Source organism: Trichoplusia ni, chromosome 7 (genome assembly GCF_003590095.1).
Source record: "Trichoplusia ni isolate ovarian cell line Hi5 chromosome 7, tn1, whole genome shotgun sequence".
Taxonomy (NCBI): Eukaryota; Metazoa; Arthropoda; class Insecta; order Lepidoptera; family Noctuidae; genus Trichoplusia; species Trichoplusia ni.
In genome coordinates, this window is record NC_039484.1 from 655726 (window position 1) to 727814 (window position 72089).

A 72089-nucleotide genomic window follows, 5' to 3' on the forward strand; every position below is an offset into this window, starting at 1 on the left:
CTTTCACCTGACTGGTTTCATGCTCACTGGGGTTTAGAAATAAAATTTTGGGTATCTAAAATTGAAATTGGTTTCTGACCGCCGAGGTCGTCTGCGACGAAGGTGGTGTGACGATCTAGTCAAATACGCGGGGCGCACGTGGCCGGAACATGTAGAGAATAGAGAGGTGTGGAAGAGAGAGGGGGAGGCCTCAGCAGAGGGATCAAAAGCAGGCTATAAAAAAAAGAAAAAAATTAAAGTATTTTCTACCTAATTAATCGTGATAAAATAGGGTAAGTAAGTTAGAAAAATTTCAAAGCAGAATATAATTACTATTTAAATTATGAGCTATCACATGAAGCCATCCTGCTTAAGTGCTGTTCTCTTCTTAAAACCATAGGTGGTTTTATCGAAGCGGTGAACGGCATCGGGTAGCGACTGTAGCGAGCGATTGTTCCAATGTCCCGCCTTCTACTTCAAATATTTAAGTGTGCTTCTGCAATTGTGTTTGTTTTACATACAACTTATAGATTGTGAAATAGAATAGACCAAACGTAACAGGAGTGTCACTGTTTAAACGGTGTCCAAATATTTTGTAAATATTTATTTATTTATATATTTTTATTTATTTCCAGTAAATGATAATCTGATTTTAAAAGGGTGTTTTTTTGTAGACAAGGAATATTGAATCATCTTTGTTTAAAAATTATTTATTCCTCTAATACCATTCATTATTTATTGTTTGTATTTTACAAGCCTCTTTTTAAGGATCATAGGTTATTTTCATTGGGTAAACAATTATGCAACTGATTTTCACAATATCTCAAGCAATTATATTAAAATAAAATTTTTCTTTGAACTTCAAACGTTCGTAATATTATAGAAATAAAAAAAATCTAAAATACACAAACTACTTAGAAAAAACATCGTAAACGCAATTAATGCATATCAAAAGGCAGGAAAAACAATTGGTATCGCACTTTAATTGGCACATCGAGACAACGTGACTCCCGCGACTTGGGGAGAAAGTGGCGATAAAGAGCCACAATGGTGGAAAAAAGTGGCAATTCCCGACCACTCGGTGTTGCCAGCTGCTAATTAAGGTGTCGCAATACACCACGGGGAGTGACGATAGTTTTTTTTAGGGATCGATGCTTCAATCTGGTGGTTCATAGTGGTGTAAATGCTGCTTGTATTTTTAGGTTCCACTTATTGTTTTTTTTCGCAGTTTGTATTTGCTGTGTTTTCTGCATTAGGCTTATTGTTTGTCTGATTCGTTAACAGAAACAGAAAACTTAACCACTGTAATTTATTTAAAATATACGCATTTACAATAAACTTGACAATTACACTTACAAGAATAGCAGACATCATTTATTACTTACGTAACTCACTTATTTACTATAACTTAATTTAAATATCTAGAGTACGGAACCTATCCGATTCGATCCGCATTTCTTCCACTAGCGTCTATGAAAGGCTTACTAATTGGTAATTTACACTGTTTGTAGAGTGCCCTTATTGGCCTGCTTACTGCGAGGGGCTTGTTTCATTATCTTTTTTTTAATTTTCATTACGTTATTAGTTAAATCTACCAAATAATAATGGAGGCGGAAAATCTGATATTAATACGTTGTTACTGAAAACCAACTAGAGATACTTATGTTTTATGATAAGTACTGGCATTATCGGTAAACTGATTCACAAGTAGGTAAGAAACTAGCTGTTGCCCGCGACTTCGTCCGCGTGGTTAGAAGATATGAGTAATGATTTATATCTGCCCTGTTTTTTCCACATTTTCCATTGCATCTTCGTTCCTATCGGTCGCAGCGTGATGGTATATAGCCTAAAACCTTCCTCGATGAATGGTCTATTCAACACAACAACACAATTTCAATTTGAACCAGTAGTTCCTGAGATTAGCGCGTTCAAACTTCAGCTTTATATATTAGTATAGATAGATATAAAATTTACCGAAATAAAAAAGTGTTTATTAATTTTGCTTTCAGTTGTATTTAAGCTTGGCCTACGGTCTACGCAAAAACCGTAGAACTTCGTACTGCAGACATGAGCTACGAGTGGCTACGAATCCAATGTCGACTGCTACAATAACGCTACATTTGTATAGGTTATTCAACATTAACTTTAACTCTATACTTAAGTCCTGTGGTGGGTTACATAGCAAGAAGTGCAAGAAGTAACAATTTGTATGCTAATGTCAACTTGTGTTTACGCGTAGCACTGATTCCTTTACGATAGTAAGGATAGTATTTTTTTGTACGAACTCTACAATATTGGGTTTTCTTTTTAATTTTTCGTTTTCATCCGACTTCAACATGGAGGTGGTTCTCAATTCGTCTGTACCGTGTTTTCTGTATGTTTGTTTGATGATAATTTTATTGTTCTTTTTTTCAGTTAACTAAAAATACTATGGCACTATATCATTTGGTCCCATAAAAAAAATATCAATTTTTTTTAGTAGTTTTTTATTTGAATGAAGTTGTATGTTTTTGTTGTTGAAACAACAAACATGAGGTATTTAATTATTAGTTGGCGTTTTGTGTGAGAAAAATGCCTTTACATGAAAAAAACAGTTTAATTCCTTTGTTTTAATTTTTAAGCTTTGTATTGCTGTTATTTCTTTGATGTCAGAGAATCATTTAAATATAGCCTTTGGATTAAATAATATAGGTAAAACGTTATTATTTTTAAGAAAAAAATAATTGATACGTTCTTAAATTATACATACATGAATATGCTTTACCCGCTTAATGTTTCCGTTTTGCCTTTATTTTTACCAAATGAATGTTTCTAAAATAGTAATTAAACCAAATGTAGGTTATCAATTATCAAACCTCATTTCAAGTCCTGTAATATTCGTATTTGGTCAAATCTCTTCTAATATATAAAATTCCCGTGTCACAATGTTAGTTACCGTACTCCTCCGAAATGGCTTAACCGATTTTTACCAAATTTCATATGCGTATTCAGTAGGTCTGAGAATCGACTAACATCTATTTTTCATACCCCTAAGTGTTAAGGGTTGCTCACAATAAAAAAAATATATATTTTCGACGAAATTTTTTGTTTTTTTTTTTATGTTATGTCATTAACACATACAACTAGAAATAATTTATTAGGCAAAACAACGTTTGCTGGGTCAGCTAGTAATCAAATAAAATAACAATCGAAATCAATTCATCTCTTTCTAACATTCTATTTAAACGAAACAAAGATATCTCCAACATTCATGAATTAAACAAATGCCTAACGCCTTTTTGTTTTCAGCCGACAACTCACTTCAAATCGTCCTTAACATGTTAAAATTCGCTTTGAATCAAATCAAGGCCTGATCAATCTCAGCCTCAGGTGGCCTGCTCACTGGAGCCTCCATAAAGGAACAAAGCCTTCAAATTGGTTAAGGACAGACGTATCTTAGTCATTACAATGCAATTTTCGATGATTCGATAGTTTCATTGATAGAGTACTTTATCAGTCTTCGATTTTGAAGTGGGATTGGCGATTTGGTGATTTGAATTTCAAATCTATGTATTTTGTTAGAAAAAATTGCTTGTGGTCTTCCGGCTATTGCTAAAGTTGCCTTTTTAATTTGTAGCTGTAGGCCACGTGCGTATAAAATATTAAAGAATAATTTAATTAATAGTGTTTGAGCATTGATTAAAATATATATGTAGTACTAATGTAGTATTATTTGGCGTAATATTTATACTATTTGTAAAAAAAGAAATGAAAAGATAAGACGTTTTTTTTTCTAAATAAGAAATAAAAACATATTTTTTAAATTAATAAACCCTAATGATGCTCTTTTAAGAAACATTTAGATGTCTAACTTATTGTATTTGGTGATGCTCATAATACTTAATATTGTACAGTGATTCTAGCTGTCCAAACTCATTGTGTTTCCTACATTCACACTAAACCTCAAATACTATTAAAATCATAAAAAAGCATAATTTATCAACACATACCCATCAACACGCATTATATTCAACATTTTAATAATTTGTCAAAGTTAACCCTACAACAATGGCGCCGGTCCAACACGCCCGCTGTTGACAAAACTATATTACCGAAAATTGGACAATATTGCACCAAAACGGGTCATATTATGTTCGTAAACCCACCGCGCAGTTGGCCGTGGAACACAAAAGAATGATCTAGTTATTATGACCCTAAGTTTACAATATGACAATGAGAACTCGAAATTCCAGTTTTACGGATTTACAATCGTGTTTCGAATGGATTTTTGAATGGTTGGCACGAGCTTTATATTGTGTTGGTGATTGAATGTTATTTGATTTAATGTATCTTTAGAGATCGAAATGTATGTGAGTCGTAATTGTAGGTATTTTCTACATTTTTATACTCAATCAATATATGGTTATTTTTTTTGTTTGCCGCTAGTGGTGTAGCGGTTCGTCATGTTTTATATTTGTTAAGAACGAGGGGGACGGGGAGCGAAGGGTTATGTTAAAATAAATTTAAGGAAAAATGAATTATCAATAAAATGGATACTTTTCATATATTGAACCTATTCGCGTGCTGTCTGATTAACCTTGATTTCAATTGTAATGAAACAATATGTGAATGTTCCAACAGCCAAGTTAACGGCGCCCTAGTAATAAAGCTCCGTTTGCCCTTTGGGTACGGAACCCTAAAAACAAACAAGCTATCTATTTTTGTAGGATTAACTACATCGATTATTTCCAACATACTATTTCTTAAAAAAAATTGTCATCAATCCAACACGCAAAATTAAAAACAAATATTCGGCAACTATATGTCGCTTTGCTATCTGCTGTGTAATCATAAGACTAGGTCAAACCGGCACAAAATAAAACACTTCCAAAGTTAAAAAAACACCAATTTAAATTTAAACCGAAGGCAATGCATAAAAATGCAAAAATTAGAAAAAAGCTAAAACAAAAGCGACATTCGTCGGCCGTGCAGACTCGACGTCCGTCTAGCGCTCTCAACGAACAATGATCACCATTGTTACACCGGCCATTTTAAATGAACGAAATGGCGTTCCCAATTCAAACATGAGAGAGAAACTCCGGAATTTGAAACAATGCTTGTCTAATCCCTGTGAAGGGTTAAATGCATGCTATTGGTCAACTGTACCCCCCCTGTACTTTTATGCGCTTGTGTGCGTCGCGTAGTTTTGGCGTTAATGGCTTCGCAGATTCGTGTGAGTGCGTTTAAGTTGCTGTTGGCATCGTAAGCCAAGTTGCAACGTGTTTTTTGGGTTAAGACTATTTGTTTTTATTGGTTCATATTTTAGTTTGCTGTAAGTTAGAGGACAGGACCTTTCGGATGTGATTGTATTTTAATTTGGAGTTATCCTTTAATAAATGAATATGATTTTCCAGTGCCGTCATAAATCTGCGTATCCTTAGCTGTTGCACTGAATTATTATTTTGAGCCCATTATTTATTTATTGTTAGTACCAGTGTTGTGTAATCAGAAATGTTGCATAGAATGCATAAAAAAAAACTTCCATTTCTACTCATCCAAAAATAGCTATCACTGACTCTACATCACTCACCCAATACCTATCAACAACAACATTGAAATTCTCACATATCTTGCCACCGACTCTAACCGAGAAACAATGCCAGCACTGACGGCCCATAAAAACAAATGTCTCCAACATATCAGCTAAGACAATTCATCGAACCCGTCATCCGTGACAGCCAGAAACGCAATCAAAACTTCCCTACCCGGGGTACATTGTACCCGCCTACGTCCCACTTTTCTCCGAAGACTATTATTTGAATGTCTTTCAACCCGTGAGAAGGGTCTACAGTTTACACCACCCCACGCGTGTGCCAGCCTGATAATGTAATTAAAACAACACCTTTATTCCGAGTAGTCACATTTTGTAACGAGTTTTAGTTTGATATGTGGTGACATCTTTCGGAGATTTCTTGAAAACTTTGACTGTATGCGGTTTTAGTTTGGTAAGTCCTGCTCTAATTCCGGTGATTAGGGCAGGACTATGTTCGCTATTCACAGTTATGTCGTACTGTTATTTGTGTTGTAATTCTCCTCATATTTCTCACACACTACATGACATATTTTGAGAGGTTTTACAATGAGGTTTGTACATAGGCAATATTTACACCCGAATGTTACCTAACATCTATTATTACGCCTTTAGCCCTGTCCAAAAAACGGTTTTGGTCTGCCAAAAAAGATACTTACACAACGTCTCAGTACGAGACTAAGCTATCTTAAAAAAATACACATTAACCTCCAGACGCGGCGCAAAACATAATCCCTATAAAGAAACAAAGGACTGTCGCGCATTTAAGTCGACAGAGATTTTCAAAGTGAAGCGCCGAATTCTGCGAGAGAAATTTTCGGGGTAACATTATACCCGTACATTAGGGCTAAGTGATACCGTCACATTTGTTGGATTAATTCATCATCTGAATTGCCGTGGCCAGAATGATGGCCCGGAACGCCCGCCCCCCTACCCCCCTCGCCTTACCCCACCGGGCGCTTACGTACAGATAACTTTTACCCCTCTGTTACGTATGGTGTTTTAATTATGTGTTTGTTTTTGGTGTTTTAGTACTCTTTGTGGATTTTTGGTAGTGTTTTAAATATAGTTTTTATTTTTCCAAAATCTGTAAATGATTAAATAACCCGAACAGCGGAAAATTAAACATACTGTTCTTTTGAAAGATTTATTTTTTAATCCATAACGATTGTTGGCTACTAATGTGACGTGACAGTTTCCTTCGTTCTAACTTTTTGGCACTAACTATGCAAGCTTGATCTATAAAAAAAATATAAAAAAAGATTTACTTAAATGAAGGGGAAAAATCAGAACATTCTAGTGACCCACCTCTTAAGAAACTTCTTTCACCTACAAACGAAACTTAAATCACCGAAAGCAAAGAATAAAGTTTAGCTAAAGTGGTAATCAGCGCTTGTAGCGCTTAGCTCCGATGCCCTTTTGGCCCCCGAATTAGGCCCCCCCTTTAAGGGTGGCCCCCACTCTACGGGACGGCGAGTGTAAGGATAAATGGGAGGGCTGGCTCTTCTGGTTAAGTGTAGATTTTCCGAATGCGGTGTTGATGACGGCTCTTTAGTGTGGGGGCGGATGTCGATAGATTTTTTTTCTCACAAAAGTTTTCAAAATTGGTCTATGGCTCTCAAAATATTATTGTAAGGGAGTAAAGATTTAATTTCATAGTAGTGTAAGGAATTTGTCAGTTTTCTAATTTTATAGAGTCCATAGCAATAAACTTCCTTTGCCTGAAGATACTTATACCAGCCAGAATATATAAGTAATTATTAGAAGAATAATGCTATCTATAGCATCATAAACGTGCACGTTGCATATATTATACATGATGGTAATAAGTGCTTTGGCAAAAAAAGTTCTCTTTTATTTGCAAAACAAACATGAAGAGCTTATACTATCGCAGCCGTTATTAAGTTCATTAATCAACAATAATTTTCCGCTTATAGTTTGCAACGCAAGAAGTTCACTGACAATTGCGCGAGTCAAAATATTTTCATACTTGCAAAACAAAAATAAACGCTAAAATTCTATCGACAACTGAGGTCACAACACTACTCGAGTCCCCGAGACCGTTGGACAGCGAGGTTGTAAATACTCGTGTAAAATTGTCCACATTCCCCCTGGAAACCTTTTGTGTTATATATTTCTTTGTTATTTACTCCGAGAAATGTACGCTACCTGATGTAGGGGCTTCAGTTATTATGGTTTTAGATATACACGCGTATATATTGTTGGTACTGTGATTCTGTGTTTGTCTCGGGTATATATGAAAATGATTTTTGGATTGTTTTGGTAGACGTTTTTGGGATTTTGGTATGATTTAAAATAGTCTGTCAGGTTTTAATTGCTGTTTGACTGAGGATTTATTGAAGAGACACATAAAGAAAGAGATGGATTTTTGCTTGAATTTTTTTCATGCTTCTGATTGGGTGGTACAAGAGTCACAAACGCAAGTAATGCAGTTTTTAATTACATGTTCTTTTGTCAAAATCTGACCTAATTTCATTCAAAGAACATACAATATTAATGTAAATAATTCACTAACAACAAAACTCTACAACCTGACGTTCACGAACTTGATACATAAATTGAAACATTTCAGTAATGATGAACTTCTCGAACATTTTTCCAACTCTTTCCAACCTCCTTTTCAACCCAAAACGAAACCTTTACTTAACCAAATATTTCCACGTAATGGTTTCAACATACAAATGTAGCGAGGGCATCGGTGTTCGCATCACGACCGCGCGAGTTAATTGCTAAGCACAAATGAGTGGCGGCGAGCGAGTTACTCGTAGCCGGCCGACACCTGCGCTGCAACACGACACGTATACTGAGACAGGTAAAGTTAAAATGTATTAAAAAGTTAGTATTTATGTAATATCTGCATTTTTTGAGATAAATTGAGCTCTACTTCTTAGTTCAGTTAGAAGAAGTCACAGATTCATCAGTTCGTCAAGTCAGTCAAGTTTTTGAAGTGAACGTTTGTATTTTTTTTAAACGATTTCCACCGTAAGTAACTTATTCCTCTACACAAACATTCAAATCTCATGCACAAAGACACCCAGACTCAGTACTAGCATGCGTGGATCACACAAGCTTGTCCTACGCGAGGGTTGATCCCGACATGTCGTGCACATTGGGCTTGGCTTGGTGACCTCATTCACCCTGCAATCCGTGCAAATGTATTTACGCGTATTTGTGCATATGTAAAATGTCTGCTTTTCAAAAAAAATATCTCAAATAAAGCGAAATGATTGGTAAGACAAAAAAATAAAAATGTAGCCAACACCGCAATATTTTTTAATTGTATTTAAAGTATTTATTTGCACGATACTTTGAGACTCAAAACAGAACAATTGCCGATGTGGAAAAGAGACGCCGAGATTTGCAATGCAATGCGCTAAAGTAAAACTATTTGAACAGCTCATAGTACACTCAGATACTTGTCGTTTCTTATATTTTTTACCTTTGAAGAGGTGTCTCCTTGTTGACAGTTTGATTAACTGCGATATGGGTATTTATTTTTTCTTGAATTCATTACGATATTTTCCTTCAGTACTGTACACTGTACTGTTGTACAGTACACTTGTGTATAGATTTAGGCGTAAAACCTTAGTGACAGTCTAGTATTTTAATAGTACTATAATTTTAATGATAATTTTACTGAAACAAAATCAAGTCATTATCCTGTACGGGCGCACTGTACGACGCTCCTTACAACAAAATGTCTCCCTTTCACCTTCTACTTTCGCTTGGATAATCTTATTTTTGTCTCAGCCAAGGTGCTATAACCCTACAGTTAACGCAATAAGGTCCAAAATCGGCCAACAGTTTAGCAGGAGTTAAAATGTATTACCTTTTATTGTGATCCTCAACAGGGATTAAGAGAGAGCGCGGTTTTGAATTTTGATTCGGATTGTAGCGCTCAACTTGGCCATCGAAATTAGAGCTCTGTGGAATTATTTGTCGGCCCTTTTCTAATCTGATCGTAGAAGAAACTAGGGGGGTGGGGTAGGTCAAAGTATTTTGGTTTATTCCTAACTATGCACACCTATTTTGCCTATTGCTTTGATTACATTCTACGGAATGGTCTTTAATGAAGATTTTGAATGTCGGAGGCGTGGTTTCAGATGTTTAAAGACTTAAGGAGAACAGTTATTGTGTATTTGTACAGTTTCCACTGAGTATGATCTTTTGTAATCTCAGTTTAGCTCAGTAGACACTTTAGCCTGTACTAGTAATGTAAATTAAGACAACTTAGTTACTTATTATAATGCTGGTGCTAAACAAACCAGGTGAACAGAAATTGTTCTGCATAAAGCAAAGGTTTCGCTCTAAAAAAGAGCAAAACTAATTTTTTGAATATTAATTATATTATTTTTATCGTTTACAATCTTTATTATGTATATTTTGAAATGACATGTTTATAATATCTTAAATATAGAAAATATCATTGTATCAACCGATAAATATCACTTTGGTGGAGATATGAAGCTCTAGGTGTTTCTATGTATGGATTGATACGCACTAATTGCAGGTTTGATCCCAACGCAGGTTAAGTACCGATGCGAAATTTCCAAATTCCAAGTACGTACTTTTGAAATGAAATTATTTATTCTGCAAATAGGATATTTTATCACTTTTACATGTCTTTTTTGAGAACTATTTAGCTGACATTTCCTAGCTGACTACCCTGAGAAGAAATGTCGAAACAAACTCAGGGGCCGCAGTCTCTTTTAAAGTCCAGACAATTTTCAAATTCAAGTGTATAAACTAATGCAGAGTATTTCAATAAATTGGTTTATACTTACAAAAAAATGTATTGAAAAAGATTAAAAAAAAATAACTAAATTTCAGTGACATCACTGATTAACGGTGAAGGAAAACATCTTCAAAAGACCTGGGTGCCCAAATCTTCGGGAAAAAAGTCTAGCTAATGAAAACTTTATCAGCATGGGAAGTAGCCTGTGCCCCGCCGTGGGAAATTTTTAATTAATAGTTTGTTTCTTTTTGTTGTTATAATATGAAGAAAAAAAAATCTCATTATTTTTTTATCACGGAAGTCGGGAAGAGGGAAAAAGAGGGAAAAGGCAAGGATCGGAAAATAGGGCTTTTTATACGTACTGTATATTGTCTGCCTATTTAATTGAACTATTAGACGGATAAATAGCGTGGTGACCAATGCTCAAACTTCTCAACGTTCCCACAATGCAAAACGGCCTGTGCCCAGCTGTGGTTTATCTAAAGGCCTGTTTATTCTACAAAAATATTTTAAGAGGACGTTCAGTAGATAAACGAACACGTAATAAATAAATATTAGAGCTTAAAGCATTTAAAACTGGAATCCATGTACAGACCCTGCACATTTTACAGACAGTTGAATGCTTAAAACTGCGTATAAAACGTCGCTATTAAAATGTGAAGCCATTTTATTAAATTATACGCATTTCTTACTTTATGATAGATGATTCTAATGCTGTTTTATTGCACAAAACAATGTCGAAACTATGTGTTCTAAGAAATATGTGTGTACTAATAAATATGCTTAGTATTATTTTGAGAGTCTGTCTAAAAAACATTATATTTTTAAACCAGAAATTAAACCATATTTTGGTTAGCCGACACCAGTATAACATTTTGATGAACACCTAATCAATAAACAAGACCAATTTATTACATCCTGTATTGAGTAAACCGGTTTTACCCACGCTCGGACTTCGCCCAGTTATTAGGGCGTTTTAACCCTTTCACAACGGCCCCCGGTACAAAATGACCTCACCGACCCATTTCCCCGTTTTTCTCTTAAATCAACCCTTCGTCGCGTGCTCTTTGTGGGGTAAAAATGTTGTTTTCTGATAATAAAAAGTTTTATTACATATTGTGAAACATATGTCCTCATGTATTATTAGTTTTATTGATAATGTTGATGTGACGATAAGTTATTGCTTACGAATTGTTATTGGATGTTGTAAAGGGTTGATAAATTGGAAAATATTTAGTTTTTGACAGTTTGTTGATATTTTGCCGTGAATATAACATTTTTGGCCGGTCATGTGACTGTTTGCGGTTTTTTTTTTCATATTTCTAAAGCTTTTTAGTCACACAAGTGAATGAAATCGCATCACATTTATTTTTTAAAGAAAAATCAACTGTTTTTTTTTAATAAAATTCATCAGTTACGAAAATAGATTTTTTAAACAATGTACTCCTTAAAAATAACATCACAAATAACTCAATAAACTAAATTTATGAATGCAAACTAGAAACCTGTTTTATTAAAAATAGGACCCTCTAGTTGCGAAATGCGTGCAAAAAGTGCATTGTTAAAAATGGCAGATGGTTCGCATAAATAATTATAATAATTTAAAATGATAGATCTAACGGTCATTTTTAATTTGATATCCAGTGGACAAGTTTTGTGAAACGAGTTGCGTTTTGTTTGAAAGAGAAGCTTGTTTTTATTAGAACATATTCTTATTTTTTAAGCCCTGATAGGGCTGAAAAAGTAAACTTTTGAAAATTAATCAAATGTTATTTGTTATTGTTATAACTTTCATAATTCACAATTATTTATTTAATAACTATGAGTTACCAATCTGTATTTATCAGTATAGCCCGACTAGATTCGGCCCCAACTGTAGTCCCTAATTATAAGCTGCCGATAAATACACATAAGAGACTTAAACATAAGAAAATCGCATCTGATAAAGTATCAACGGTTTGATGAATTGCTGTTAAAATAAATTCAACCATTCAAGCCAAAATATACACTTCATATAAATAAAAAATATTGAGACGTGTGTAATGTAAACAAGCGTACACATATTATATTAATTAAAATGGAGAAACACCTAACTGGATCGTCAAGACTCCTGCGCAGAAATTTCCCTCTCAAATACCTAAATAGTAAAAAATAATACCGGCTAAAATTCCTCTTTTTAAGGCGTACCTATTCTCATACCGTTGAACACACACACGCACCTAAAAATAACACATCCAAATATCGTACAATGATCGATCAAGTTTCACGTCACTTCTGACCGTTGTCCACGCGAGGGGCGTGGCTTCACGCTCACTGCCCATTGGTCAGCGTGCCCTGGGGTCATACGAGTAGTGACGATTGATCACTTGGTACTTCAGCATTTTCGGGTTAGATTTTTTGTTAAGGGTGAGTTCTTATTGGTGGTTTTTCTTGTTGGAGAATTTATTTGTATGTTATAGATATTTTGTTCAGGAGTGATTTGTCCTCTCTCCTAAGATTTTGCTGTGCACGACAGGGTCCATAATGGTTCTGTATTATTAGATTTTAAGACCTTAATGTACATTATGGAACGCAATAAATAATTGAGTATTGACTTATTACAGTTTAAGTCCTTGACTTTTTACTAGATTAGTTTTAAAGATGGTGTTTATAGCCAGAATTTGTAGGTTGAAATCTTGGCTGAGGTTGGTATTTGTTTATTCACAAGCAAGCAATTCACAGCGCTTTCAGGGTATCAAAATAATTAAAATAGTTGTTATTATTTTACATCAATTAATAATTTGTTGGATCTGTAAAAATATTAAATACCCTCTTCTCATTAATTCAGTATTTGTCTATCTTATGGGACATTCTTAAATGAAGAAAAAAGTGCACGAAGTAACAGCTAGTGTCACTTTATTACTAATTGCATATTCGATTCGATAGTTATTACAAAAAACAAAACACTTTATTTGCAAGAATGTACAATCTGCACTGTTTAGAGTTAAGTTTAACAATAAATAACGGAACAAAGTTAATTTATAATTAAGATATCTGTGGTCAGCCCCGCGGGACACTGGGACCATAAAACTCTAAACTTTACTGCGTCTTGCAAACAATCATAAATTTACTTGATTTTCTTAAGAATTATCTGTTATTTTGTGTTTTTTTTTATATCTTAATTCAACCAAAATATATCTGTTTCGTAGATCTTTATGATAAACATAACGTATTACTTAATTGATGAGATGTTTTAATGTATTTTAAGTAAATGTAGATAAATAAAATTATTGCGGTCTAAATAAAATACCTTAAAAAAGATGTATAATTAGAACTGAGTACTGTCATTAAACGCCTTGGCAGAATTATAATAGGTAAATGATATGCGCACAGAACCCATTGCAATTTAATTGATCTTATTGAAAACTCCTTAAGTGCTGCCATCTGTACAAAACTGCAAGCTCTCAACCGCCATCTATTGAATTTATCCTGTAACTCATTCAAAATATCGATAACTGTCGATGAAGTTGTCCAGTTCATGTTTTTTGTAACTCGATTCCAATAAGAATATATGAGTGTGTGTCTTATTAACTTATTAGTCACTTAATAATCTGAATTCAAGAAAAAATGTAGCAAATTGTACCTGACACAATCAAAACGCATAATTTTTAAATCAACTTACATCTAAAATAATTTTACGTAGGTACTTTACCATAATATCACTTATTATTGAAACCTATATTCTTCTGTTGCTATAAAAGATAGTAGGTATATAGATGTTATTTTTTGGCACTTCCAGTATTCACAATTATATTATCTTTAAATAACAAATTTTAGAAAACAGAATAGATATTGTGTTGTTTCTTTTCTGTAATTTTTCATTTGTCAACAAAACATAAATAAATGTCATAAAATATATATTTTAGCATAGTAAAAGAAAATATTAATCATAAAGAAAAATATTCTCTACAAATGAGCGCGTTTGATATTTCTGTTGTTGCTACTCGATAAGAGATGGCGCTACTAGCATGACGCTGCCATTATTAACTGTTTTGCGAACTTGAGAGTCATAAAATTGTAGCAAACAAGTTACCTCGTACTTTATTTTGAGTAAAACTTTTATTGTATTTAATTACATATTAGAAATAGTTTTTTTTACTGCTACTGGTCTAACTGGTCACTGGTTATTTTTTACGCCAAAAAGTGTTATGACGTTGGTTGCGAGTTCTGTAATTTTTCCTCATATTTTAAAGGTTGTATCAAATTAAATCGAGTGCGGTCGTAATGATTTTGCTTCCTTATAATTACCACTGGACAAGATTATTTGACTTTAAAATAGATAATTATCTGATATATTGATATAAAAAAACGTTATTTGCTGTGTCATTCTGGCAAAGTATCAATAAAAAATGAATTATCTATTTATTATAGAAAATGATTTATCAACAACAGAAACTCTTTTTCTTGGACATAACTTTTAGGTGCGGTATTGGAATCCTACCAACTAGAGTTCTATAAAAGCTTCTTTTTACAATACCTTGGTATTCATTTAAGTGTTATAGAAAAAAGAATATCAATCAAAATACAAATATTTTCAGTAAATATTATTATACAAAAATTTAGCTTACAATTTTATAAGCTACTAGCTGTTGCCCGCGACTTCGTCCACGTGATCGATTGTATCTTCGCTCCTTTTAGTCGCAGCGTGATGTTATATAGCCTATAGCCTTTCTTGATAAATGGTCTATTCAGCACAAAAAGATTTTTTCAATTCGAACCAGTAGTTCCTGAGATTAGCGCGTTCAAACAAACAAACTCTTCAGCTTTATATATTAGTATAGATATTAATTCATAACTGAATGAAGGTTATTTATTTATTTCTGTCATTGTGGTTTCAGTTTTCCAACGAACGTCGATATTTTTATTTTTTAAACGATGGCTCAATACTTACCTGTTTTAATCGTGCAACTTTATTTAATTCATGATAATTTTTAGTAAAAAGAACACGTAGGTAAACTAAAAAAAATCTCAATACTTTCAATTTCAATATACATACTTATATTTGAAAATAGAATAACCTAGTAACAATATGGACCGTTTCAGGCACAGAAAAGATATCCAAAAAAGTACTCTCTTGAATTAAAAAAGATAACCACCAATTATTGAATAAAAAAAGTGTTGTAATATTGAGTCTTTAACGTTTTTAATCATTTTATCAGCAAATGACTCCAACAGGACGATATGTGTCACCGATTTTGTTAATTGGATTTCAATTAGTTTGTCAAAATTATCAGAAAATAGTTAAATTCGAACTAAAAAGTTTTTTTTTTGTCAATAACAAAAATTTACTTTTGATATCCAATGGACTAGTTGAGCCCTCCGGTTTAACCCGTAGGTACAACAACAGGGCAAGTTGGAGTCATGACACTAAGGGTTCCATATGAATAGGAAGAAGAAAAATACACTTGCAAATGGTCACCCATCGTATTTATGATTATACCAATCAATGCTTAACCACGATTTATATAATTTTCTGGAGTAGAGGCTACACGGAAATATGTACAGCATGATGCTGTCCCCAGGCTGTATCCCAAGATCAGACGGATGGAATGAGAGACATCTGAGGCTGAGTTTTCGTTTTCGGTTTTGTACCTTTTGTGTAAGGAACCCTAAAAATGTTCAGGCAACAGTATAGATTAACATCTAATTCGAGTAATTTACATAAGCTTTTCTAACCAGAATTACTTCAATATTCATCCCAAAATGGTTAACTAAACAGAGAGTCTAATAAGACAAACCACGCAAAACATTTAAATCTTATAACAAAACTTTTTTACTTTTCACTTGAAGTCACGACGCAGGCAAGTTCCTAATGTGACTTAAAAACATATGCATTTTCTGAAATTATACTATTAGATCACTGACAATCATTCACTCACAGAAAAATCGTGTGAAACCAAAATTACAAATACACTAGTCTGAAATCGCCAACCCGCAATAAGTAAGAGTGATCAATGTAAGTCTTTCCTATTATTATATAGGAGGATCTATATGGAGGTCTGTGCGAGCAGTGTGTTACTATAACACTGTATACTTGAAACAAACCTTCTGACTTTTCGTTAAATTAAACGAATTTTCAAACCTTTGCATTATTTTTCTCTAGATTAAATACCCAAAAAAGTTTTTCTTTGGGTAAGAACCGTCAAACTGATATGTAAAACTGATTATAACTTCAGTTTACGACCACAATTGTCTTATAAAACTGATCGATATACAGTCAAGCATAATAAAATTACAATCTATATCTATACTAATATATAAAGCTGAAGAGTTTGTTTGTTTGTTCGAACGCGCTACTCGTAGGAACTACTGGTCCAAATTGAAAAATTCTTTTGTGTTGAATAGACCATTCATAGAGGAAGGCTTAAGGCTATAAACCATCACGCTGCGACTAATAGGAGCTAAGATACAATGGAAAATGTGAAAAAATCCGGGCAGGTACACCTAAATCATAACTTATATCTTCTACCTACGGGGACGAGGTCGCGGGCAACAGCTAGTATATTTATAAGATTTAACGGTAATTATAAAATTGAACCACAGCCATTGTAAATAACTTTAAGTTTGGTACTAATTATGCAATTCAGCGGGAAACTAAATGGTTTTATTAGTTGACTGTCTTATTAGATATTCACAGTTGGCAAGTATAGGTGGTTACTTAAATTTCAGCTAAGTCTTATTTCTATGTTGAGTTCAGCCTGAAGCCTTATAGGATTATACTTGTATTTTTTTGAACTACTCCCGTTCTATGAAGTATTGTGGGAGGCTTCAAAAAGTTCAAGTCATATTGAGACACCCAGACTTACATTCAGACAAGCATTCTTAGATCACACAAATGTTTATAAACTAGCTGTTGCCCGCAAGTATGCCCGCTACAAACGAAAATGATCATTTATAACCTAAACTTGAACTAAGAACTATCCTAAGTGTTAATCCTGGTTATAAACCATCCGTGTAAAAATGAAGTTTATGCGTAAAATAGGATCGAGTATCCATATATTCTTTCATTTTAGTACCTCTTATTGGGTATTTACTCTAATAAGACAATTTGCCACCCAAATATCAGATACTATATGGAATATTTAGCTAATACTAGCTGTTGCCTGCGACTTCCTCTGCGTGGTTAGAAGATAATATAAGTTAGGAATATTTGTACGAAAGCCGTTTCGAAAAAAGTTTTTGCCACATTTTCCATTGTTTCTTCTAGCTGCTATTAGTTGCAGCGTGATGTTATATAGCCTAAAACCTTCCTCAATGAATGGTCTATTCAACATAAAATATATATTTTTTCAATTTGACTCAGTAGTTCCTGAGATTAGCGCCTTCAAACAATCTATACTAATACTAATATATAAATATATACTAATACTAATATATAACCAAAAATGGCTACGACATAATTCTCCAAAATTTTGTTGCAGGTCAAGGTTCTTCCCCGCATATAAGATGTTTATCCGGAGAAGTATGATAAGTGTCTTTTCCTTGTAATACCTAGAGCAGCATTCGATACAGATATCTTTGTTAATGCCAATACTGTGTCATCTTTATCATCATCTACGTATTTTTGAAACACCTGGCTTATACAGTTAGAATATGGAGTATGCCTAATTATAAATATGAGTTTTATATTTGTGTTAACTCTGTGTAGTTCTCTTTTCCAGGATTCCGTTACCAAAGGGAAAAATTGGAACCCTATTACCGAACATCCGCTGTCTGTCTGTCTATTACTAGGCTGTATCTATGAGTCGTGAAAGCAAGTCAGTTGAAATTTTCACAGCTTACTTCACGCTTATATCGGTTGCCAAGCCTAAACAAAAAATAATAAATTAAAGGTAACTAAAGGTTATAATTATATTAATATATAAGTTGTCACTCATCCAATTTGCTTCTCTTTATCCTATTTGTACGGAAATCTATCTAGTATAGCACGTCTAACCACTTGACCGGTTTTATTTTGCGTGTTAGACTCTGTTAGACTTCACAGATAATTTTTTTTTTAAAGCGTGAAAACTACTTTATTACTAAAATGACTTCACTGTCAAGTCAAAAATCTCTGTATGACAGTTGCAACCAACAAGTTCAATATGGTCTTTGACAAACTTATGTGGTGTGCAATAAAGAATATTCTACCTGTATATCTGTTTTCTGAGATTCCAGGAGTTAGTTATTCGCTGTTTCTTGAAGGCCAAGATTGAATTCGATGTCATTGTGATGTACTTACCAACATTATTCACAGTATTCGTTTCAAGATCAGGTTATATCGTAGACAATATTTATGTTTTGTATTATTAGTTTAGTATTATTTTGTAGTATAATTATTTGCTTCTTGCTGTTAAAAATTGCTGTTTTCTACCGCTTGAGAATCGAACTCATAGCCTCAACAGTGCTAAGTTTATCTACTAACTCGTTTTTTAATCTTTTATAAAAAGGAATTTACTTTCATAATACAGGGAAATCAAACAACAAAATTGATTAACAAATCGTGGATATTTATTGAAATAAAAATAATAAAAATGAAAAATAATAAAAACAGTTCATCTTTCACGTAGTTACACAATAAAATTTGTCTTAATTTTTTTCTCTATTTTGTCTCCATTAGTCGTCCTGTCTTTTATATCAACAATTATACTGTTATAGGTACATTCAATGACAATTTCGCAAGGTTTTCTTATAGTTTTATATCTCTAATATAGCTAAAGTTACCAACCATACAAAGAAATTAAATATTATAACATTTATTGGTTCGACTGTACAATTTGATGAGCGAAACATTTAAATGATTAGACATTACTAGATTCACACAAAAATATTTTCGCGTCGATCATTTTATTAATCTGTACAAACGATTGTTAGCAAAAATATTTTTGTGTCAATAAGGACATGTTAGATTGTTAGGACCAGTCCACACGACGTTAAGACTTTCTTGAAAGTTCCATCGGATAAACGTCGTCTGGAAGAGCCCTAAGCAGAGAGGAGACAGTTATGGACGACAAAATGTGCCTATTATAATTTACTTACAATTATCTAATATAAATTCTATTATAATTTACATTAAGTACGTATACTGAAAGATTTCACGCTTGGACTAATTTAGGTACGAATGAAATTCACGAAGAAATCATTAAAAATAAACAAACTGGAATATTGTTTTCAGTCTTAATAAAATAACTAGTTTCCACAAGAAATAATAGCACATGAACGAATATCGGTCTCCAAAGTGTTAATTTAATTTAATAATTTAATCGCTAATTAAACATACAAGTACCGCGATACGAATAACACCTACCATAAATCGATTCCAATTTCGCTTTCTACAATGCTTAAATAAATTATCGATTACAGGAAACTCACCGTTTTCTCACCAAATTTTGTTATAATCCTTGAAATATTATCCGACTATAAATATGAACATCAATAGGTAGGTACTCGATTTACACAAATAAACTTACATCAAATATGTACACAAGTTTGTTTAACTAGGATAGGAAACATTTCGCTTATTATTGTACACAATATACTAAAATTACGAAACAACTTACTCGTGAAACACATACTACACCAAACTATGAAGATCCTAGAAAATACTGGAAAGAATTCTAATTTAATTGACACTATACAGCTTAAAACTAAATATTAAGTATATTTAAATCAACATAGCTAACTTTGGCATTGGTTTCCACATTTTTTCTATAAATAAAAAACATGTCAAAACAAGATCGAAAGGGAGTAACATAAGAATCAAAGACGTACTTACAGCCTCCAAACAAAAATGATAGAAAACTAACATCAACAATGCAACGGTAATTAACACTGTCAGTACGAAGAAGATATGTCACTTATAATTACATAAACTAAATTAATGCCCTTCGGTGCAAACTTTTGGGCTCATATTGCGTGCGTATAAACAATAATACCGCCAATATTCAATTCTTAAGACTAGAAATTGAACAAAACTCGGCCTAGACCCGGTCGACGCGATACTTCGTTCTGCGCGTGTACCGAGATAAGAGACGCGACGAAACACGTGACCGGAGCAGGTCTTAGAAGATTTGGCTGGGCGGCGCGGGCGGCGGCAGGCGGAGCCCGGCCCACGGGTAGAGTCACGACGCCTCGTCGCGGCACGCGTTAGAGTCATCGGATAGAGCTAGGGGAGCACCATTACTTTGATTAACCACACACTTCCGCATATGCTTCTCAAGCGTCGACGGCACGGAGAAGGGCATCTCGCAGAACCTGCAGCGGTAGACGTCCTTGCCCAGTCTCCCGTGCGTCTTCATATGCCTTGTTAGCTTGGAGCTCTGAGCGCAGGCGTATGAGCACAGCTCACATTTGTATGGCTTTTCTCCGGTGTGCGATCGCCGATGAACCGTTAAGTTTGAGCAGTTTTTGAAGACTTTCCCGCAGAATTCGCAGGTGTCATTTCGTCTTCCATCTTTTGATTTGAGCAAGGGGTTCTGTAGTAGGCCATTGCCGCTATTCTTTAATCCGTCGAAGATGTTCTCCGGCGGACGTTGAGCGTGCAGTGTTGGTAGCCACCAACCTTCTCCTCGGTCCATGTCCAATTTTATACGTTTGGAAGTTTCGAATGGGTTCTCAAAAGGGTTGAACAGTGGATGAGGTTGAGGCGGCATTTTGGCAAACTCCTCTTTTAATCGTAAAGCAGCCGTTGGTGGCATGCCGTTCGGCTTATCACTGGGTGGGCCGTTGTTATTATCTCTATCCTTAGCTAGTTGCCATTTTAGGGAATTTCCTGATTCTTGTAAAGCCTGTTTAAAAGCTTCGCTGTATTGTGCAATATTAGACAGACCGAATTTGTCCATCAACTCGCCAACAACGGATGCAGTAGGCGGATTGTTAGGTAAAACTGGTGTTTGTTTCCTAGTTGGCGCCGATGGCGCGCTACTATTTGAGACGGTTAAATCTTCTGCTTCCTCAACATCATCTCCCTCGTCATTTTCGTCTTCCTCTTCACCTTCCAATTCCTCGTCCTCCAAATCATCATCAGAGTCGTCCTCTCCTGTATCACCTCCAGATTCCCCATCCTCAACATTGGTGTCTGATGTTCGATGAATTTTCATGTGTCGTTTTAATTTAGACGCCTTTTCAAATGCCTCATCACATTCGGTACACTTGAACGGCTTTTCGCCAGTATGAGATCGCCGATGAACTATCAAGTTGTTTTCAAATCGGAATTTCTTACCGCAAAATTCACAGGAATGGATCCCTTCATCAGTGTTGCGTTTGGCGGGCGGCGTAGAAGACGGCCGGTCAGTGGGCGGCGCGTCAGCTGCTAGCGGTTCAATGCGTCGTTCGGGTGATGTTGAACTGTGCGGCCTCGTAGCTTCGCGGGGCGTATCCACCGTTCCGGGTCCGGCGCCCGCCGGAGGAGTCTGACCGACTCGGGAGGGCGACGGGGAAGCGAACGGAGGTGAATGCTTCCTGGGGCTAGGAGAGCTGGAATTGCCTGTGGCCGCCCCTGGACTGGTCGTACCGGCCAGTTGCCGCAAGCGCTGCGAGTAAAAATCCAGCTGGGGTTCAAGTGAGAGAGGTTGAGATACTGGTGGAGCTCTATCTCGGCCCGATACCGAGGTGGGCACAACTGGAGGTCGGTCCGCAGGAGAAGGGAATGCTTGGTGTGGCGGTAACGAGTTAGCCGCTACAGCAGCAGCCGCGGCTGCTAAGTTTAAACCATGGTGTCGGAACTGCTCTGACACGAGCTGCTCCATTCTAAACCGATGGTCATGGTGATTAGGCCGCGCAAACAATGGCGTTGGAGGAACTGATGGGTGTGCCAATGGCGGTAGGCTGCCTGGTAATGGCATCCTGAGTAGACCACCTACTCCAAACGGTGAGTGCATGTCTGGAGGAGGAAGTAATGGGTGGTGACGTAAGCTGGGTGGTGGCAGCGGTGCGCCAGTGGATGAGCAACCCGAGCTTGATGAAGATGTGCTTGACGATGAGTGGTTTTGCTTGTTAGGCTGCTGTTGAGGCATTGCTTCAACGTAAATCTTGACGCCGTGCACATGTTGCACGTGCTGCAGGAGCCTCCACGCGGAGTGTACGCGCGCCTTGCACGTCGAGCACACGTAGTTGCTGGGTTCTGTGGACAAGGAGAGAGCATGTAAATAAACACGCACATTTCATCTGATCGACGGAGATGGAAACGCTTTCCGATGGAAGATTTACAGCAATATTAACACGGGCAAAGTGTCTAGTAATAGCTCTCACATATCGTAGTGTTGGGCCTAGGGTGGGTGCGTGGTGCGCATGCTAAGCAGGCTGAGGTCCAAGGGTTCGAGGCGCAGCGGTGAGTGATCGCCCCTCCGTGTCTTGCGTGATTCATGCACCTCTAAAATCTTATGAAATATACGCGGGTTGGGATCACGTACGCACGCGCGGGTTAAGACTGTTGATATTGAAATCTATGTATGTAACAGTGCCCCGCTAAGGGAAAAATGAATAGAGGCTTTTTTATTAAACGCCAGCATATTTGCTTTGATATGGATACAAATTGCGAAAAATCTTGTTTAATATTTGTGACTGAATCGATGTTAATATGAATACGAAATAGTCTGACGTGAAATTCGAATACCGAAAAAATATGTAATATGTTGAGAATTTGAGTACTAAAAATGGAGACTATTAAGATATTTTTTTAATATAAACTTTCTTACAATGGGCATACAAAGTGATTCAGTTGTTCCGCTCTGTAGATTAGGAGATGCGGTCAAGGCGCGTCCAGCGCTCCTCGCTCTGACAGTAATTTGATTGCTCATTGTTAACTCGAGACACATTTTATTGTGGAGACAATCACGTCTCAGCGATCTTGTAGTGACGTCATGAGTTACGTGCGTTAATACGATAAAAAACGGTTTTATTCAATTAAGAAAAGAATTAACTAAGTTCTACGCAACCAATTTTTAAATAAATTAAAACGGAAACAGTTATATCTTACTTTTACAACTTTACTTCTGACAAAGATTAGCTTTTAAGTTAATACAAGTGTAAGACGCTGGAAACAGTAGAATATTATGGACTTTATTTTATGTAACACCTGTTGTAACAATATTCTTCCAAATAAATAAATTATTATTATTATTATTATTAAATAAGTGCATGTCAGTTTCAATTACCTATTTAACAAACTCCAAGCAAAGAAATAAGGTGATTCAATTCATTCAAAAAAATCGAAGTATCGATAAAGCACATCACTAGTTGGGCGCGGCAGATAAGCGATCACCACTGTTAAGACGATTATTGAAATGTAACGGTCAGATTATGACCGACCGGAAAGATGATACATACAGGCTGTTCTTATGATTGAAATTAGGAACAATATTTTAAATAAGAAACTTTTAATCGTTGAAATAAAAAATCAAGATTAGCTATCGAAGCTGATGAAAACTTAACGTAAGTATAAAATCTTTGAAAATAAATTAATGTGTATATATTCACATCATCATGACATCTATTATGACAAACGAGCATATAGTTTCACTTGATTCGTGAAATACGTCATATCGAGAACGCTAGACTCCAATATCTTCTACGGAAAGGACATGACATTTTATCTTATATAATATAAAAACATTAGGATTCTTAGAATATCGAAACATTGTAAAGTGATCACGTACATTCCGTATCTCGATATCTAGGTACCGCTAATTCCTCACGTGTCTGCAACCTTTCAAACTAAGGCTGTTGTGTGTGAGCAAGACAGCACTCTTCGGTATGTATTGCGATCTCTTACTTCTACAACTACACAAGTCTTATTTCATAGATAGGTCCACAAGAGTGGGATTTGTGATCAGCCTGTATGTAGATTTACGATATCAATATTGTGACCTTTTTGTACCGGGCATTGTTCATTGTGTTGAGTTTTGGTCATCGTACGGTAATGGACCGATAGAACACATATCTTGTCAATATATATTAGTTTTTATTTTGAAATTTATGTATTTTGGAAATTATATTTTTTCTAATTTATTTCATATTTTTCTCTCTTTCCATATATTTTTTTATAATCTGATATCTACATTTATTTTCGTGAATTAAAAAAATATGAATAAAATTATATGAATTTTGAGTTGCTGCTATCAAAATTCTTTCATTCAATCAAAGTCAAAATCATATCTTTTCATTCCAAGTACGCCGTTTTCCAGGCACTTTCAAAACGTTACAATAACGACTCTAGGCGGACAGAATACCCACCAAATTCATTAAACTACATCACGATATAACTCAACTAATTGTTTGCTAACCGTACACTACGCGTCATAAGTAGGGTCAACACAGCCAATACGATACAGTTCCAGTTCGATTGATACCGGATTACACCGATTAGAGATCGCTTGTAATTTTCAATGGTTCCTTAGATAACCATCTGTGGTCAATGTGTGTGTGGTTGACAATTAAGTGTGCTTCAAGTGTGGGTTGAATTTGGGTGGTCGGATTATACGGTATCTAGGTGTTTGCAACGTTCTCATGTATTATTGGTTAGTAATTGATTGGACTTAAAGTAGTCTGAAGTACTTAAGGACCAGACAATTACGTTGAGTTCTGTAAGAAAGGCTTGAACAAAATAAATTTAGTTTACAATCTTTTCATTAAGTAATTGCAATGTCTGTTCCACATTATTAAAAATAAAATATATACTGATGACCTTAACGATAATGCTGTCAGATTTCACATATATTCATTGTTTTTTTTTTGAAAATAGATATTGATGTTGCAAAAAAAAAACTATCTCAGCAGTTACAGGCACTACATGTCTGGATCGTCCGGAAAACGCACCGGTTATCCGGGTACGCGAAAAAATGTGTAACGAGCGTTTCGATTTCAAAAGGCAATCGCTGATTACCGGCCATTGTGTGGGTTGAGAACCACCGGGGGTGAAATTTTTAAACACGGGGCCCCGTCGGGGTCGAGCGGCCCCGAGCCCCACCCCGCGGGGCTCAACCCGGGTGGACGTTTAGCGGGGAAAGCGTATCCGGTTGTCGCCGCGGAATACCGTAATTTATGTACGTATGCAGTTTTTTTGGTAATTTTATTTTGAGTTATATATTGTATTTATGTTTTTTTTTTCTTTTTATAATTGGTTATAACACAAATTAATTGCAGCTTTTTAGTTCGATAATAAAAATTTTAGAAAAAGAAAATAAATAAAAAATAATTTCTAAGATCCAGTCTTTATCGGAAAACTTTCTTTAGTGGCTTTAGATAATCAAAACAAATGTATTTCCCCTAATAGTTCCACCACATTCCGATTAGCAATATCTTCAAAGATATCGCGCCGGGAAGCCTTCAGATCTCATTTACAGTAAGCCTAATCTATGTTGCTGACACGCACGTATACACGTATCTATTTATCTTAAGTTTGGATAAAGTAAATCTACCAAAGATTACACCTAATTTGTTTACTGCAAAGCTACTGCCGTATTAAAAAAATCTAAAGAAAATCTCGAATTTCGTTCACATTTTTAAAGAAATGCAAAAAACTGAAAACGCGAAATTCAAACAGCCCGTATAGAACATTCCTCGGCCGGAAGCCGCCAGCGCTGCTTCCGGCGACGACAACAGTTGTTCGCACCCCAGCGCCTCTCGCGGACACCACTAGAAACTACAGACAACCACCGAAGTGTGTACAGCATTGTTTGTTTACTTATACGCTTACACGTATGTTGATCGTATAGTTCTACTGAAAGTATGTTACGTAATATTTGACGGTTGGAAATTTCTATTTAGTTTCGTTTTGTTGAACGTGGAACTGTATTATTTAGAGCAAACATGATTTATCGAATAACGAAAATGTGGAAATTCAAATATTAAAATTGAAATGAATAAATCACAATCTAAATTTAAATAAAAACCGTTAATTCGATTCTAAAATTCAAATTTCAAATCATCAGACCAATTATCGAACACACACGACGACATTTAAAATTCTTAAAAATAAATTAAAAATGCGTGCTATTTTTGAATCTATGCGAAATCTGAAATAAGAACGGCGTCGTTCCATAGAGACTCGCCATCGACTTGTTATGCGGCGGATGTCCGTCGCGCCGCTGCGCTGAATGACCGCCTTCCCCTACCGCCCGCTCACCGCTAACCCCCTTTAAGATTTGTACGTAGTGACAGCGATTGGCGGCTCGTAAAAACCAAAGGTGAAATGAATTTGGTTGAAGGAGACTAAGTAGTCATAGAGCTTAATTTGGAGAACTTTCACTATAATATGGATGACTTTTTCAAAAAGTCCCAAATCTAGGTAGTTATATAACCTAAGGAGTTTCTAATTTGACTTTAAAAGGTACGAGCGTAATTATTAAGAACGCTCAACACCGTCTTATTATACATGTAAAAGTAGTCAAAATGAAAATGTTAATTTATTTTTAATAACAAACCCAATTTTAATTTCAAGTCTTTCGAATCCGCTCGCAATATGACCGCAGCCTTATACTAGTGCGAAGTTATAACCCCGAATGGTGCAAATTGTGACCCATAACTGGGAGACATGTTGTTGTTTGTGAAGAAAAATAAAAATTTCGAAAATAGAACGTTACTGGCCGAAACTGGTTGCTGGCCAAGTATAAAACTTAAGTATAGTTTGTGAGAGTTTTATTCCGATTTTAAATAAGATTTAGAATGCTATAATATTAGCATTTTGAATTCATTCAAAAACATTAAAAAAATGAATTTTTGGACCTGGTTTTAAAGATCAATTTTAAATTTGGTATAAGGGTACTATTACGTAGATCGTCATATTTTTTAAATATAATTATCCGATTAAAGTTCTTGGTCATTGAGTACTTCTCATACTTCATTAGCCGGGTCATTGAAACTGACGTAACTGAATGTCGTCTGGGTCATAAGGACGCAACTGAAAAAATAATTCGTGACTGATTGTTTAAATATAAACGAAATGACCGATTTGACCGTCAATGTGGCGTACACAAGTGTTTCGTGAAACAAAAGGATGCCTATAAGAAGTGACCCCGACGATCTCTACTATTCTGACTAGTATTAAATTAACTTTGCTGTAAAACTATTAAGTGTTAGATTTTGTTAATAGTTTCTTAATGACATAGGTGGCTAGACAGTTACTCTATGTAAATAGATAAATAAAAATAATATTTAATATTGCACATGGTGCTGCTTGTCAGTTACCTGAACTTGGCTTAACACGCTACCACGTATCTAGTTGAACATGAAACATGAAATTGGTGAAGCCGTTGACTATCTAGTCGATGAACTACCAATGATGAAAATGACAATATAATAGATATCAAAAATACCTAAAACCCGACTCAATTTTAAGTAGATCCATTACCACTAACCCGAAAACTGTTGTTTTAAAACCAAAACAAGTAACATCTTTACATAAAAAAGTAAAAAAGCCCGGTTAATTACGTAACATTAAATAAAGCCATCAATTTGCCGTCGATCGCCGCTCCCAAACGCGGTAAAACAGTGATTTTTGTCAAACTATCGCATTACTTTACAAATTGTTCCCTTGCCGACACCCTCGCTGTTACGCCCTTATACATTTTAGCGGTCCTATAAACTTCGTGTACCTACTTTATTATATTATGTATTGAAATTAACAGGGTGAGTCCTAAGTTGTTACCACTGAACTAGTAGGACCCATTTTCTACTAATTCTCTTCTTTTATATTTTAAAATCGAATTTGTACATCATCTAAAGGCATAATTTGACAAAGGAGAATGGGTTATGTTAAGAAATCTAAAAGGAAAAAACACAAATTTGAGTAAACTGTAATATAACTTATCGCTGACGTAACAACTTTAAAATTTCATAGTTTCAAAACACTTTCAACTCAAGCGAACACTTTAAACAATTCAGAAAACCCAAGCAATGTTTTATCTGACGTAGAAACTCGGGCTCCAAAATCAAGACACAAATGTTCACAAAAATTCGTCCCCAACACGATGTGTGGGGCTATTTTAAACTCATAATAACTTGTCGACACATGTGTGACGACCATTACCACATATTACAAAAAAATGTTGGAAAAACAATAAAATGGAGGGAGGGATGTTAAGTGGACGACGCTTTAAAATTGATTCAGCGCACCGATGCGTTTAAGTGTTGCTTGTTATTGGTGATATTATTGTATTACCATGGTCTGTCTGAATCAAGCATTAGTTTATTAAAAATAATCATAAATTCAGATAGTCGTCTTAATTCTAAGGTAAACATAATTGTAATAGACAAAGCAATAGATTAGCTTCCCAATGGAATCCTATAACCTTGTCAAAGCAGGTATCTACTGTAGGATTATATCGATATACTAGCATTTGCTGCTCATAATAGCAGATATTCAGTCCAATAGGACATACCTCAGCTAATTAATCACATCAAACCCTAGATATGCAGCTTTGATCAATCGAAACGCAAATTTTAATTAACGAATTCCCCGAGCGGTCACGGCCAACCCCGTGTACATCACAAAGCAACTATGACAGCTATTCAACTGCACCATACAATGCACCACAATCCTTTAAAATTCCTAACTCACACATCACATATCTATAAGTACACATCTACCAAAATCCTACAGATCCAACGGTCGAGAGGCAATCTATCATAAAATAAATCTATGATATATTTACACACACTGAATGTATTATCACCATTCCTAAATCAGCTATCAACGGACTCTTTTCACTAAAAGGGTGAGGTTCACTATAGAAAAGGTTGACCCCTCATAAAGACTTATCACCTCATATACAAAATAAGGTTCTACTAATCCAAAAGCTCTCGAACAAAATGTGAATTTATGCACGCAGTGTTAGGGATCAGATTTGAATGGACAGGAGCCAGCAGATGGGATCTCGTCAAAGTTAGCGGTAGTTTTTTCACAACAATCTCCTCTCGGACTTAACTTACGTTATCTCGCCCACGAACGTCGCAAGGAATAGAAACCCGCACGTACATAATAAGGACGATATTTCTAAAGAAATTTAAATTCGCCCGCAAAGGTCCCCGAGATAGGATTAAAGATTGGGCGCCGAGATGGCCCTTTTGTGGTCGACCCTTAAGAAAACATGTCTTGATATGGAAATATCTTGGACGGGAGTTAATCGAGGAATCATTTGCGGGGGCGATCATTTATCAGAAGTACGGTCTATGAATGCGTAATTAGTTGGCAGATAGTCCAGACACGCGGCTGCTGTCCGCTACAAACTCATTGTTGTCGTTTATTTCGCGCGACTGGGCAAGTAAAAAGCGTGCGGTTGTTTGGTCCGCCCCGACTGACCGTTTTGAGGTGCGCCAGACCATGCATGGCGGGTTAAAACGATAATTTTTATCTGGGGACCACAGAAATCGATAGGGATATCATTGTCCATGACGCATTTGAAGGTCCAGTGAGTTCAATAACAGACAGCTAAGAAGATTTAAATTCAATTGAACGGAAAACGAGATCAGTTAGAAGTTAACTAATATTTAATGGATCTAAAATCTACTCTTTTATAAATATCATGTGTATACGGAACATAATATATCCGCTCTGACAATCCTACTCCAATTTGTACAACAAACAATGGAGACCAAACACTGGACCCGATCCACACTTGATACAATATTTGTTTTGATACAAACAACTGACGGCCATTGGTTCACCACTGTTTTGTGATGGTAATGACGGTGGCGACACACTGTGGATACAATTTCTTAAGAAGACCAAATTTCTTTGTTGAACATAAAAACAAGTGAACGATACATTGTATGTCTATAATTGCAGAACCTTGTACTTCTCCAATGCCACATAAAGCTCTACATACATTCACCAAGTGCGCACAGAAAGGACACGCGATAGGCACGAGACAAACTTCCCCTCACATTTTACAAAGTCGCAGACGTCATGTCTAAAATTAAAACCCACTTATTCCAACCCGCCACTTAGCCACCTTCCCGTTTATACAAAAACTAAAAATATCCACGAGCATTGTGTCACGTTTAAAGGAGTTCCATAGGTCACGGCAAACGCATGAGCGTGTACCACGTGTCAGGAACACGCCAAACATTTTTTATCTTTGAAAAAAATGAAAAGACCGTTTCTAACAATGGGACCTCGGTAGCATCTTTGACAATTATAATATCACAGTCATCAGTCCACATAAAGACATTAACGCCAATGGGATAACCTTTTAAATTTTACTTTATGTTTAATGCCTGAAGGTTGAATATTGAATGTATAATTCATAAAACGTGAGCTGTTTCATGTATTGCACAGCCACGGTAAATGTAAGGGTCATCACAAAAGGCAGATGACTACAATACGCGTGCGTCAATCGTGTGCTCATGCAAATAATTTTTTTCTCCTAAATCATCCCCTATATCTGTTCGTACAGCGATGGGGTTAATTAATATGTACGGAATAATACAATTAAAATTAAGATCCCTTTTTAAGTTGGCACGAGGTCGCGACTTACTGTCACCATTAGAATTATGTTCTTGTTTTGACAATAACCTTCCGTTATGAATGCGGTTTTAAAAGTCGAGTGGATTTATGGACTTGGCTCTATTGTTTCTGGTTATCAATTTAATATATTGCTATATTTTATTGCGCAGGGGCCCTCGTGGTGTATTGGAACTGGTTGGTATGACAGCTCCGCAGAAAGGGTTAATATGAACGTTTAGGATAAACTCAATAATCCGAAACAACCGGTGCTGAAGCAAACCTGCAATTGACACTTTGCTAGCGCAACCCCGGAGTATAGTAATAACAGCGTCACATTGAGTGTCCAGATATAACGCTGACGTGTACCTTATCTTCTGTTTATCATTCAGAATTAGATCTAGCTATCGGTTGATATTTATATCATGTGTTAACATAAGAACTAAAAACGTTTTGTCTTCAGTTATCAGTGAGATGTGGTTCGCGATTGCAGCTAAATAAAGATACAATATAAAAATATATATTTTTGATAACAGTTCTTTTAATCTTATATGTCCACTCGACATATCTGAATTGAGACAGTATAACAGACATAGCGAAGTAATAAAATTGCACAATATTTTATAAACTCAATTCTCTTGAACAACTGTTAAATAGGAAAGTTATTAATATTTTTTCTTTATCCTTTGTAAATTGCTATTTCGTAAAGCAGTTGACAGAATGCGGGTTGAAAATTTTGAACGGTGCACAATTTTCGGGTTTAAGGAAGGCTTTGTTGTGCAACGGGTTTAATACAAAAGTGTCAAATGACAGCACATCTGGTCGCACAAAGGGTTAGTCTCGGATAGATTATTTCTCGAACCACCCCCACAAGATTGCTCGCTTATACAGATGTTCGAGCTACCTCCGCTTTATTTATTTTACGTTTTATTGAAAAGGTTTTAGTTTTAATCTGTTTATTTTATAATACGATTTAGTGTGAAAATGTATTTTTTAGGTAAAGCTAACTGTAGCTGGATTTGTTAAGGTTTCTTTTTTCGATTAATCAAATTTAAGTAACTAAATTGTATTTCTTTCAGTAACTTTCAATGTAATTTATATGGGTTCTTACATTTTCATTCATTGCACGGCTACCAACCCATAAAAGTAACAACTACCTACTGAAATAAATATAATATAATACAATTCGAAACATCCTGTTGCCAGTGACGGGATTAAGTCCCAATCCGAAATGTATGGACAGGCGATGACGTAGCAAAATACACACGATTGTCCAACATTGTTATTGTGCAACATCTTGCGTGACAAACTCGTAACGCAAAGATAAAACTGTCTCCAAAGAATCCTTTGAAGTTAAGCAAGAATCATTAATATAATAAACACTGGACCGTCATGCCGATGACACGGAATTTCCAGGTTAAAAATGGAAGACGCACGTGTCCTTTCTATTGGCTAGCTAAGAAATATTTAGCCGTTGAATCATGGACAGAATTGCTCTAAAATGTAACCATTGTAAAGACGGGCAGGAATTTTTGAGATGAATTTTAAGCCCGAAAAGTAGGTATTGAAATGCTTTGTTTTAAATATATATTAATCATGTACCTACGCTTAAAATAAACAACAAAATATTGTTTTTGCCCTTTTTGCTGTCGTAATCATTTTGGGTGCTAATGATGTGCATTTAAGCTGTGATGAATTTAGCTGGATCCTTATCATCATTTGTTTTTTCTAAATATGTTTGTATTAGCGTTCGTTTTGTTGAATGAATGTCAACCTAGATTCAACTACGGAAGGTACAATTTGCCCATGTTAAATATTGATTAACCGTGAATTGCCGTGGTAAATATTGAGTATGTTAGAGACTTACCACTATGCATTGTGTTGGACTCAGCATCAGCCACTTCTGTTCTTGATTTCTTTGTATCTTCAGGGGAGCTGGAGGTATCCATGTGTTCTTGTTTGATCTTCGGCTTAATATCTTCATCAGGGGAACTTGATGGCATGGGCGATGTGGACGCTCGCCTTTTAGGTGTCGAGACTCCGGCGTCAGCTTCTGGTAAAACGAGTCATTTTAAACCATTGCTATTTATTAGCTAACTTTAATTTCAAGGTAATGTAATGTTATTAGTGTAATGAGAAAAAAATATACAACACTTGGATTTAAATAGTCGTACCGTCCAGTAGTCGCTTAGGCGTGCTCGAAGCGCCCCCATCTTCTAGAAGGTCAGGATGTGCTATGGAGGGACTGGCAAGAGGAGGGGTGTGCACTCTACTGCTAGGAGGCCTCCTTGCTGTGAGCAGTGAAGGTCTTCGCACGCTGGTGCTCCCACTTGAGACCTGGCCAGGCCTTGAGCCATCTTCTTGGTCGGAGTTTGGTCCTAAGATGGAAAACGTATGTAATTTCATCGGCTATTGAAATGGATTTTATTTATGAATTTTCAACGTATGTCAAGGTTTGAGATGTTGCTGTGTGAGTGAAGTTACTGCGATTGTATTGAGCCTTAGTTTTGGTAGTATTAACTTGCTAACATTTTTATTCAACATTAATTTATAATGACTATAAGAAAGACACTTACCGGTACTATAACAGTGGTAGGACGTCAGATCCTTATCACAGGAGGAGATCTTATGTTGGATGAAGCGGACGATATCGGCAAGAGCGAAGGCTCTCCGACAAGCGCCGCAGGTGAGCGTGTCGGCTGGGACCCCGGGTGTTGGGGACCCACCACCTTCAGCCGCGCTGTCCGCATCCGCTGTGGAATGAGGACATAGTTTGATATCTGTCATTTTATAGGCTGCAGTTGTTTGGATTGGGAGATGATGAAATTTTGAAAAGAGGTTTTAAATACAGGTTGTTACCCTAGTTCAAAGGCAGATGCTAGCTGTTCCTCAATTGTTTGTATTATTTGAATGTTACTTATAAATATTGTGTAAACTATCAGTTTTTTTCCTCAATAAAATAGAGTAGGTTGATTTTTTACATTAATGTTATAGAGCAGGTTACACTTATTTGAAAAGCTACTTCAACCATATCCTTGTTTTGACTTAGCGTTGCAGATATTTACCATCTTTTTTAGTATGGCTAATCTTAGATGAACCTGTTCATACAGTTACTAGAACAATAAAAATGGTTCTTTAACGACAAGTTTGTCACAAATACTCTATAGACACCTGATGTCAGACTTGACACAGATAAAACAGGACAGTGCCAATTAAATATACAAAAAAGTGTTGCACTACATTCACAACATATGGGCAATGACACTTTCTTTCAATCTTTTAAGTGTTAAATGACACTTAATTACATGTTGTAGCAGTCACGGTGTTGTGAGGTGTCAGTTGTAGGGTTGACCGCTTATCTGGGTACAAAAGACCCTTAATAACCGTCTTGCCTTGCGGTCCGCGTTATTTCTTTGTTGAGACAAGAAAGTTAATCGTTTTTTTTTTGTAACAGATGTTTAAGGTGCCAGATAATTTGATTCAGAAAACTGTTTGTTGCTATAGATATTATAATTTTGTCTGTTTCGTTAAGTAGGGCAAAGGTGAAGTGGGCTGGTTAGGAAATTTTACGAGTTTAGATATAAACAATATATTGGTTTTAACTATCGGTGTTGCTTACCTAAAATATTTGCATTCGGTTTTTTTTATTCAACTAGAAAGTACTATCGCATCTGTTTTTCTTACATAGGTATTTAATATTCTACCCTGACTAAATCCAATGTACAATTCAACTGTTTCCATTGATTGCCAATCGTCATTATTATTATAAATAGCTGGATGCAAGACACGGTCGCGACGCCTCAGATTATAAAGGCGCTTTCACGCGCACAATTGGTCGGCACGTCAAAGCTGGTTCGCGAGCTAATTTCACATAAGTACTGTGAACACGCCCTTACGTTCTTCATTCTTATTCTTATTATTATTTTCCTTCGATTTCTTTGTAATGTTGGCAGTACTGTAATGTATGTAGGGGCTGTATGGCATTGTAACCGGAGCACTAAATTAATACAGCGAAAAAAACTACATGATTCGACGTCCTTTGTTTGTACTGGCGTACCTAGTTTGTTTAGAGGGTTATATTATGTAAATGCACGCGTTATTGATGTTAATATATTTTTTTTTCAAAGATTTGTAAAGGTGATGGCTCGTGGCAAATGGGAACACTTCCTGAGGAAGTAGTGGTGGTTGTTTCCTCAGCCTGTTCAAATAGAGACATGGTGATACTGTCGTTTGGAGTCATAATTGGAGTTTTTTTTTTATTTGAATCAAAAGATAGATGCAAATGCATCTTATCAGATAGAGATTTTAGAATTTCATTGTTATGAAAGCTAGCCTAGATTTTTATACACGACGGCGAGGTGAACAAGTCTTTCTCAGGATGCCAACGCTGGCAGTTGGCCAGTTTACGCTACAGTAAATCTAAAAAAAAATTACAAAAATTATAGGTTTTAAAATAGCTCCAATTTATTTCAAACACTAGACTCTCCTTTTAAGTATTTTAGGAATCCTCTAAGCACCATCAACCTATTGCTTATGCAATGAACAATCATCGAAGATAATGGGCTATTGCTTCACGATTCGATATCTCACACAAGTAGGTACATACCCATATGTACCGTTAAACCCTTTCTAAATCCAACGATAAAGCCTTAAACGCGTGATATGAGTATGGCTATGTATGCCTATACAATCGAACCCTATCAATTTACGTGGAAAGTCGGTATCTGAACGTGGGTCAAGCCGAATAAACAGCGAGGCCACACCCACTGCCACGCGAGTGGACAGTGGTCACCACACATGCGCTCTGTGAACAAAACTTTACACCCACATAAATATTTGATTTTCACTCTTGTTGAGTGATTTATGATTATCTGTTTGGGGTTGGATGTCCCGGTTTGGAGGTTTTGATACGGGATGCGATTGAGTTTACACCCATGATAGGTAAATGGTCTTGTAATTTGCTTTGATATTTCTGTAATTGAGGTTAATATGCTTCTTTATTTTTGAGGTGTAATGAAGCTTTTAGGTTAAGAATTACTTAGGCAGTTCAATCTAAAATTTGAAACCAAGACTGAAATCAATTATTCTCAACACAAAACCAATATGTGAGACGCGTGCATTTTATTTCTGTTTTATTGAAAGTGTCGTCTAACCAAGGACAGTCGCCTCAGGTGACGAAAAGGGAGCCACCCTCCAAAAGGACAGAGAGACCGAAAAGTTTAAATTAGCTCGTTACTACACACGGCGTAACATGCCAGTTATATCTCCGCATTTGTTTTTTCACAGAAAAGGTCACGCCGCGCTCCACAAGTAACTTCTGTGTTAGCGAAGTTTGTACTTGGCCTCTCGTTGCATTAATTATTAATTACATTTTGTCCCCGACCGCCGCGAATTGTATCACTGTGTTAATTTGCGAAATGTTTCTAACGGTTATGACGGAGTACCGAAACTTTGTATTAACTTTTAAAATGTTTAAGATTGATGTATATTGATGGCTGATGTATGTGGAATTTTGGACAAAAAACGTGTCCAACTTTGACATAGCCCTGACCACCGTGTCCGATGTTAATTGGCAGGGGATCAGACCCTAGCGATTGTGTATAGAAATCGTGCGTTTTTCACGACAATAAATCGAAAATAAAAATAATAAGAATGGATATCAAATGTTGCGGGGGTGTTTATTGTGTAGAGTTATTATGATTTTGGTTTGTGCGTTCCGTTTGGGTGTGGCGTTTGTGTCGGGGGAAATATTGAATATTAAATTTTATGTTAAAATGATTTATTACTATATCTAGAGTGTGTATAATCTGGATATATAGTTATCAGTTAAGCGTATTATTAGCAGGTATCAAATAAGAAAGTATTACTCCCGCTGCCTCAATAGTCTTAATATCTGCAGTACGGCATAATAAGCACAACTGCTTACCACACTTCACTTAATAAAGCGTGAGCGACCAAAAAGTTTTCATTTTCTTTTTTATCATTTGTGTTTTCTTTACCAACTTATGAATGCCAAAGAATTTTGACATCGGCTTCTTTGACAGCTACTTTATTCAAAGGCTGAAGTTGTCGGAAATGGACATACGCCACAAAAGCCCATTGAAACCGCCCTGTGTCGGCAAATTGAGATTTAAGGCTTGTTTTAATTTGTCTGTAGGTTTTTGTTGATAGAACCGCTGGACACTTGTGAGATTCCGAATGAGATTTATTTTGTTTTTTGGTCACGTCTATAGTTCGTGTAATTGGAGTACCCAGGCGAGACGCATGCAGTTCTGTCGTAAGTTTATCTTTTGTATCGTCACTCACTGTATTTTTAATCAGACCTAACAAGTTTCCGAGAACGTTATCACTAGTTGACATTTTAAATTGTTTAGCACATTACTATTTTTAGTTGGAAATGCTTCAGTAATTACGGAGCGGTGTAAGCACATAGTGGCGTATTGGAAACACGCCCATATAGCCAGTTTAGCCTCGCCATTCACGTCTGAAGGCGGGTTGTGTCAACAGCGTGCTAATGACGTCACTTCTCTCAACATGGCCACTCCGCAACCCTTGCTTTTTTACCTATAATTACACTTAGCTGATGGAGGGGAGAATTTTGCGTTATGTACTCAAAATTGGTACATACATTGTGTTAAGTATGAGACGCTAATTTGAGTTCCACGCTCGAGAGTTTCTCTCGACCATCTAAAAATGAAATCTGTAACATTATATATGCGTTCAAATGAATAACTAACAAAACGAAATCGATATCATTTTTTACAATACCCAATTCTATTGATTATCATTCTAACAATCAATAAATATAAAAAACAATCAGAATCGTTCGACTTAAACACCTAGCATCTATCAGATTAAGGAGCTACCTATAAAATAGGATTACCTCTTAAGGGGACGGTTCTCGCCCACTGATAGCTAATCAAATTATCCGACGTAATTCCGAGCGACAAAAACGGCTGATTATCTTCATCTTGTTGTTTTTTTCCTCTCGACCCAAGGGAGCTAAAGGGATCACTGTCCAATGCTGAATTTGTTATTTTTTTCTCAACAAAGTACCATGTTTTATTCGTTTCTCATTTGTTTAAATAGAACGAGATTATTCTATTAAAACTAACGGTATTCTTTTTTTGAATCACAACGTTTAAATCGTTGACCGGAGGCATTTATTTTAAAGCAAGTTTTCTTGTCACATTTTGAGTCAACGACAAACACCGTTAAAAGTTCCAATCGGGGTCATTGAGAAAGGAATTGCTTATCAATATTGCCTTTTTACATAGCACAGGTAAATAAGGTTCCCCGGGGAGTGACAACACGAAAAAATAGCGACCACGTCGGTAGCTGATCAAATTAAGGTCGGGTCAGTAATCGTGTTACTGATACCCAATACTGGGCGGAATATTCGAAATAACTGGAGAAAAACAGAGGCCTCCTGTGTATTGGCCTCTTCGTTAGAGGGATTTGAATTTTTTTCTCTTTTTTCGCTTTAGGTGTGTAACACGATTCCGCGCCTAGGGAGTCGGATGGACAGCCCTTAATAGAAAAATGTTGGTTATCAAAATCGAGAATGGAAATTTATATTGTCAATTTTTCGAACGGTGTCAATGTCGTTTTTACTTTGGGATTAAAATTTTCTTGTTTGCTCACCTGTAAATAACCTTTATGCCTTTGGTTTAAGAGCTAAATTCAAAAACCCAATATAATTCCCTAATGAAATTTGTCACAATAAGAGTCCACACAATCAACCTATCACGGCGATGATCAATTGATCAAAACTAATGTATGAATTATTTATAAAACGGTAAATTCTTATAAAAATATACTGTTCGTAGAGTGGTGCCAAGTATTTACCCTTGTGGAACGGAGTATGGTGTGTCTTCCTGAAGATATTTGTCACGGCACGAGTGTCAATAAAAACGCCACACCGGACTGTCTGCCACTACACTAAGATGGTCTAGTGATGGGAAAAAGTAGTAGTTATTACCTATCGATAGAATTTTATGCTTCAGTTTTCCGTTATGAATTTCTATTCTTAATTTATACAAGAAAAAAAAACATTTTCTTTAGGTAAGTATGTGACTTAATTCAAAATTCAGTATGTAAAGGTGAATAATAAGAAAACACCCTCTATTGCAACATTAACAGTAGCTCAGGCAGGATATAACTAAAATAAAAGAATAATAAAATAAAATCTAACTTATTCCGCATAACATCACACACACATAAAACCCGAATAAATCGATCCAGTCACAAAACCAGCTCAACTCGAACATAATTCTCGAAGTCGATAGACTCCAGACGTTTATCGACATATTTATCGACATCAATAACTCGCAGCACTAGAACAATACCCGTTAAAGCGGACACTTAACCCCTAATCCTTGGTGCGGCAGTTTTATCTCGACGCCGGGCATTTATGGCAAAAATCTTAATTCCGGCACTGTCGTTAACTGCCCGCCACTAATTATTACCTCTGGCTGTATTTATTACTACAAGTGCCTCGCTTTATTGTACCTAAGTTTATTTACTGTGAACTAAGGGCTAATGATAAAATCTAATCTGTTTCGCGTAAAAATACTACCCTACTCATTGAAATAGTAGTTATCTTTAGAGTATCATCATGTTGTAAAAGTCGGTAATCGCTGATAATTTTTCAGATGTCTAAGTAATTCATGTTAATTGGTACCTATTTTAGGTCTTTAGTGAATCTAGTACATAAACTGGGTATAAATAATAACAATTTTGTAGTCGCTAATAAACATGTTAATGTGTAAAGGACAAACGACTTTTGTGACTATTTCAAAACGCAGTCAAAAATGAGCTCTGCGTGTACGTAATAAATTCCATAGCATAACAAAATGTTCGCAAAGTAGAACCGGAATGAGTGCATACATGTTGTCTATCTATGCAGAGAGAAATATAGTTTTTCCTAAAGCCATAAAAGTAAGATCATAAAGCTCCGTCCAGTCGGGACCGATGCCAGTATTGGCTACCCTTGCACTGTTATACTGAAAATGGACTTTTTAAACCATAATAAACTTATATGACACGTAAAGTTTCAAGCCACAGTAAAATATGAAAGAATGGCTTGATGAGATACTAGACGGTAAATGAGCATTGAGCAATGTTCCTTATAACGATCTTGGTATTTAAGCTTGGTAAGTAATTAAGTTTGATTATGAGCAAAATTCTTACAAGAAACCATAAAATAGAAAAGCAAAAAAATCTCCAACAAGAAAAAAAAATAGAAAGCAGTTTTTATAGACACTTTGATCAGCTGTGCTGTTATTGCTAATACAAAACATTGGGTTCTCCATTAAAGTTCCATATATTTGAAATAAAGCAAAGATCTTGAACACATCGTAGCCTCGCCTATTACCCGCGCGGTCATTATTTTGACATACAACCTCTGCGGCCGGGTATTTGCGGTCAATGCGGCAGACGAATGCAGTTTTATTTGAAATATACTTTTAAATATCGCTTTATGTTGATATAGTGTTGGGTATGAGGAAATGAGTGTTTGCTTTAACTTTCCCTAAGGTTTTACTTGGATATTTTGCTGTAACCTCTGAATGCTCAAAAATTGTCAGTATAAAATCTTTAGCTTTATGGCCACAATTCGAAATTGTTGTTTGTCAGAGTCCCAGATTAAATACCCTGGTCATAATTTTACATACTATAATAGGCAGCCTTATCTCTATTTAGCAATCTATCAATCTAATCTCAGCACAATACCCAAATTAAATCATATCAATTTATATAGCCCATATAACTCAGGGCCGATCTATACGCAGGGAGATATTACACTATAACGTTCAGTCCACTTACGCACTCATTTATATGTTAATGTGAACGGCATTCGACTCGTTCAGATTCATACAGAGATATCTTTCGGGGACAGATATCATTTTCACTGCCTTATTACTTTCCAATTTGTCTTCAGTATTGGTTATTGTCCCGTTTATTGCTGCCCGCAATGTCTCTATTAACTTCAAATCGACAATCACAAACATAACTTGATAGAATTTGGAAAAATTCTAATAAATCGAAAATACCTTTTCGTCTTAAATCGATGCCAGAGTCGAAAAATCTTGACTTACTCCGCGATGACAGATCCATGTTTCTTCACCACAAAGTCACTGAGTGTTCTTAACTATTTGAAGTCCAAGTTCAAACTTAAAACTAAAGGAGCACTAACTTAAAACACAAGCGTACAAGTCCAATGTTCACTGACCACTCGGATGCCAAGATGTTCGAAGTCATAAAGCATGTGATCATCTTCGCAGATGAACACAGACTGACTGGCTACCTCTATAAAGTTCGAGGCCCCAAATTTTAATGAAAAAAGATCCCCAAAAGTGCCAGGTAAAAAAATTCCCGTATCAAAACCGCCGTTTCCTAGTGACCCCGATCGCTCTCCCATCCCTTTGTTGGGCTCCTATTATTTATAATAGTACATTTTTTTCACACACGGCACCCCTAATAACGTGTGAGCAAAAATATGCGTAATCGTTTGCAGTACCGAAGTACGGGGACTGGATCCAAACGTTCATATAGAAAAAACGTCACTGTCCCCCATTTGAATGGCAAAAAGTGCATGTCATTGCGAAAATGGTATTAGTGGATGAATATGATTTTGCACAGATCAGAATGGATGGATGACTTATAATTGTGTCGCGTTATATTTAGCATGAATTATTGGTTTGACGTGGTTTTTGTGTTGCCGCAGATTTTGGTCGGTGTCCATGTCACTGTTAGCTAAAACTTTGAACCGCAAACATTTTTCTGACAACCATTGTATTTTCACTAGACAATCCTTATATTTCCAGTTCTTTCATTTACTAACTCTTATATTTCTTCGAAATAACTCAATAAAGTAATTATCTTCGAGATTTGCCGCGACTCATAATAGAATTACGACAATCGAATTTGCGGACCAAACCGCTTCGTAGTGACCCCAGCTCGACATAATGTTTGCTATTTCTAGGTAAACAAACATGGAAGATTGACATTGAGTGTACATCTGGTAGGCTGACGCAAATAATAGGGATAAATAATATAATTTGATTTTTGTACGACAAATTGCGTGTGATGGTTTGGACAGAAATATTTTTTGCTAACGGTCTATTGGACTAGAACAAACATTGATTTCCGTGGCATTTGTTCCCTCACTGGCAATTCTGTTTTTATAAACACATTACCTTCTCATATGCATTGAAAACATATCCTTAACCAAATAATTATAGACCAGAACTTTGATATCAAACAAAAAATCGTGACGGATGAACAAAAGCCGTATACTGTTGCAGCACCGTTGTCCGAGATTGAAATCCGAAATTTTCGGATGAACTTACCTGTTACCGGCCGTGTGAAAACGGAACAGGTGTTACGGTCCGTCTTCCGTCCGACCCGGTAATTATAGAATGGACAATGGCGGCGCGTGAGGCGCAGGAGTGTATATACACGTCCGCGGTTTCGTATGAATATCTCGGTGTACGCGGTCTTCTATTGTGATATATTGTTCTGAGTATCGTGAACACAGACTTGCGATTTTTATGAACGATTTTTGCATGTGGTTGTTTTGTTTTGGAATCAATGGAATTGAGTTTCGGTGAACTCTTTTATACTGAAACGTTAAAACGTAATATCATAAAGTACTGGAAAGTTGATTAAAAATAAGAAATTATAAAAATCTACTCATCATCATCATCAAAATCTACTCAATTAGGATTTAAAACATATTTTTTAAAATTGCCCTCTATATATACCTAATATATTTCCATGAGTGTAATGTCTTTAATACATAACTTCGCTATTGTTTTAAAACAAACAGCAAATAGAAAGGGACCATGACCGACCATCTTCACAAAAAAAACTTTCCCACAAATGTGCTCTGATTCTGGTCAAAGCGCACATTGTGGGCAGTATTGTTGAGAGTCTTGATGACAGATCGCCGAAAGGATTGGATGACACCTTGAATCGGAAAAAAATGACAGCGTGGGATACGGGGAAAGGAATCTTGCCAAATATGATAAATGTTTTACAGGGTTTTGATTATTATTTGATGAGATTTCATTTCCGTTCGGCGCCGTCGCCTTTTACTCAAAGTAATTTGCTAAAATGTATGCCAACTAACCGGCAGTTCGTTAGCACAATTTGCGTGATTAGGGCCCATTCATTCTAAGATAAGCAAATAACGCATACATTTATGATCATATTATGTGATCGTATGTGTTCCTCAGATTTCTTCCATCATAAAAACTGTTCAGGTCGTCTAGTCTCAATGAACTTATTCTCATAATTTTCCGTGTTTACCACCAATGTAATAAGACCTACGTTGAAGTGTATTTTCCCCACTGTCATATGTGTTCGTGTGTTAAAAGGGAGTGGGGGAGGTGTCAAGTTAAATTGGTGTATACTACGGGTAAGGTACATTGATGAAACCAATTATTCGTGGCGTGAATTTAATGGTTCGCTTCGTTCTTGTCACAGAGTTGCTAAGGCGTAGATACGACATAAAAAAAGCTTTTTTTGCACTGTTAGAAGAATTCGTTTTTTTTTGACAAGTTCCATTATTAAACAATACCTTAACATTTTCGAATATAAAGTAAAACTCTAAATACAATGTATTATAGTCTTTGAATAGAAAAAAACCCTACTTAAAAATGCCACCTGAAAATACAAAATACGTACCACCAACAAAACTTAACACCAAAAAATAATGTCTTAATAAACTTTCGTAATTAAAAGCAAAAACAATTAACTTACTTTATGTTTTATAATACGTATAGTGATTCTAACGTACCGTCAGACAATGGGCCGCGGTGGGCTCGCACGCGGTCGTCGGTTATCTAGCAATCGGAAGAAAGCAGATCTGCGGCCGCGCCGTCAAATTTATCGCTCTTCGCTTGTTCGCGTCTGCGTTTACAGTTAGTTGCTAGCTCTGTGGTACGTGGTACTGACTTTTTCCTGCGGTTTAGTCTGTGATTGGAATTTGCTAATTTTTGTTGCTGTTTAAGAAATTTTCGAAGTGGGCAAAATTTTTGTGCAGATTTTAAGTAAAAACGTTCAAATATTTTCTTTTCATATTTGACAAAATTTGCATTAATAAAAAAAAAGGTTTGGTACATGCATTTATTTATCAATTAAAACACAATGTCAGATGAGTACTATAAAATCTAAATATGAAAATTAATTCAGTTAATTTAAAAACGTCTGTCATCTTTATTAGATCATGTGCAAAACACGGTCTTTGTTTACCTACACGAACCTTCTTGCTCATTTCACATGGCCTCAATTAAGTAGTCATCATTCAAACGGATGTAAGTGCATAATCTCAAGTCGGGTCATCGCGTTAACAAGGCGAGCGGTCACGAACTGCCCGGTATGGGAAAGCTCCCAGCATACAAATGCAGATACGACCTTTTGACGGTACGGCTTGGGTAACCGGAAATGCAGTATTGCGCCGACACCTACGTGCGACGCCAGATGGCGGTAATGATTACACTCAGATTATGTATCTGCCAATTTAAATTTAATATCAATAATTATAAACTACCTTTCTTTTACTTATACACTTTCTACCTTCGCACTAACACATCATGGAATAAAATAGTCGTTCAAAAATTGATATTCCGTTAACAGTATCTACTTATCGGATCGTGGCGAACATTAACAATATTTAGTTAAAGGGCTATCTGTAATAAATCTATGAGAACGCCCACGCAGCACACGTGATGACTAGAACAATACCCGACAAGGCTTACAACACAATATAAATCATAAGCGTACATCGAGCTATCATCTTTCACTCCTTTAGCCGTGTGTCTTATAATTTTTAACACCCACTTAGTCTCCTCAGAGAAACAATAAGCTTTTGAGACATTGCAACATATTCTAATATTTCTAATACGTGACTTAAGTCCTAGCCTTGTCTATTATTTCATCGGTCTGTGGCATTAGATTGAGTAGTGTAATTTCGTATTTGATGATTGTATTTAAACGATACAGATCTCTGTACCTGCTAAAACGACTAATGTAAACTATTTAAACGTCTTCACGTAAAAGCTCTTAATTTAATAATAGCTAAAAAAGAGAGACTTATTTGAAGCTAGATTCAGTAACCCCTTTTTACTATTCAGCGGTTTTTGGATGTTAGATTTAAATGACCCTAGTTCCAAATACTTTGAAAAATAAAATGTCACTCGATCCGCGTATACCCTACCTGTTTAACACAGGACCACGTTTGTCCAATCTGACATGTATGCGGCCTAGAAAAAAATAATCTGAGAATTAAACTGACGAATCAAAAGGATATTGGACAATGGTCACGAAATCATTCATTCGGAGACGTTCGGAGATGAATTGATGTGGATCAGGTAGATTCTGACACGTAGCAATCTTCCCTTCAATCAAATCTTTTTGATTTCGTACCTGCGTAAACTATTTTTGTGAATAACAGTCATGATTACTATAAGAACTTGTAATTAAATTTTAGCAAGGCTAGAAAAAATATTGCTTAAAAAATTGAGATAGGAATAATCTAAAATAAATTGCATTGCTTTGATACTAATATCGATCATTTTCCAGCTGTAATTTGTTTTTATAAGCCATAGTAACGGTATGATGCACATGTATTTAAAATGTTTACATTTTGAAAAATAAAGCTACTGTTACCAGAAACTGGGGTATCTACAAAAAAAAAATAAGAAAGTGACACTTGTTAAGCTCTTTTCTATTAAAATTGATGAAAGGGTGTCACATAATGATGCACAATAGTTATTTTGCCTTCGGATACCAACCCTATTCCGTATTGTTAATATTATCGGCGATCCGACTCATGTGGGTGAGGACTGAGCCTGTTTTGCCCAAAAAAAATCTTTTGACCAATTGTTTGTCAAAGGCTCCAATAGAATTTTTTGTCAAGGTGTTTATCGAAGTTTGACCATGGGAAAATATTGGAGATTCAGGTGCCTCTATCGAATTCTAATCCATTGTCAACCTGTTGTACGAACCTATTCGATAAAATCTTTGTTCCTTTTGTTTAGCGTCGATATTTTTCGTGTAATAACGATTTTGTTTTTGATCAGTACCAAACGAGTCGCTGTAAAAGGTTCTTTGTTAAGTCTTTAATCTCAATAAAGCTAACACCTACCAAACTTTAAATCGTCTAACGTTGAAAGGCCGACAATAACAAATTGGTATAAAAGCTTGACAAAGATGGACTCTTGAGAAACTGTCCACCCACTCCTTGGCTATTGATCGTGGTCTGCTCACAATAAATTAATTCTTGTTATGAACATTTTTTATTCCATTGTGTTTTAGATCTGTATTTATTTTAAGCTCGTAATTGAGCCTAATGGGCGGACATTGGTCAAAGGATTTTGAGATTTAAATATCGTTGAGGTTGAATATGTTTTTATACGTAGGTAATCATTATTAGTTCTTAATTTTGTTGTTAAAGCAACCTAGTTACAATCAATTCGGTCGAGTTAATATTGTTTCTCAAAAATATAAAAAAAATGAAACTCCTGATCATAATCGATAGAAGAAATACATACAAAAAATTCTCACCATACAGATTACTTGTACAAGATAAGTTTGCTTGAAGTGCGTAAATGGCATTTATCTGACTGGTTCATCAAACTGTCATAGATAGCAAGCCTTGTTCCAAAATCTATGTTTGGGCTACCGTTGTTATGTGTAACTCGATTTGTATTGTGGTTGGATTTAATCCTTTCTCTAAGAAAGGATTGTTTGTAGAAGTTGCTTGTCTGTTTGTAGTCTTTGTTCAACTGTTTTGGAGAAAAAAAACTAAGTAGCTAAGCCACCTTTGCTTATAGAAGAAGTAAAGACTTAAAACTATAATACAGCCATAATGGTTTTATTGTTAGTAATAAATCAATTAAATATTTTTACTGTTCTCTTGTAACTTGATTGATGGGACACAATATTCTTGAAATACATTCCTCATATCTGCATACTCAGACACAGACATCGTTTTTCATTTCTAAAATGTTCTGTATCATATCGAGAATGCCTCCAACGTTGTTCTGCACTGTTTAATGGGACCGGACTAATAAATCCAATTTAAATGTAACCAGGACCTCCGCTGACATAACATATGTAAATCCATACGTCTTTATCTTCAGAATCACAAACACAAAACGCCATTCGACGCGTCCAAAAAAAAGCACAAGACCGACCCGGTCCAGTTGGAAATTCAAAACGGGTGGCCGTCCGCACAATCATTATTCTAAATAAGAAAATTAACTTCATTCCCATAATTTAAATATGTTGCGAAATAAATTATCTGATGTAGCTTTCTCTTATACTCCTCTAATGGACGTCCGACGTCGATTGCTAAAATATGTTTGTCTTGACGAATTCAATTTATTGGATCAAGCACAAGGAGATGGGGATTCTTTCCCACGACCGCGGTTCGCGTGGATATATTATTGCTGAGTGCGTGCAATTGAAATAGGTGATCTATTAGCTATGTACTGATTATGGATTGTAAATTATGATTACTCAGAATTATAATTGCTGCAAATACTATTAATTCAGTTTTAATAGCATCACGAAAGAGCTATTTGTATTTTTTTTTGCTATTTTTTTATCTTAATTCCTAGATCGCTTAAACAAATTGTTTTATTAAATAGTATTCATGACATGTTCTATCCTGTATGTAACCGTATGAAGACACAAGGATTAACCATGGCTCAATAATTCCTGACCAAGGATCAAGATTGAGAGTTCCGTTTGTAAATGCGATCCTTCGATATTCGCTTAATGAAGACATATTGAATCGCTAAGCGGCAAAGGACAAGATATAGGCAATGTTTAAATTGACGTGCGGCCCTTTTATGCCGCATCCGTTTAGTTTTGTATCAAACACAATGGCAAATAAATGAAACAATTAAACAAAAACTGCAACCGATCAATAAAAAATTATGCAGCGAATAAGACTATCGAATCATTTATTCATTCTGAACCATATCAACTTTTGGGTGTGTGCTGAATACATTTGAATTGTAAAATATTTTTAATGAAGATGTAATCATTCGGTTCGAACAAAACAATATCAATTAAAAAGTCGACAGAGGACAGAGAACCCATATCAATTAGTGACGAACGCGGAGTTAAAACAAAACACCACTTCTGTTAATGTTTTATTTAGACCCCGGTCGGGCACGGCACGAAAGTTAACTTGGATTTTTAAAAGTTTGTTGAAAAGTTACGCTCGCGGTATCCCCCGTCCGTCTGGCCTCGCACCTGATAAAGTAATTTTACGATTCCCTAATTCATACTTTTGAGGAGGGTTTTTAAAAGCCAGAAGGTTTTCTGCCTCTGGACATAATTGGGATTGCGTTAAAACTTGACGACGTTTTGCATTTTTAATTTAGCGATACGTTGCCGTTTGTAAATGATGAAATGATTGTGTACCGTGATGGCTATTGTGACAAGTATAAGTGCACCCGGTTACGAAAGTCAGTATGGCTAAAATGTTACCTCCTGTAATTACTGGTCGTGTACATCTATAAGTACATACACACCAACGACCACATAATGGCATCCGATTTCATGTACGTTTAAAGGGGGTTCCATTGTTAGTTACAACAAAACCCGAGTACCTCGAACTTCTTATTTCAAAATAAGAACAAACGTGTCATCGACGAAATGACGCGTGTCGACCAATCGGGCGCGACGGCCGCAAACGTTGGTGACGTCACTCTGCCACCGACCAATCCGAGTCGCCCGTCGCCTCCGGTCAACTTGGACTAATTGCCCATGTGTGCGATAACGCTAGTTTTGAGAGGAATCCGTGCGCAAGAGTCGACAGCCGTCGCAGGCTCATACAATGCTAAGAAACGATCTTTTAAAGTTTGAGTTTGCTAATACGGCAACAAAATGTAATTTTGTTTGAGTTAATAATGATTTTACATTAATAAAATACTGGAAGGACGTAGTTGTAATAAAATTATCTATATTTAACTCACAAAAAATATTTTCAATCAAATTATTTACTGACTTAGTATTTAGTTTATTTAAAAAGTCTAATAATAGCTATGACAAGTAGGCTAGAATAAACATTAACAGCACAATGATGACCATAGGGCTAAATAAAGACATTCTTTGTTCCAAGTTTTAACACATGAAGTACTTTATAAAATTACAGAGTCATTTGAATACATAAAATAAAGTAGTAACTGCAAAGCTATGAGATTCTGTCAGTCTAAAATTACAAATTCACTGGTCATCCCATTGTGAGTTAAGTAAAGCATGGGAAAGAGTATAAGAAGTTTACACTTTTGCTTATAATTTTTAATTAATACACCTAACCGTTGGATAGTGGGAAATAAATAGAAACAATGGAAAAGGTATGTGTATTCAGAAAACAGTTTCTAATGTTTTATGCCTTTACTTTAATTAGCTCGGTTCATTTGAACTATTTTTGAAGGATTCTGTTTCACCCTATTCTATGTACTTTGTTCTGTGAATAAATTGTTGCATTTATGATCTTGAAGGTAATAAAAGCAAAGACCACTTTACAACCAATAAATTAATTATGACTACAATATCTTACATTGTTGTAGAGCTACTGACCTTAGAACTTGCATTAAGGTTACAACAGGTGATATAATTATTAACAATTGGCCTAAACAATTATATAGTAATTTAGTTCAATATAATAACATATTAGTCTACTAAATCATACTTAATTGGAAAAACTATGTAGATGACATTTTGAGCACAGACATTTTTGAAATCGAATAAAGAAATTTTGGATTTTCCCATTTATTTGGTGATGACAAAATTAAGTTTGAAGCTATTAAAGTTCTGAGAAGCTAAAAAAATTTTGGATTCTTCCAAAACGTCCAATACTGTCTAAGACGAGGTAAAAGCCGGTATGAATATTTTATAGCGGCTACTTAGTCCTCCTTTCACGTTTCCCTCTCGGACATGTGATGACCACGGACGGCGTGTCAATATTGCCACAAGCTCCGGTATTAAGTAGCTCGTTGCCTGAATGAATGGAGTCTCGCCGGCATGGCATATTGTGCATGTGGACTGTGTGTTTATTTAGATGATGTTTTTGTGGAGCGTTAGATGAAGCGTGTGGTACACAACACATTTTTTTTGTAATTTCGAAATTAATTTTTGTGCAGAATTATTTGGGAAAGATCTTGGGAAAAATATTTTAATTTTGACGGAAAAAAGTCTAGCAATATTTTGCCATTTTACAACAAGGAGTTACAAATAAGTTTCCAGTTAGATAAAACTAAGTTAAAAATGATAAACAACAATCCTTACCTTGCGCGATGCGTACAGCTGGCATCTTGATTCTCATCTTGATTTGGTCACCTATTTTTAGATCTTCAACAACTTTTTTTGTCCTCAGAAATGTTTATCTTAATATCTTTGCTATCTTACGACAGTTCTTTAGCTCACTTCACACGTGCCGCCGTCGGTCCAGCGGCTTATCGTCCTATTTCTAAAACGTTATTGATAAGGAGGTCTTGCTATCACAAATTCCCCCTTGAATGTCCGACGGTAAACATCAATAAAAATTTTAGTCATCTTCTTAATTTCTTCATCGTTAACGAATCAAAATTTAACTATATCTTATCTTACTTTTTCCTTTTCATGTTGTGGTGATTCAGTTCACACGTCAACCGAATGTTTGTTCGCCAAAATCGACTGGTCATAAAGAGGGTCTTATCAACACTTGAATGAACGTCTCAGTGCCCTATCTAATCTATCCGCACCTAGTGGCGATCCTGCGATTCGGTAAACGATTCATTTGGTCACACTCCATTAAATAGCATCTGTTTAAACTTCGTCACTTTTCAGTCCGAACAAACAAATTTCAGTCACTGTCCGTTTAACTAAATTTAAATTAAATTGTTCCAATAAATACTCCTTTATTTTTCGAATAAAGTAACGGCAAAATTAATTTAGAAACAAAATAATTTGGAAATTTTAACTGTTGTCTCGTGTTTACGATATATCGAAGTAGCGTCTCGCGATCAAGCACGTAGCGCGTGCGAAGCGGTGCGAGGCAGGTGCGCGGCCGGCCGCCCGCTCTCGCCCGATGTCCGAGAGCGTCTGTCCTGTGTCCCTTTGCGCGAGGGCTCCGCGGCCTCCGCATGTCCACGACGTGCGCTGTCTCGCTCCGCCGGCCGACGACGGCGCGTGCGAGTCCACACGAAGTAGCCAGGGGTTACTCGCGGTCGCCGCCGCCTCGGCTGATCGACAGAGACCGTGTCACGCGTGCTCCACCACCAGACGCGTGGGTGCGAGCGAGACGGCCAGAAATCATAAGTGCCGTGCGTCGGTGTGCGTGCGCGGGTGGGGCGAAGATGCATCGCGTACAAAAGAAAAGGGATAATATTTGCTTGCATATTTCATGACTCGATTAGGAGATGGAATTTTTAATTGAATGGACCCGAGCGCGGTCAGTTCACGTTTTTAAGACGTTTGAAAAATTAAGAACTAGAGAGGTTCATAAAGTTTTCTTTAGAAAAAGAATAAAGAGCACATTATTTTATACGGTAAGTAAGAGAGCTTTTAAATTATTTTAATTTTATTATTTATAATGGCGAATAGTATTTTAAGAAGTTGTTTCAAGAGGTTGTTACTTTAAAAATTTTGTATTAGCGTTCGTGGAGTAATCAACCCACTTTTTACGCGTTGTCATTGAGAAAATGAATCGTAGGCGTAGCGAACTGCTACGTACGCTACGCAAACCGTAGACCGTAGACGTAGCGTAAAAATATGATAAAAATAAATTTGGAATTAGAATCGTAACAGGTTAAAGTCACTTTATAAAATCAGATAATTTGTTGATGAAATTGAAAAACTAAGTTAAAGAAACCAAACAGTGGCTGTAATAAATACAAAACAAGAGTTCATGAAATAAATACCCATTTTCTATTTACTTGACACCATTTCACATTCAATTTTTCCACTCAAACTTTTTTAAAGAGGAAGAACATAAAACTACATTACCGAAAAATTCAAGAAAGCGCAACACGTAAAGCTAGATGTTCACTCTCGCTGGCAAGTTTTCGCGGCACATTTTTTTCCCTCGCCGCCGTTATTTTACTTAAGACGCCGACGAACTTATCTCGGTCGGTCCTTGACTTTAATAAGTTTTATGAGTGTCAGTCGGGACTTAACTGGCGCGAGAACGGGCGTCGAAAAAGAACTTTTTCATAATTGTTTCTCGACTCAGTCGCGAACTTCGCGGGACTGTTCGATTATTGAAATTTCAAATTGTTCTAAGTGATTGATTGTTTATTGATTTCGTTATTTTTGGTGTTTTGTTTTTAGGTAAATGTTTGTAATGGGTGTAAGGCAATTTTTTGTGGAATGTCTATTACGTAGTAATCAATCTGCAAAGGTTTTTTTTAACTATTCCTAGATTGCCAAAACATTTTAAACGTTTTGAGAAAAAAAAAAGTAAATTTTAAGCTTAATTCGTAGTTTAGATTGGAGTTGTCAACATTCTGAACCCGGCCTAAGATCCCCAATCACTTGACCAAACAGAACGTGATAGGCTGCACACAAACCTTTTAAAAACCGTGGTCACTAATGTCCAGCAGCATAAAACCTTCGCAGTATACCCGTCTCGCTCTAATTTTCACATATGAACGGTGATAATAGAGACGGCTAAAGGGTTGTACGTTTTCTCGAGTGAAAATCTGGATATAATGACCGATGTATGTCTATCTCGTTCATATGTAGGGGTGTGTGGGTGTGTGGAAAGGGATGGTGGTGTACGCGCTTTTACTTTGTTTGTGTGGGGTGAGTTTCCACGGCGCTACTCGACGCTAGGCGGCGCGGAAAACTCTGTCGCGTCTGGTAATTGATGTTTGGTTCGTTTCTAGGTCGAACATTCATTTTCTTATGACCTCCAAGAAGACTTGCAAAAATAAGTTAATCAAGCCTTTTTCTCTAAGTCAATGTATTACTATTATTCGATTATTCTATTATTATATCATAATCTATATCCTTGCTTTCATACTAATCATGGTGTTAATGAAATCTGCATTATCAAAACTTGCAAAAGAGCAATCTGATTATTACCCAAAAAAATAAATATTATACATTATTTTTTTTTCCGTCGTCTATGCTTACTTCATTAAAAAACTTGTATTTATGTCAAAAATAAAGACACCCCTTCCCGATACAAAAATCTGAGCACATGCAACCACGTCCTAAGTTACCGATATTTTTTGCATCGTAACTGGTACATTCTATAATTGAATGTTTCAACGGATACTTTTTTCTACCTTCCTCTGTGACAGATGTGGGGCAGGATACAGAAAATTGCTCAATTTGAGACACGTAACGTTATACCGATGTATCGAGTTCTAGTATTTTTGTCGACGACACATTTTTTTTTTCGAGAAGTCAAGTAATCTTATATTTCTGTTCGGCAAAACGGGGCCAAAAATTATCATTCAAATGATTACAAATCGGGCAAAGTGTTGCAATAATTATTAAAAAAAAACTAATTTATAAGGGTGACTTTAATTAAAATTTTAAAACGAATACTTCCCTGCCATTACATTAATTTTAAAAATAAATTGCGATACTATTTTTCTCTTGAATTAAACTAAAAATAATTTTAGATGTGGGTGTGTCTGTGTGTGTGCATGTGTGCAAAGATTGTAGAGTAATCAAGTATTAATTCAAGATAGCTGCAATATGCTATACCTAGACATTTAAAAAAAGTAACAAGCGTATTGCCCTTAGCATTATACCACTCATTGAGCCTACTAAAAATAATTTAATAAGACGGCTAGCCATGACATAAATTATGTAATGGAACTCAACCCACTTTGAGGGCTAAAGTATAAATAGATTTAAGTTCCACGGGTCCCTTCCAGGGGTGTATTTTTAAACACGTGTGTCCAACATAATGTCACCGTTACTTAGCAACATTATCTCTTAAAATAAGACTGTAGCTTTAGTGGAAGCAAGACAAACACATTTATGATTAAAAAAGTGGACTTCCACAAATTGAATTGTCCTTAAAGAGGTTGTGGTTAGTCTCGACTTGCTTTAAAATAAAGTATATAGATAAATCATCATCATGCCTTTTCAGAATTATGTTGGGGTTGGTTTCCAGTCTAAGAGGATGCAGCCAAATATCAGTATACATGGAGCAGCTGCCTATGTGGCCTCCTCAATCCTTTTACGTTACGTTACCTGGGCAACACGATACCTCTTAGTTTTCGCCCTTAACTCATTTTTAGCTTGTAACGATTGTCATAGATGTCTTAATAGAGGCCCAACCGAGGCCCACACTGACCTTCCTTCCGAAACAGAAAGGAACTTGTTAAGACTTAAATGGGATCAATCAGCTTTTGCAGTTGTAGTTTAGCCACGAGCGCCTCTAATTACATAGATACCTAGCTACCAGTTTTTTTAGTAACGTAGATAAATATTTTTTACTGTAAATTAAGAAACCAAAGGCTTTTTTATGCAGAGCATAATTTAACGATAATTGTCGATATTTAAATGCAAAAGTTCAAACTAGCAGGATTTGAAATCGACCTATTGATTGGCATTCCGAGTTCGCCTTTGAACTAATGCCAGCTTATTATTGAAGAAGTTATCATCCTAGTTAGATTAAAAGGATAATAATATGTTTATTCAATTATAAATTCGATTACTACAACCTAGCGCAGGAGTCAGTGACTCCGTATAATAATGTAACATACAGTTATGTCAATAAAAAATATTGTGAGATTGACGAGAATTGTGAATACTTACTATAAAGATTTTTTTTCTAGACCACATTCGGGTTACATCATGTTTTTCTTTCTTTGAAATTCATGGCATTTGTTGAAAGGCCCTTTTTTACCACTCACTCAATCACCAGTAATCAGTGACCCCCTAAAAGTTTGAGATAACATCAGTTAGGTATAGGTACGCATGTAACACATACAATTTGCTGCAATGTTTGGTAATCTACATCTCTTTAACACTTGAAGAAACAAACCTATCATTAATTAGCAGCATTAATTTTACAGAATCATACTTAAAAAACATACACACATCTCAACCAAATCCCTTTGTTACAATAACTTTCATTTATTTGTTTACGTTGTCATGTCATAGTCTTAAAACCGTGACCATTTTAAATTTAAAGTTTGAACCACGACCCACCCCAACAGCGGCTATTTTCGGCTTGGGCTAGCTAAACCCACTTATCGAGAGGATTTCTAATTTTAGCCTTTATGGGCTAAGATTTATTTTTAAATAGCACTTTTTATGTTCCAAGGTGTGAAGATTGCTTTGCGCGTCTTGATTGATTTTGCTTTTATAAGATGTTTCAAAATTTCATGAGTTTATCTCTTGAAGCAAGTTGTGCATAGCCAACGCTCAATTATTCATTTATTTATCTAAACATAAGTGTACACCTATTATTACGAAGAGAAATATAAAACAAATGAAGTACTATATCAACTTACACCTTAGCTTTACATTTTAAGTATACGTTTGTTTTTTTAACGTTAGTTCAGAAACGGCAACAATGCGTGTAACTGTATATTATCAGAGATTAAAGGACAATATTATAACATTGTTTATGAGAGATGTTAGACGCTAATTAGGATGAATGGTACAGAGCGAGGTGAGAACGCGCCTACGAAGCTCTGCACCTAATCAACTGCCGCGCCAAATAAGTCAACGGGTTTGCTTTAGTGATGTGCTGATATCGATAAATCTGTAAATACATACCTAATGCTTTTCACGGATATGTTTGTGTTAAGTGAATTCAAAAATAATAATAGTGAAGATAATGTACGTTTGTCAATTTCTTCGCTTCAATTTTATTAATGATTTTTTTGTGCACAAATTATCTAACCAAAACAATAAATAACCTTTACAATGGGAATGCAAATTAAATTTACTGAAAATACTGCAAAAAATCAAATACTGGAAACTTTCAAATGGTAACCAATTTCCACAATCACGTCCCATCATTCAGTAGGTTTACCGATAACAGTTTAGTATTAAAAGCTCGGTAGCACTAAACGCAGTTCCCGCCAACGTGACAATAAATCCAAAGGAGGCTTCACATTTATTTAGAGAGCTGCAACGATGACCTTTGTCGCATCGCAATTAGCAAGCATCTCACAGTAACTCTGTCAAATTACCCACTTAAAGTTATGGTATAGGGTTCACTTCAACTCTACGACACTCTCTTTCTACAATTTTGACGGTAAGATATAAATATGTTTCCTAAATTTACCTACCTACTAGTTCTTTTCTTGAACCGCTGGAAATCCTAATGGACTTTTCTTAAAAAAAAATGCGGGCGGGACACAGGACAAGCATTCGTGGATCACACAAACCCTTGTCCTACGCTGATGTTGGCGGAATCTTACTTCCCTGCGAACGCCTTCTTCGACTACCAAAGGAAATTCCCTTTCATTTCAGGTGTGAAAGCAGGACAACGCATTACACAGTGTTGAGCGACATCTCTCTTCGACAACTGCAAGAACTCTAATGCCTCCTGATCCTAATTTCATATTAATATATTATTTAAGTATTTCTATACGTACTTGACAATTGAAGCAGTCAAAGGTTATCTGCAATCAAATGTCAACCTTACCTTCAAGTAAATAGTTACTTAGATTGAATTATTTTAAGTTAAATATCTATTTGATTTAATCTGCTGTTTTGTTGTGATATTAAGATATGAGCTTTGAGTGCCGGTATTTCATCTCCATGGTTTAAACAATAAGCAAAAGTTTCCGTTCTTGGGTAGAAAGTAGGAATTATATTCAAGCAATAATTTAACATTGACCGATGATAATATAATTATTTTAGTATCGATGCTTTGAGGTCGAGGGACAATGGATGCCATCTTTGCACTTCGTCAACTGTGCGAGAAGTACAGACGTGTGCACAAGAACTTGCACATGGTATTCATTGACCTCGAGAAAGCTTATGATAGGGTGCCTCGTGAAGTGTTATGGTGGGCTATGAAAGAGAAAGGTGTGCCTGGAAAGTATGTGGAGTTAATTCGTGCTATGTACAGGCAATCTTGTACATACGTCCGATCGTCTGCTGGCAACTCCGACCAGTTCAGTGTGGCAGTGGGCTTGCACCAAGGGTCGGCATTAAGCCCTTACCTCTTCCTGCTGATTATGGATGCCCTTACGGCAGACATACAGGAAGAGGCACCCTGGTGCATGCTGTTTGCCGATGACATTGTTCTGGTTGGGGAAAATGGACCCGAGATCCAGAGCAGATTGGAGGTGTGGCAACAGAAGCTGGAGAGTGTGGGCTTGAAAATCAGCAGAACAAAGACAGAATACATGTTCTGCGATTTCGGCGGTCTCTCCAGTCCTGAAGCTATAAAGCTTGATGGTGTGCGCCTTCCAGTCTGCTCCGACTTCCGGTATCTTGGTTCATTCATTCAGAGCGATGGCGAAATAGATCGGGCGGTTAAGCACCGAATTAACGCAGGATGGATGAAATGGCGGCAGGTAACGGGAACGATTTGTGACCCCCACATTCCCCTTAAATTTAAGGGGAAGATCTATAAGACCATTGTCAGACCTGCTGTCTTGTATGGATCAGAGTGCTGGGCGACAAAAGGGATGAATGAAAGACAATTGCATGCAGCAGAGATGAGAATGTTAAGAGGAATGTGTGGTGTTACGAGAGCGGATAGAGTAAGAAATGAGTATATAAGGGGAAGTTTGAAAGTGGCACCGGTTACAGAGAAACTACGTGGTAACCGGCTGTCATGGTATGGGCATGTTATGCGGAGGAATGAAAATCATGTGGTAAGGAAAGCGTTAAGCATGGATGTGGATGGATATAGGGGAAGAGGACGACCAAAGAAACGATGGATGGATTGTGTGAAAGACGATATGGCTGTAAAGTGTGTTTCTTGTGAGATGACGGCCGATAGGAAGGTATGGAAGAAGATGACATGTTGCGCCGACCCCAAATAAAATAATTGGGATAAGGGCAGGGGAATGATGATGATATCGATGCTTTGAAAGATACCATAAAATAAAAGTCTTTGCAGTTAGCTAATCCTAATGTTGATATGTCATTCACATTTTAAACCAAGAACAAATGTTTCAAAAAAATACCTGAAAAAAGAACACTATCAGCGCTATGACTATCAGTCGAATTGCTTTAATCTAACTAGTAAATTAAAAAACAAGCTTATGGAGTTTTAAACCATTTTACCAAATAATGTCAAGAAGAGCTGAATATCATTACTTTTACGTACCATTTATGCATTACCTATTAAAGCGAGGAGTGGTAAAATTTCTTTCCATTACGTCAAGTCTCCAACCTTCGTATTTATGATGTAAGCTAGACATGCCGCCAGTGCGCACGCCCACACCGCGATCCAAGGAATATTCTCACAGCGTTACTCATCAATTGCAACACTCAATAACTTGGCTTAGTTAATAAGGAGCCAACTATTTGTATAGAATATAGGTTGTATGAAATAGTAGGGATATAGTAATGAAGGAATTGGTTTGGTTTGTTTGTCGGTAACTGAATATTGAAGATGTTTCAATATGACAGGGTCAGAAATATTAATCTTTTGAAGTCATCTAAATAAACACATGCGTAAAAAATATTTTATTGCCCTAATCTCAGAAATTACTGGTCTGAAAGGGACATTTTCTTTAGGTAATTTTTTTTTAAGTTTTATATGTTTATTTTTAAACACTTTTGTTAAAAAATGCATTGTTTGATGGATAGAAGGACGTAGCTAGTTTTATGTTCAAACTTGTGAATTTTATAAGCGTACAATTCGAATGCTAAATATAATAAAATTATACAAGGATTTACCAATAAAATCACGTGCATCAAAATCATAATAAAATTCAATAACCATGAAAATAGAATTGATTGTTATTTCCCAATGTTTTGGTTTTAGATACACAAGGCCCTTGCATATCTTCACAAACTAGGCTTTAAAAGAAATATAGCCCATTTTATCAGTTAAATTTCAGTATATTTTTAAACTTATTAAACCCATTACGTTGCTTTAAGTCTACCTAAAAGGGACTGCTTAAACATTTCCTTCACTTTCACATGTTTTCAAAATCGGTTTAGCCGTTCCTGAGTTAATGAGACCAACCAAACAAAATTATAGTACTTCCCAAAGTTAAACAATATTTAATAACAGAAAATCTTGCTACACATCCTACGCTCCAATGAACATTCAGTTAGCCGTCGGTTCTCTAGCTAAATCAATAAGCAAACCCATATGCAAAACAGGTACATACTATTAGCTCAAGAACATAGTTATCAATAATGTTGCCTTTATATCAGTATTGTCTAAACGTTGCATCGATGACTTACTATTGAAACTGTATTTGATATTCAACAGCCCATTTGAACTTTGTTAACATAACGTAGATATGGATCTGGCTACTGTAGTACTAGAGGCCTATGACCACGTCTTATGGGAATGATATTTCAGTTGTGTAAGCGGGACAACGCTATACATAATGTAGAGCGGCATCTCTCTTCTAGAGGTGAGTTGTAGAAGAGTGACAACGCTATACATAATGTAGAGCGACGTTTCGTTTCTAGAGGTGAGAGTCCCTCTGGTTTCTAATGACCTAAATTTTGATAGGTTTACCTAGTTTAATATTGTACTTGGTAATGAGCGTTTGGTTATTCCTCGTGATCAATTATAATTTATGTACGGTTTCTTTGATATTTATACAGTACATTATAATGAGCTTAAATTGTAACCAAGACGGATCAAATGTGAGATTTCGATTGGCTAAAGTGGTAAGTTTATTTTTTTGGAACGATGCAATGCATGTTCAAAGTTTCCGATACAAATGAATGGCAGTCAATCTCGTTCTGGTAGGTACAAGTTTTTGCATCGTTTAATACTGCGCCAAGCATTACTCTAATCACTAAACATTTGAAGGTATCAGAAGCATTTTTCAATATATTTCGCTTATCAGGCGGGCTACTCGTAAAAACAAAAGAGTTGTTAGACAAAAGGTCTCGGCTGAACAATCGGTGGCCTGTGCCACATTGTGTGGGCGATAGCCTCGAACCGATAAACATCGCTACCCTTTACTTTTTAATGCTTTATTTTTTAAATACAGGGTGAGTTTTTATTGCATCTTACGTAACTGTACAGTGTGTGTGGTTTTATAGTACTATTTGCCAAGTTTGATTTTCGGGTGTGCGTTTTATAAAGAGCATAACTTCTTGTTACTCGAAGATTTTTATTTTCTGAAAAATTGATTGTGATTATTAACTCTATTTTTTAATACTCTCTGACAAATCTTCTTATATTACACAAGTTTTTATCACTTGCTTTCCTGTGGTTAGAAGAAAGAATAAATCTTAGTATAATTGAAAGCAATCATTCTATTAAACTAAAAAACAAATGACAGTGTAAAAATATTTCCGGAAATTGTATTAAAATCCAAAGCAAGTCGTTTTCATATAAAACCTTCACCTTGAAAACTATTGTTATGAATGTGGAACAAGCTTTGAAAGCAATATAATAAAGCAGTAGAGTTCATAATTTTTTATACGTTAATAAAGTATAAGCCAGTATAAATCGGTGTAAGGCCACCGTGAAAATTATGTCACTATTAAACTTAACCTGCTTTGAGTTGAAACTTATATATATATAACGATTATATGCTTTTTTGCTGATTTTCCTTGGTATGCATCAAGTATGCATTTTACGTTTATATCGCGTGTATTTAATTTGTAGAGATAAACCTTCTTTCGGACAGTTTTAATAGGTAATGTATAAGTAGTTAAAAAAAAAATACATTAAATAACCAAAAAGATGCATTCATGATTTAGTTGGCTGGTTGGATACACAAAAAAAACACTTAATATTAATGGTCTCCAGTAATTTATATTACGAATTTTGAAATCATTCTTTTTTTAATCTAATCACGAAATCAGCGTACCCTCATTGGCGGGTGGTGGCGGCAGGCACGAGGTATTGACCGCTACCTACCGCCCAAAGGCCCTTCCCTAGCTCCAGAAACATTAAATCAGGTGTGAGAGCATGACAGCGCACTACAATATGTAGAGCGGCGTCCCTTTTCCACAACTGCACTAAAATTGCATTAGCATGTGGTAGTTGGCATTCAGTAATGGGTCACTCTATGAAATACCTTTTGAATTACCCATGTTTTGTTTGAAAATCCAATGTATTTTTGTTTTTTTTTTATAGACGATTTTAAGCACTGGCACAGGTGAAGGAGTTTTTAATTTAAGGGCTTTTAAGATGTTAGATTAGATTTAGTGGTGGTAGGCTTCGGACGCATGGACGCGTAGGCGATTTTTTAATACTTACAAAAGTGTGTTTGCCGAAGTAAAAATACTCGTATGTAGTCATTGTTTTTATGAAGAAGGGTTTGGACGTTTGTTTTGTTTTTGTTGTGCGGCACGCGCCACTTGTAATAATTATTAAAAATTATTCTAGTTTCCAGTAAACTCAGAGAATTATCTGGTTTAAGGATTTTTTTTTGTATTATGCGAATTCAGTTTTTCGAAAAGGATGAGGATGACGTCCAAAAATCCAGTCTATTGATGCCCCACCGCTGGGGACAAGTCCCACTCAGGGAAGGGTTGAGCATTTATCACCCAAGTTTCTTAGGCAATTTTATATTTCAATATTTGAAATCAAGGTTACTTTGAGACGTTTAGGAAAACATCGTGAGGAACGCTCAGTTGCGGTAAGTATTTATTGTGCTAGAAAATCATTAAATCGACTAAAAAGTTGACTTCATAATATAATTACTGGTTAGTGTATCCTCGTCTCCTTCACAACCGCGTATCCTTGGCAACAATGTTGTACCATGGCCGAGTCATACTACAACGGCTTGGCTACTGGCACCCTAAAAATGTAAAGATGGCCGGGTATGGCACGGACTGGCACCGTCTATTGACCGGCTTGGCCGCCAGCGACGATGTTCCACGGACATTTATACCCTTTGAGAGGTGTATCAGAAGGTATTAGGGTTAAATTTGTATGAGCGAATGTTGGTATGAGATTATTAGAAAAAAAAATTAGTATTTTTTAGGTTTTCTGAAAATGGAAACTTCTATTTTCAGTAAAAGAGGTTTTTTTAAGAATCTGTAATTTGAAATGTAATGAAACCTGGATGAAAGGATTTGATACCTGGTTACTCGTAACAGCCAGCCTAATTAATAGCCTTCCTGAGTTTTATTTTCTGCTCTACATATTAACTCTATAATATTTTTATCAAATATGCAATCGAATTTAAAATATATTATTCAACCCAACTAAAATATTTCTTTTAATTTTAATATTTTAAGCTGTTTATATTATAACCTAACTGAAACAAACCCATCATTAAATATGAATACAAAGCTAGAAATGTCAAACAAAAACGTCACTAGTCGTTACCGGCTGTGTGTCAATCACTTGTGACCTTAGACCTCTGACCCATGGTCAAGTTCGATTCCTAATTCACTCTTAAAACCTTACCAAGAACACATAATTACCTGAGGCATGAACTGCACTCGAAAAGTATTCGCTATCCATTGCTGGTTGGATACACAACCTTCACTTTTCTTGGGCAACATAACAAGTAATGTATGCTAAAGGTGGAACGAATATGGTCAGTATTTTATTAAGTGGTAAGGTCCAATATGACGAAGTTCAAGGCAAGGTGAGATGAAGCCTAGAATTTACATACAAACACCAGTCTTGAATAATGACCGTCCGTTCAATGGGGTCACCGGTTTTTGTTAAATACTATTAGCTTGGTTATTAATAAAATTTTAGCCTTTATTGCAACGGGTTAAAGTTCAAAATAGGTTAAGAGTTATTTAATTTATGTTGCAGGTTTTTTTTTAAACAAAGGGTAATGGTTGTTTATGTAATGATTTGACATTGAGTATTTGAACTATGAATGTGTATTAACGTGACTGTCATTAATGTTCAAAGTTTCTTTTTTGTATATAAAACTTGCATTTGATAAAAGTCATGTTGGGTAGCAATTCTTGCCAGTTGTATCTTTACTATTCGAAAAGATAGCAACGTATGATACATCAAATTATAATTTCTAGATAGTTTATACGTATAGATAACATTATTGCATGTCAACAAGTCATGTTGTTAATGAAAATAAGACTAAATTGAATACCAGGTAAAGTTAATAATTTACTTTTTTAATTCAATTTCCCGTATATCCCCATTGTTCCCGTGAATTTGGTAAGTGAAATAAACCTTTCGATAAAATTATGCTCTTATTTTCTTGAAGCCGTATTGCAATTACTTTTGAAGAGCTTTGTCCTCTCTACTGTAAGATCTATTGTACTCTAAGTTTCGCTTCAAAATTATTTCGATACGTTCGTATTTATACAAAACTTCGCACTTCGATTCACAGCTGGCTTGCAATTCACACACCGTCGCAACTCGATACAACACTATCTCGAGATCTACATCGACTATCGAGAATCGATTCTCAAATATCTTATTATCATACAAAATAATGCCCATACAGAACAGACGAAATTAAAATGACAATTACATGCCGATTCGGATTTGAATGGGTCGAACAGCATTATTAGCGTTAAGTGCCCCATTGTTAAAGCAGTCGGGTAAAGTAAATATTTTGACAAAAGTCCGTTGCGCTATATTGAGTTACTTAAAGGACAATTGACACATCCCTACAAATGGGCTTCTGAAAAAACATAGGAAAAAAAAGTAAAGCGAAAAGTCGTTTTGAATGATGACATCAAAATTCGTTTTCGTCCTTTTGAAACACTTGATCCGCTGCCAAAACGTCTCCTGCAATGAGTAGGAGAAAGTGTCATAAAATTGCAAGTGACCACGAAAATATGTTGGCCATTATTAGTTGACTCCTATAACCTTTACACTTTATGGGTGTTAGTCAAAACTCAAAGGGTCTTGATAAAATTGACGATGTCTCGACATTGACTCTATAGGCTGTCGCAATACTGCGGACTCGAAATGCATGAAGTCATATGATGCTCCGTCACCATGCATCTGTTGTTCGTCATTCAAATTTTAAGTCACAAAAAACAATTTGATTCTAATTGGCCAGTTCATAACGTATATGTTTTTTTCGGTATTTTATTAGTTGACATTAATAAACGGGAATTAAACCTCCTTTCGATATAGTCTGAAGATTTAGCAAGTTAATATAAAAGTGAGACAATGGGTACCTACGCAGGCTGAATCGCAAATGACTGGCTGGTGTGGGTCGCCCGCCATCGACATGTGGGTTGGAGGTCATGTGCGCTTTAAATTTAAATTTTGGATTTGGAATCCTTTGACATGGAGTTTTGTAATCGTTCTTGTATGTACCTGCCTGTGTTTTCCTTGTTATACCTTTGATTATTTTCCAGATATATCGATACAAATGCAAAATTTCTATAAAAGAGCTTTTAAAAGAAATGCAGTTGATTTTTTTATCATATTTTATATACGAATATTACATTAATACCAGCATACAATAGAGCCTTACAACAATAACAAAACGTCTTCATCCTCACAATAAATTATTTTGCATGATACTGGGCAGTGTATTATTTTGTGGAAAATAAGAAATAAAGTGGATTCAATAATGACATGTGGGGCCAAGTTCGTGTGTGTCAAACAATGATGCCAACAATCCCACTTTCGCGGTACAGCCAAATGTCGTGTGGTCACAGGGTTAAAGAGTCTTGGAGACTTCAACGCTCAACGTTTTTTCCTTATTAATATTTTTTTGGCCCTTGCCCAGCAGTGGGACACAGTGGGCTAGAGTAAAAAAAAAATATATTTTTGGTGTAGTCATCACGCTTCTTTCTTAAATCATATATTTTTAAGTAACATATATTTTTCAATCCAGTTTTCACTCAGCTTTGTTTAATTAAATTTTCTTTTAAAATGTAAGATAACCTTTCTTCTGTGACCTGTATGAATGTTATGAGCTTTTTTGGTCATATTTTGGTCATTATTGATTATATATATATATTGAATTACAAATATATATATATAATCAATAGCAAAATTATTTTGTGACTATTGCACTTAGTGGTTTCTTAGGTTTATTTCTTGTTTTTATTGAAATGAAACTACTTTTACGGATTTTATCGCGGTTTAATTTTAGATTTTAGTTCCCGACGTTTCGAAACCTTTGCAGGTATCATGGTCACTTTTCACACACTATTGCACTTAATCAAAACCTAAAACGGTTATTACATTTGTTACCAGTAGCAATATTGAAATCCGCTCCACACAATGTTTGTTCTGCTCAAGGTGAAATTACCCTCGGACATACAAGCTATACGTTTTGCATTGTCAATAGAGTGATTACCACACATGCATCCTTGACAGACGGCCGACACACGACCATTACACTTTCCACTCTTTATAAATAATTCCCATTTTTTTTGTAAACATTATATAAACAATGAATATGTTTGTGATATTTATTGTTGAACTATTTCAAATCAAATGTACAGTAGGTATATCTGAACCTATAGACATAGATATTTACTTGGCCCAAAATCAAAGTTTAATTTTAAGTAATTTTTCAGGCACTTTCAAAACTTCAGCGGGATGACTCCAGTCCAAAATGTCATTATTATAGAAATTCAATGTCACTTAATATTTTTTCTTCAGCCGCATTTTTATACCTAATTTGTCCACAGATATAAAAGATTTGTGATAACATGGTAGTAGTTATTGCTTACTAAATAAAGGCCAGATATTCCTGATGTTCAAAACCTCATCAGTGCCAAGTGTAACAGCCATATGCCGTGTAACTTTAACAAGCACTTCTAAACTGTTGGGATTAAGTGTTTAGCCACTGGTCACTTTATCACCTGGTGTGTGGTAAGGCAGGTGGGCTAAACAAGGGTTGTAATTACTCAATCCTGGTTGTTCGTTTATTGTTTTTTTAGAGTTTCGTACCCAAAGGATAAAAGGAAATAATATGAGGCGTCGATGTTTGTCCGTCTGTCTGCCTGTTCGTACGGTCTATCGTCAGTTCGCAGCTTACGTTTCCACTATGACATTAAATAACAATAATAAACATACAGGTTTAGCAACGGTGATTACTGTTATATTAATATTAGACGAGTGACCATTTTTACGTAAAAAATGTATTTCTTTATTCTATTTGTAGAGATCTTCAAATGCCGCAAGACAAAAACTTTCATAACACATAACAGTACAACACCAAAACTAGAAACCTTCAAAGTTCACTTTCAATTACACACGAGTACAGTCGAGCACAAAACAAAAAGTCAAAATAAATCATAAGTTACAATGAAACGTGAAAGATAATTGGTTTTGTCTATTTATAATGAGAGGTAAATGGCGTGTAATTAATGACAGCTCGTGATGAGCGGTGGATAGCTTTGTTGGTCTGCCCACTGACTGCGTAGGTTAGTAAGTCAGAGAGTGTTTGGTACTGATGGGGACAGCGGCTATTACAAAAAAAAATCGTGCATTTTTTTTTTTTATGAAAAGATAACTTCATTTGTTTTTTAAACAATGTAGAGAGTAGTTGTTGTAGCGGTTAAAGGGTTTTTAGAACAGAAAAAAACAGTTTCAGAAAAAAAAGTAAAGTATTTTAATTCTGAACAATGGCGAGCATAGATTTTATATATAGATTAAATTAATATTTTTTTCTCTGTAGATCAAATAAATGTGGCTATGATTTAGATATTTTTAACATATCTAATCAATAATAAACAGTTCATAGATATACCTATTTAAAAGAAAGTAATATGCTGATGACAGTACCGTCATCTCCAGCACCCACGTTTCACCCATTGCACATAATATTGACGAGTATGAAATCAAACCAGCTGATATTTCAAACAAAACTGGACCTTAGTCCATTACAATAAGAACTACACAAAAATCTCTTATCTGAAGTAATTAATGAAGATTTGAATGGAGCAAAAATACGATACAATACAAATTCGTCAGATATAATGAATGGATTGCTTATAATGTGTTAAGCTAAACCCGTAATTATTAGTTGTGATGATAAGTGTGGTGTAGGAAGATGAGAAATCTTTCACTAGAACATAAAACATCGACCTGTATCACGAATACCTACTGTGGCACACATGTTATTGTGAGAGCAGGATAGCGCGCTATGCTACGTATAGCTCTATCTCACTTACTCACCTAATGAGTTTTGTTTTGCGATTTCATAGTGCGGAGGAGTATTGTTCGTAGGCTGTTCTCGTGAAAACTAGGTTGGTTGCTGATGTTAATTGCTAAAGATCATAGTGTTAAAGTTCCACGGTAAATGCCGTGAAGATAAAATTCCAATACGAGCTGTGATTTGTTTGAGGAACATGTATTTTATAAATCTAGCCTTTCAATGTTCTTCTTTCTAGATGTAAGTCTTTTCCGAGAGAAGACATGAGACAAATAAAAAAAAACATATGAATGGACAGGTACATTAAAATACAAAACTGTTTAATAAAAAACAAAATGGATTGTTATGAATGATTGCCTATGAACGATGACCCAATGTTTTGTAACGTCGCGTCAAAAGGGTGTGCCCACAAATATGTACAGTCATCGACAACAGTTAAGAGTGACATTTTGTTGTGTCCATATTAGCATACTGGTCAGTACTGAGATATTTAAATATGGAACCGCCTTTCACTGGCTGAAATATCAATTGTTTTTTTTTTTGTTCCTCAACATGTGTTACCTGTTAAGAACTTTTTAATATGAATTTTATAGAAAAAATACGATTGAAGTTTTGATATGAAAAGACGTGTGTTCTTCTTCTTGTTTTCGTAAGGGTGATTGAACCTGGTGCCTAAATTTGTAAACTGTCCGTATGAGTTTAAAGTGATTATATCCACGGCCTAGAAAAAATCTCAGGCGTAATGGATTCTTCCCGACCTTTTCTTTAGTGTTTTTTGTAATGGATTATTCATTGCAATACGCACATGAATTCGAAAAGCCAAGCGGTATTTGAACCTACAACCTTTGACTTGGCAGCCTAACGGTCATATTACCACTGTATTTACGTTATAAAATGTTTATTCTGTTAGCAGACCCGTTGTAACAAATACTATTACCTGTCAATATCAATCTTAAGTCACAAAACTTCCCTTCAAAGTCCTTGACATGAAAGACACTACTACCGTGTTAGATAGTACAAAGCAACGGATTAATTTTGAATGTCTGGCAAAAGTGATAATTGCCGTCTCATATCATACGATCCACGAGAAACCTGAATGTAAGCATGTATTTCACAATCAACATTCATGAACGTAATGCTTGATAGTAATAAATATGAATGATAAGTTATTAATATAATTAGTTATCTGATTAATTTTATTGTAATTGAGTCATTTAGTAATCAGTTTTAAGTAAGTGTGACCTTTGCGCTCGTGCTATTCTTGATTTATAGCTGAGAAATGTAAGACAATGTGCATTCTACTAAGGAATGGGCACAAGTTATAAATTTAAAAAAATATATTGAAAATCTGCGGAAGGGAAACTATCCAATAACTATTATTTATTATCTACACCGGAAAGTGATAGCTTAAAAGACAAACCAATGGACCAGTGACGTAACCACAAATCCACATTCATCGATATCTGACGATACAACCGCGATAAAAAAATTGCGATTTACCGAAAGATTAATTGAATAATTCAACAATCGATAACTTATCACGTTGTACAACAAACAAAACGTCTGCCCACTCATGACCGTTTAAAATTAAACATAAAAAATCAGTCCAAATATGTATGAATGGACTTGCGTTGAGATAGGTGTGATTAGAATGAGCTTGAGCGTGGGCAGTCGGCCTGTCATCGAGAGAGGTCATTGTGTATGAAAATAAAGACCAAGGAACTTTATAGACCCGACATGTACCTCTGTAACTCAAAACTTAAGTTTGTCAGATTGTCGTGATAGACTGCCGTGATGAGCGATGCCGCGTATGCTGCGTCAAAACACTCCTGCGTTCCGCCTGTTTATTGTCCTTTTAAGGAGGTTTATCTTCAATGCAAAACAGTGTGAAACTTACGACATTTTACATACCTACACAAACAAACATTACGTATCACCTCTGTTTACGGAAGAATAAAATAAAAGACAAGTCTATACGAACAAAGAATCGTAGTAAAAACGGAAAGGTATAAAATAGTGAAATGAAACAAAACATGACAGGTCGCGAGCTATAAATGTAATATTAAATTGTCTGAATCAAGCAACCAACCTATTTTACTACGAGTATTACACAATGTAGAACACGTTTTCGTATTTTGAACTGTCGTGTCTAAATGTTCAAGCTCGTTTTGTAGATTTGCATTGAATGAGCACGGGCTGGACACACGCGCATCGGCGGCCTGTCATTAACGGACGCGCGCAATCTGTCGCCGCTCCACCCTGTTCCATACTTAAATTATTGTGTTCACTCGGTCGCTTGCGACACGCGCTTCGAGAAAAGAGGTGACAATTGTATCTGTGACTGTACTATATTGGTGTATTGGTAATTTGCTTTCAATTGATATTGTGGATGTTATTAGGTGTTTATGTCCTAGGCTGTGTTTTGTTTTAGTTTATAATACAGTTTCAAAAATAAATTTCTTTGGTGTCTTAAAACTGGTTTTGCCTTTAAATAAACTTACATTTATCTGATTGAGGAGCTTTTGTCAAAATCAATTAAAGAAAAATATTTTAACCAAAAAACCCTGACGTGATTAACCAAATGGGTAGTTAACTATACGAGACCCAGAAGCATAATTAAATTTATATCAGACATTTGCGAATCTTAAAGCATCTCTAAAAAGTGATTAACAAATGAATAGACGATGGACTTTCTATAATAAGTATAAAAATGCCAGCACATCACAGGTAGGCTTACATGTGGGCATGTGAATAGAAAAACTATACGGGAACGAAAAAATCTGTAAATAAAACCTCTTTGTGCATCGGCCTTTGTCCACTTTTTTCAAATTCCACCCTCATTTATGCTTTTTTGCAACGAAAAAACGGTTTTATAAGATCTCGAGGGAAACGATGCGAATAATTCCTCGTTTCATGTTTCTCAGTTTTTTTCTTAATATGTTCTATTTTTGAACTCCCACAGGCATTGTCCGTTATCGATCTAATCTCCTTTTGATAGACCTTCTTAGTGTTATGGACCTCTATTGTCCAGCATCATTTTTTAAGTTTCGAAAGAGTTGATGGATGGCGAGATTGATAGAAGAATAAAATAAACATTTATGATGAATGTGGCTGACGTAATTTACCTGAACATCAAAAAGTAGTAAACTGTTCGTTGGAATAAACGTAAACAATAAAGTTTTTATTATAATTGCGTAAACAATAAACAGTTTGGAGATGTTGTCAATTTGATAGGATTTTGTAACTGCCACCTTAAAAGAAAAGCTGAAAGTTATCAAACTGCAAACGTGGCTACCTTATTTATAATAACTTATTGAAGACTTGCTCTTTCAAGGCAGAATATTTAAAGTCAAATAATTGCTCTTCGATTTTGGACCAGCCCGAAAATAAATAACCAAATTGTCTTTTTTATCATGTCATGTTTATGTATATACGTGTAAGACAAAGAGATTAGTCTCATGGTATAAATTGACCTTACGGTTCGAACTAGGGCGTTGGTACTCAAGCATAGGAAAGTCAACTAGGGGTAACGGCATAATAGTTGATGTAGGCGATGCTAACATATGCGCACGCGCAATTGTGTTCACAACGAACATACTCCTACATGACACGGTGTCGAGCGGAACTATATTTTGTCCAAAAATACTTATTTTAAAGAAAGGAAATGTACTACAGGTGATAAAATGATGAGACTTGAAAACGGACAAAAAAAGCCAAAGCTAGGAAATTGTTTCGTATTTCAATTTTTGAAGATAGATGAATAATTGCGAAGGATAGTAAAAGGACCGACAGAAATAGGTAAAAGAAGGGGCGAATAGTTTTTTTTTAATCATCATATTTATTAGAGTTCAATGCTCAATCCTTTTCTATAGCAGCTGAGACCTTCGTCATGCAATGAGGTAATAAGACATTTAAAGGCCGGTACAATGGATGATACTTCGTAATAAAGCAATTTTCGTTCCAGCTTTACCAACCAACAAAATTTACTCAATCTTTTGTACAGATAAAACCAAACGCCGGTCTATTCCTTTGGTTATCTACAAAATGAAGGATGCGGTCATTTCGAAATTTGTCCCATCATTTTTTGCTGCAAAGCGATCGGTGCCTATAAACATTATTTTTAATCACCACGCTCGTCCGATAGGATCTGCAACACATGTTGTGCACACTAATGATTCTGAAGACGTCCAGTAAAAAACCTTTACCTACTAACCATTTCATGTTTTAAGTGGTTCGTAAAAAGTATTACTGGGGAAAAAAAGAAACTTGTGGGTCTTAGCCTAGTTTATGTTTAGACACTACTGATTAAAGCTAAAAAGACAGTTATAGTGCTATTTTTCTGCTTTTTTTGACGTGATTATCCTTAACTGGTTCAATTTGAACAAAAATATTTATGTTAGATATTTTAGACATAAAGCAAGGAAAGTAGTAAGCTCCTTGCTATCATGCCGACAGAGGCATATTGGCCTTGAAAAGGAGAGAGAAAATAAGCGACGCGCTGTTATAGCAAGTTATATTTTTTCCTATACCAGCATAAAATAGTAATTTAATTCTCCAATAGTATACCACCATCACAAAGAACATAATTGAAGTGAAAGTTGAAACAACAAGACATGGTAAGTTGAAAACCACCACCTCAAAACTATAATGTTGAAAATCCGTCTGAAAGTAAGCAAAGAGTTCAACCAAGGGCTTGAAATCACTTTACTAACTTCACGATGGACTTAACGTAAACTTTTTGACTCTATTACTGTCTCAGTAAAAAGGTCGCAATAATTCTGAACCGCAGACTCCCACTTGAGATGATTTATGCAAAGCGTGGTGTCCATAACGGTAAACTTTTTTTGGTGTCACCAGAATTTTGGGTCCCAAAAAAGTGTAATTCGGTTGAAACGCTCCGCTGATGTGTGTCGGGGGTTGTTTTGATTTTTGCTGGTGATAATGCGGGCTGGCTAGCATTTTGTTTTAATTTTATGTCTTTTGGTTTTTGATGGGTTGTTAAACAATGTTTATTACAAGAAAGGCTGTGGAGATTATTTTATGCAAAAGCTCTGTTTTCACTCGCTTTCAACTAGTACTAAATACACCCGTTTTCATTTAAGATACTTTAGTACTTTTAATTTCAAAATGCTTTTCTTCAGACTTTTAATAAAATAACTCTTTTTAAAGCAA

At 35.7% G+C, this 72089-nt stretch overlaps 1 protein-coding gene across 2 annotated transcripts; it reads right to left on the bottom strand.

The window, feature by feature from the left end:
• Window positions 1–18811: 18811 nt before the first annotated feature.
• On the bottom strand, window positions 18812–50883 carry LOC113495740 (B-cell lymphoma/leukemia 11A). 2 transcript variants are annotated; one of them, XM_026874650.1, is made up of 5 exons: window positions 50074–50883; window positions 33339–33515; window positions 32937–33140; window positions 32630–32815; window positions 18812–22443 (listed from the first exon to the last, which is right to left on the bottom strand). In XM_026874650.1, the coding sequence occupies exons 1-5, from the start codon at window positions 50108–50110 to the stop codon at window positions 20444–20446; spliced, it is 2604 nt and encodes an 867-aa protein (XP_026730451.1). In that variant the 5' UTR covers window positions 50111–50883; the 3' UTR covers window positions 18812–20443. The 2 variants fall into 2 exon arrangements, with proteins under 2 accessions (XP_026730451.1, XP_026730452.1); XM_026874651.1 differs by having other exon boundaries at window positions 32630–32812; window positions 50074–50882.
• Window positions 50884–72089: the final 21206 nt, after the last annotated feature.

Bases quoted from the DNA above. Each gene is read 5' to 3' on its own strand.
- LOC113495740 (XM_026874650.1), bottom strand. From the start codon at position 50,110: ATGAGAATCAAGATGCCAGCTGTACGCATCGCGCAAG. The intron at 33,516-50,073 runs GTAAGGATTGTT...CTCATTCCACAG, and splicing joins AGCTGTACGCATCGCGCAAG to CGGATGCGGACAGCGCGGCT. The intron at 22,444-32,629 runs GTAAGTCTCTAA...CCTTGTCCACAG, and splicing joins GTCCAACACAATGCATAGTG to AACCCAGCAACTACGTGTGC.